This window comes from Cupressus sempervirens, chromosome 4 (genome assembly GCF_028749045.1).
Source record: "Cupressus sempervirens isolate cs-2001-9-10 chromosome 4, ASM2874904v1, whole genome shotgun sequence".
Taxonomy (NCBI): domain Eukaryota; kingdom Viridiplantae; phylum Streptophyta; class Pinopsida; order Cupressales; family Cupressaceae; genus Cupressus; species Cupressus sempervirens.
Genome location: NC_143121.1, coordinates 621,071,917 through 621,144,005, shown reverse-complemented (window position 1 = coordinate 621,144,005; position 72,089 = coordinate 621,071,917).

Below are 72,089 nucleotides of genomic sequence, written 5' to 3'. Positions count from 1 at the left end.
GGGATTAGATGTCGGTTTATGTTGGAACCTTTGAATTAGTATACTTTTAGGATTCCTAAACTTAGAGAGTATTTGTGCTATGTGATTTGATAGCCTATTTGGGACTTGAGATTATCTCCTCGGCACGGTGGGAGTGGACCATTTAGGTTCCACATGGTCGAGTGGTAGTGCTTTTTCCACTCTTACCATTTGAGATCCATTTGAGACATTGTGGCTGATGCATTCTTTGTTGGCACTTATCTTCATTCTATTCTTGGATTATGATGATGGACATGTATCCTTATATTGATGATTAGTATATGATAGAGGTTGTTATTTACTTATGTTTTATTTTGCATGATTAGATTTCTTTTTTCATATGATGTAGTATGTTTAGGAGTGACATTCCTACTATGTTAAAAACCAATGATCTCTTCAGTGATTTGGGATGTTATGCATGAAGGGATGGCTAGGGCCCACGATGGTCTAATGATGCTATTTACGGTTGGGAGGAACCGTGCACTTAGATAATTATGTGTTGTGATTTTTGGTTATCTGTTACGATTGATGTTTATATCTTCTATGATGATGTATCATGTATGACATGTGGTTTCATTTACTTTATTGCACTTGCATCATGGATTAGAATAGGATGATGTACTTTATTTTCCTACATGTATATTCTTTTATGTCTTTCATACCCTATGACATGTATAGTGGATGATTGAGCATTTTGAAATGTAATTTAATAGGGGACATTTGGAACAAAGTATATTATTTTAAGAATGTTGGACTTTTCATTATTATATCATGTAGATGTTGTGTTAGATGGAATCAATATTAGTTAATTTAAAAGTGACTCAACATTAAGGGATCCTTAAGGAATGTAACATGTTATGTATGTTTATGTATACTTTCAGTGGAATATTGTTATTGCTTCTGCTACTATGTGTATGCTGTGAATGGTTTAATTTTCATGTTTCAAAAAAAATAAAAAATGCTACCAAACTTAGTGAAACTTTAGGTTAATTCTTTTGGATCCCTTGCAGGGCGTTACATCTCCTTTGTATTTTTTAAATATTGGTCATGTTTGGCTAATGCAAAATGAAAACCTATAAATGATTTATAATGTTGGTTCTCATTTTCATTCTATTCTAGTTGATCTATGGTCAACCAATTTTGTGACCATTTTTCTTATAATTTTTTTATTATCTTATTATATTCCTTGGACCTACTCTTATAATTCTTTGATCTCATAGAAATGAGCCTCTCTATTTTATGTCAACACTTTAAAATAATTTTATAGGATTTAAAGTATGGACATGAGAGTGCTAGATGATTCTAACTTCTTTTCTTCATAGTTATAGAATTTAACCAAATTTTGCATAACCTTTTTTTGTGATTCATATGATCATTTTATAATTTTTTATTGTCACTTATCTAAAAATTGTAGCATTCATAAAAGGGATTTTGGTTAAGGTGAACAAGTCTTTGATATTCTTTTTACTTTTACATCACCTATAACCTCATTTTAATATTATCCATAGCATTTGTCTATGTCAAGATCTAAGACCCAAATTGATAGAATCTTAAAACTAGGGCTAAACATTGATCCAAACTAGCCCAAAAATAATGATAAACAACAATAAAGAAGACCAAAAATTAGTACAAAAGACACAAGACATTTATCCTAGGACAACCCTTCAACTTTAAGGAAAAACCCCAGTTGGACATGAGAAAAATATCTATTTTATTGATAAAATAATATTCAAGTACAATACTTTCCACTTAATGTGTAATTTTTAACACACAAATAAATCATACACACACACACACACAAATTATTGAGAGACTCTTCATGTATCACAACCAAATGTCTCTTCAATTTCCAAACACAAATTTTTTAATGTTTCCAAATGCATGACTCTTCACATGACACATGTCTCTTCATATAATATTATCTCAACTATTATAATAAATATCTTCTCTATTTGTAAACATATTCCATAAGTATTATATCAATTTCAACATGTATAGAAAACCTAGAGATGAAGATGTTTATCACAACTACAACGTTCAACACTTCCTCTTAGCAAGAGAGATATCTATAGTAAGACAAGAACATATAGCTACCACCAAAGATATCAATGATAAATTCTCATCACATAGATTCTTGTTAGAACATGTTATCTTAGCATAACACAAGTCATCATAGTAGCATAAAATTAAATTCATGGAGTCACACACATGACTCCCACCATGCCTATTCACAAAATATGGAACGAAGGATTTCACCTCATACTTCTCCCTAAGAAGAATACATTTCCATTGTGCCTCATTGTAGAGGGTGGAACAAGGGATTTCACCTCAAACTTCTCCCTAAGTATAATGCATTTCCACCATGCCCCATTTTAAAGGGTGGATCCACCATCGCTACTCATAGATGGTAGAATAATGAATTTCAACTCAAAGTTCTCTCCCAGAGAAGAAATCAATAAAAATATGTTTCACCTCAAACTTATCTCATAGAGAAGAACTCGTTAACAAGGGATTTCACCTTGAACTTCTCTCATAGAAAAGAACTCATTAATAAGGGAATTCACCTCGAGCTTCTCTCATAAAGAAGAACTAATTAATGACATGTAAGAATGGCTAAGACTTTCTCTCAACAAAGACTCCCTCTCAGCAGGGATACCTGTTATCACCAAAATCATATATCTAATTCCAATTTGACCAAATAATCTTGCAAAAAAATAGACACCTCCCTCTGTCATGTAACCTCCCTCTAAAGCTAAACAGTACCCCTCTAAAAATGACATTCCTCAATAACTCAGTCCCATGACTACAAGAACCATATCCTCATATTTATTTCTATAACCTGCATATAATATCTCATCATCCTATTACTTCTTGTCCTACAACCAATATGGATTAATAATAAATCATATTAGAATCAATCGATCAATGTTATAAGAAAACACCATTTCTATATATAATAAAAATAAATTTAAAAATACCATGATCTATAATCAAATGTATAATCAAAGAATAGTTATCTCTTTATAGTCTAGAACAAAACATTCTTGACAAAATTGAACATGAATGATCATTATTCCTGCTTGAATATGTATTGCTTTGTTATTGAATTTATATGTTGTTTTATTCATGCTCTTCACCTCCCCCTAGGAGGGATTTTTATATGATCTTGCAATCTAGTTTAAAGTTACATAGTTTGTGAGAGTGTTCTCCATTTATACTATTGTGTCTTCATGATATAAAATATTACTAATCACATATCACTTAGATGAAAACAAAAAGGCATGAAAAAACCAAAGAAAATCAATTCCCAGATAATAATAAGACCTCAAGAATTACAACATATGGATGTGTTTGAATGTACTTACTTTTTCAACTTTTATAAATTGTATATGAACTCATGACAACACATATCTTAACACCACACAATATATGTGACACATTATGAACTATGTTGAAGAATATTATTGTTTATCACATAATCTTTTCACAAAGACAAATAAAATCATGTATAATGACACACCATTCATCATGTACTATCACTAAGACTTAATAAATTCAATCCCACATACTTTGGTTACCAACAATGAAAATGTTAAATTAAAGTTGAAGCTATATAATCATGCCAAAAACCAATACTGATGATGATGGAAAGACACAAACACTTAGAAAAAAATGAAAAGTTTTCTTCTATATACCTAATGATTTGAACAAGTATGACCACAAATTATGCAAACATGGCTCTACAATTAAACTAAGCTCTTTGTGATACATAATAAGAAAATATTTCATACTTAAAGAGAAATGTTAGGTATGAAATAATTATGAATGAAACCTAAGTTATCATGTCTTTCCAAATTAACACCCAAAGGTTGCAACTTCACTCCCAACTCCCTTCCTTGTGTATCCAAATGGTGAGACTAATATTTTTAATGGCTGGAAATGAATGACATGTATCAACAATTGAAAAGGTTGGTAATGAATGGCTTGACTCAACTAGAAGAAGAAAATGCAATAAATATTTTAACCTTGTATATTTTTATTATCATAACTCCATATGGCTACCCAAATAAAAACTCCCCCTTCTATAAATACGAACAAACCAGAATAAGTGGCAATCTCTTCTTTGATTCCAAAAAGATAATAGAAAGAATAGACACCCTATTGACATCACATCAAATGCACCAAAGGTTAGAATGCAAAATAATTATCCAACTGAAGAGTGTTGCACCTATAATAAAATTTGACAAAGAAGGAGAGCTCAAATGGAGGTTGACATAACAATAATACTTTATATCTTACTTATCACCCACAATTATCTAATATAGTCATGAAATAGAAGCATAAACAAAATGAAATAGTCTATATAATGGAAAGCAATACGAAAGTTGTTTAACCACAAAAATGGTCAATAATACACATAAGTCTTATTATGGTTTTACAATTTGGCATCAAATGTTGAAGAAAGATTATCATTACCACAAAAGAGTCTACAACATCTATAATCAAAATATGATTAGGATCTTTTAGTAATACAACATTTACACGAGCATGAAAGAAAACCCATAAGCTTATGCACATCATTAACACATCAGATCAATGCAATAATGAAAATTTCTTATAACCTTCATGAATGTCATAGAAACATGCACCAATAACAAAAAAAGAGAAAGGCAAAGAAAAAATATAAAACATCAACCAAATATAGAGAGCCTCCAATGGTAAGGATATATCTCGTAGCTAGTCAATATATTATTACTCTTATATTGTTGTTATCTAACTTGGTTCTAATATCATGTTAAATTTTAATTTACAATAATGAAAAATAGGTACAAAAGACACTAGACATTTATCCTAGGAAAACCTTTCAATTTGAAGGGAAAACCCTAGCCACACTAGAAATATCTCTTTTATGATTAAAAAATTTCAAGTACAATGATTTCCACTTTATGTGATGTTTTTTACTATTAAATTGTATTAGGTTTATTGAGTAGGAATATGGATATCTTTTATTTTTATTTTCTCTAGAATAATTCTCTTATTAACTTATGATTCTTTGTAGGTTGTTAGAATTATGAGACAATAATATTTTATGAGAAATACATATAATTATGATATTGATAATGCTTCAATTATTTCTAAATAGAAGCAAGATAGATTGAAATCCAAATGAATTGCACTTATGAATTTATGTACTTAACATTCACCGATTTGATTTGTTACATATATAATTTTGATGAGTCATATTGGTGAATAGACATGGCTCTACATATGTGGAGACATGTCTCTCCACCAACATGTATATCCATCACTTCATAATTGGTGACTTACACAAACTGATCTCTACTAATTGTTATCAGTAATATAACACATATAATCAAATACAAATATAATATTAATCAATGCAATTTATCTTTATCAAAACATGGCATCGATGGCAATTGTCATGTGATTAGCTCGATACTCATTTAAATGTCAATGATAATGATATTCAATATCAATTAAATGTAGATTGATAACTACATATTTATAATTGGAAAAATAATTATAATAATAATAATTTATCAAGTTGATTATCATGAATGATAATTTTCTTTTCAAATATTGAATATAATTATTTGTGTTTTAATATGTAACTATGCATGTATGTATATCAATATATTCAATGTATATTGATATACATGCATGCATAGAATCATAGATCATGCTATTGAAAATTATCTTTCATGCTTATCTGATCAAAGCTATCATTATTAACACTCCCTCTTAGTTAGGGAAGATAAAATTTATGCAAGTATCTAACATAATAGATCCATTTATTGCATGTGAGAGAGATATCACCTCATTGTGATATCAAGAGATATGGTATACACAAGAATATAAAGTTACATGATATTCTCCATTCCTCAAAATATCCATATTACATATGGTATGTTCGCTCACATCAAGTCTCATTATGTCTACCATATGAATAATGACCATGAAATATCCATGGATATATCAAGTTGTATGCACAAAGTCATGGTACCAAATAGATACCACATTTATTTTTCTTATCTAGCCCATAGAATAGTCACACAATAGTGCAATCACACTATGATTTGGGTGGGACAAGCCTTAGGGTCATGAAATTCAAAACATAGTGTGATCATGTTGTTGAAAAAATTTATAAATCACAAAGCCTGAGGATTATTACTCATTTCTCTCTCTTTTTTTCCTTTTTTTTGTATCTTTCTTCTTACCCAAGGAGTGCGAACACATTGTTTCAAGCTCATTTCATCACCAAATCAAGCCAACAACACCTCTACATTATCAAAATTCACAAACCGCTAGAAGTGTAAATCTTAACCATTGTTTTTGCTAATTTTTTATTTTTAAATATTTTTATCAATTTTAATTTAGGTTTGTTTAGTTTTGTAAAATATTATTGTTTAATTATCAGGTAATGTAGAAAATCCATCACCTAATCCTCCTAAAAATAATTTCCACCATAAATTCACCAATCCAGCAAAATTCACTTGAAACTAGGTTAAAATCCACCATAAAATCAACTTGAAAACCCTCAAAATGAAGAACAACCACTTCTATGACCTCACAAATCAAAATAACTCCTCTAGGGACCCAATAAAATATATTGAATGAAATTGAGAGATGGAGAACTAAGTTAGAATAAATTATTCATAGGCTAAAGAATTTGGTTCAAAATAATCCTAGTAGGACACAATTGGCATAATTGCTTGAGACTATTATTACTTAGGTAGCATATGTTAGTGGCTAGTTGCATATATGGCATAACAAGAGAGAAGATCCCAAAAAATTATGTTGATAAATTATCCTATGAAGATGTTAAAATGAAGAAGATTTAAAAAGATGGCATATGCAACCTGTTTAGAAAGCTAGGTGAACAAGATACCCTAAGAACTACAACTAAGAGGTTCCCCATCCATCGGTGCATTAATAAAGATATTAAAAATGACTTTTGGGATAGATGGTGGATGGTGTTTGATGTCCCTCCTTGTAACAATCACAATGTTCCAAACTATTTCTTAATGATTGTATTGTGAGTTTATCCCTAGGGAAATCCCCAATTATTTTGATATGCCAGATTCTTAGGGTAGAGGTGGGGGGTCATCATTTGAAAGGTTGGGGGAACTTTGTGACCCTAATATAGTTAGGGAAACAGTTAAAAAGTTGCAAGTGGAACATGTTATTATTCCTTTTATTGTGAAGCAACATGTAGAGGCTAACACATTAGGAACTATTAATGTTTTTACTCAGAGCCTCATTCAATGTTTCACTTATTTTCTTGTAGATGAGCCTTGACAATATAGTGGAGGTCACATTTACATATCGTGTGGAGCTTTGTACATATTTGGCACTTTTGATAGAGAGGATGATGATAATGGGATAGTTACAAATGACTTCCTTAATGCCATATTTGGCATTGATATATAGGTAAATATTAATAATTATATTTTGAACTATTTTGATCACATCTCATATGTACATGAATGACTAATACATTAGTATGTCTTGATGTTATTTAGAATTCAGGGCCAAAGTGTTGTTGGCACTAATACTGATCCCCCATCATCATTTTATGCCATGTCAATGAATCCACAAGCATGTATCAATTTAATCATTTAAATTAATACATCTATTTATAATGTAATTATATGAAATTTTGACTCAAAAAATTTATCCATGTGCATTAGTTCTATGGTAGACCATTGACTTCCATGTTGGACTTTGAGCATGGGTGTGATGCCACTCATTGAGAGGTATATTTATTTGTATATTAATTTTATTCAATTAAAAATGTTTATTTATGAAATGAATGAATAATTTGATAATTTGGCTTATTACATGATCATATATAGAGTCAGAGTGGTCATGGTGAGTTTGATTGGGGGTCACCTAATTTCAAATGACTTCATTTTCCCCACATTTATATACATGTACTAATTCATTTTAATTGGTATGTATATAGTACATTATTTCATACATGAATGTGATGTAGAGCCCTCTAGTACACCTCCAATGAATCCTAATTTAACTCATTGATTTCATAATTTCTTGGCAACCCACAAGGAACTATGTGCATCTCAAAGGTCTCAATAGAGAATCTTGACTTTTAGGTGACTAAGAAAACATAGGAAACTTTTTTTGAACAAGTTCACCTATCTCAACCATCTACCAAGACCCACATGACACAAATCATGATTTCAATGTTCATTCTTAACCTTGGGCACAACCCTTACTCCCTTGATTGATCCAATACTTGATCCCTACTCAAATTGATGACTCTAGTTCTTCTAAGTTTTCCAACACACTTTAGCTAATAGGAATCCAATATTCCAACCGATATTTGGTATTTTTCTAACTCCCAAGATCCAATTTCTCTTTCTAGCCTCATTCTGAGTAGCCCTTCAAATAGGTTAACGAATAATTTTAGCAAGTATATTCCAAAAAACTTCAAAACTAAAACTAAATAGGGTTTCAGATACCCTTTTTCAATGTTATAAAACATATCCCAAACTCAATATAGATTGTTTTGGACTGGTGAACAGTTCCAATACCTTGCACCAATCAAATTAGGCTTAATTAGCCTCCATTTACAAATAAAATCCTATATCCTCTAGATAATAAACCTTAAACTATGAAAAAATCTTAAGTTAAGGTTTAAATTAACACATTTTCAATTTTACATGAGTATCCATGCTCATATTCATTCCCATTCATAAAACACTCCTTGGGCTTTCTTGAAATCAACCCTCAAAACCCCACAACACCTAACCATTTGTTCAAAATATTGTAATGGAATTGCATCAACATAATCCAACATAAAAAGTAACACCTATTAAAAAAATACTCTCAGGTGTATACTTGTTGATGTTAATCAAACCCTCTTTCATCATGTACCTTCAACTTGTACCCAACCATCATTAAATTGATCTAACCTACATTCCATTTTGAATTTAATTTGAATTTACATAATAAATAGAATCTATTCCAACTCCTAAAACTGAAAGCATCAAAAATTCCCAAGGTGAACCAAGCATAATCAATTATAAGCAATTGATCTTGCATTTTTTGTAATTTGGAAATGTTGTCAAGTTGACAAAAGTTGTCAACTTTGACAACCAAAAACCTAATGAACTCAATAACACTTGAATGGTCTTCAAATGACCTTATAAAATATTTAAAACCATTAAATTCTTATTCTACCCAATAAACTCTTAATTTATCCCTCTAGGACCAAACTGGCAACTTTTTAACAATTACACATTTTTTAACTCAATAATGCACTATTACCCCAAATGACCTATATTACATCTTGGTAAGATAAAAATTAATTTATTCCATGGTCTTCATGTTGAAATTAAGGTAAAAAAAATATTAGTGACTCACACTTAGTCAATTAGTTAGCAGCTACTGAGCTTCTCTGGTAGTTTGCAGTGTTAACCGAGCAATATAGTTACTATCGAGTTCTACAGTTGCTAACAAGTTTCTAAATCTACATTTAGTTCACACCAAGTGGTATCTAGTATCTACCAAGTTCATCATTGGTAGTGCAAACTAATATTCACAATACTAATTGAGTTGCATAGTGTCAACCGTATTCTCCAGTGTCTATCGAGTTCGCAGTGTTAGTGATGTGAATCTAGTGTTGACTGAGCCAAGGAGTGTCAACCAAGTGATGTAGTTTATTCAAGCTTGCAATGTTAGTGTTGATCGATCCATGTAGTTTCAACCAAGTGATTCAATTTAGATGCCAATTTTTGCAGTGTTCATTGAGTCACAAGTGTTGACCAAGTTTAGACTACTTTGAAGTGATTAGTATGGACTAAGCTTCTACATCTACCAAGAGCATGACAATGTTGAGTGTTGAAAATGGTTTTTGAGTATCATAACCTCACTAAGTTTGTCTTCAAAACTCATGTACCAATAGTTGAGCCAACTTTGTGGATTTTGGTGAAACTTGTGTTGTAGCCAACTTTATTGAATTGTATTTTGGATTGGTATATATATAATGTATTGTATCACATTGAAATATGAAGAAGTGTAGGCATATGAGAAGAAGTGTGAATTAAGAAGGCTACAAGTAGTATAAGGGATGAAAAATATTTATCTATCATAGCAAGGTGATATTAATATTTCAAAGGAATCTCAACTAGCAAATTAGAGTTGTAGATCAAAAATCAGCCACTGGTTCATCCTAATAGGTGTATTAGCTAAATCCCTTAACATGGTAGACATAATAGTATTTTTCAAATCTCTTTATGAAGTGCATACTTTATTGTATGTTTTGTAAATCCTTTCACAAGGAGGACCTAGCAGTCCCTATTGCTCCTAACAGGGTAGATCATCAGAAGTGATCAATTGTAAGCCTTAACTGATCAACTTTATACTAAAGTAATAAAGATTGTGGATATTATGGGTCACCATATCTTGTATCAAAGTGTTATGAATGTTTTTTTTGTTTTCATTCTTTCATGCATGCAATTAGATCAGAATATTATATGAATGATTAATTGATGAAATAAGTTGAAGTTTTATTGGTTCCTAAATCACCCCCCCCCCCCCCCCCCCCAATAATGTTGCCTACCTCATATTTCCAACAATTGGTATTAGATCATTGTGGTTCTCAGAGAAAAAATTTACCAGCTTGAGAAAAGATCAAAAGCAATGGAGGTATACATGCTAGATAAGGCTATTATAATGAAAATTTGGATTTGGAATTATCTATTGTCCAACTGAAGAAAGCAAGGGATAAGCTCTCTCAATCATTGAAAAGAAGAAAAGATCTTGTAGTACAAATGAATGACAATCTCTACACTAAAGAAAGAATTGAAGATATCTATCCAAAAATAAATTCAGATGAAGCTAATGAAGCAATCAAAGACTTATTAGAAAAGAATTGTAATCTTCAAGAAGAATTTAGAAAGCTGAAAAGAGAACAAGAAATCTAGTTAGTAAGACTATGTGAATTCATGGAAGAAAAAGACAAAGCCAAAGAAGAGATAGATGGAAAGAATAATGAAATTTAGCATCGATCCCTTCAATGGGAAGACTTCATTAATCATCTTACTAATGCAAATGAAGAAATCTTGAATCTAATATCAAAGAATGAAAGATTGTAGAATGATCTAAATACTAAAAAGTAAACCAATGAAAGAATGTTGAAATCTCAAGCAAACATGAATCAATTGAATGAGCAAAGTCAGTATAGACACAAACATAAAGCTAGAATAGGATACACAAAAGAAGGTGAATCATCCAAGAAAGGAGCTCAAAAGAATAAAATGCCCACTTGCAATCATTGTGATAAGTTATGTCATACATCAAAAAAAATTTGGAGCAATGGTAAATCAAAATTCAATGGAAAGTGTTACAATTGCAATAAGCATCACCATAGATAAAGTGAATGCAAGGAGAAACCTAAGTTTGAAGGTAAATGTCACAATTGCAAGAAACAAGGACACAAATATTCTAAAGGCAAAATCAAGATTTTAAATCTAGCAGAATAAATTAAGAAAACAATATTTGGATGGGACTACAACACGTGGTGTAGATGCCACTACTATGGAGAATTTGGGCACATTAGAGAAAATTGTGTGAAACATCACATGAGGAAAAGAGACACCACTAGAAGATGTTTTATTTGTATAGAACACGGACACCTTGCCAAGAACTATATAAACACTGGAAGAGTTAAGGATGAAAAGAAATCTAAAGATGACAACATCAAAAATTAGTTGAGGTAGCAATAGATTCCAAAATCTTCTAAAATGCAAGTCTAAGTCATGAAGTAGATGTCACTCAAAATGAGACTCTGAAATAGACATCTCACATCAGTTTCAACTAGTAAGAAGAAGATATCAATATCATCATTCAAGATGCAAAGGAATCACCGAGTGATTGCAGAAATTTAAGACCTTACCAAGCTAGGTCGAGTTGCAAGGCCCTATCAAGCAAGGTCGGGATACACTAAAACATTGTGTGGACACTGAGTAATGATGAATCCCCCAAGAATTAAGGTTGAACCAAGTGGAAGATAGTCTATCATTGAATGATAAAATGTACCAAGCATTTATGGCATTTGTAAAGTGAAATCTATTAAAAGGAAGGAAATCAAATTCATTTTTTCATCATGAATTTTGTAGGAGTTGTTTCCATAGAGTGACTTATGTGCTTCCAAGTGATCTATGTATTTATTGCTAAAGATTTTCATGTTTTCATAAATCCTACCAAGCATGGCATCTACTAGTAGAAAAACTAGGAAAGGATCTGAGATGTTGGTTCGTGGAATCGAATGGAAGGCACCAGACTTCAAGTTGAGTCCAGCAATTGTAGAAGTGCTTGACCCAATTAGAGCTCAATCACATATTCCACCCAAGATATTAATTGTTAACAATATCTATTTAGATTTTCATTGTTCAATACAAGAACTTGGAACCCTAGAGATGGATGAATCTCTGAAGAAGTTATGTGTCAATGGTGTGTTGAAAATCGAGCATCAACATTTGGAGACCAAGGGTTTAACACATATTTTGCATATGCCTTGAGATTTTCAAATAAAATGGATAAGGTTTATCATCATCCATGTACACAATGGGAAGTTATGGTTGGAATAGCCCATTCAAGTCACACAAAAAATGATTCATAGAATAATAGGGCTCCTGATGTTGAACAAAGCTAAGACTACCAAAACCCTAAGTTGGGTAGAACTAGAAAATAAGAGTCTTGCTAATTGGGATGGAAGAGGAATGAAGATTAGAAATATAGATGGAATGGAGCTAATATTTTGAATTTGTGTGATTTCCCATAAGATATATAGCTCTATTCATCTCAATAGTATGTCATTTGAGGCAATTGATCTAGCTCTCAAGGTAGTGAAGGACAACATGTCCTTTGACCCTGCCAAGCTAATGCTAAATTAATTTGACAAGAACATGAAGAGCATCAAGAATTCAAAGAACAATCCATGCAAGTTTGGTTCACTCTTGACTTGTTTATTCTTCTATGTGTAAAAATTTTTCCCTTCTAAAGGTTCAATTATATGGAGAAAATATGTACCAATGTTATATCAGATTAATGAATATATAGTAGAGATGGGTGAGAACTTTGTTAGTATCATGGACAACTATTTTGATTCATTCAAGGAAAAGATGAATAGAAGATATAGAATACCAAAGAAACTTGTAGAAGATTACAACGATGATTTTTGTTTCATGGTAGGCTTTGACAAAGTGTACATTCAAGCAATCAAACCTAGAGTGGTGTGGGTTTAGCCTCTAAGCCAGGAGGTTAACATTGATGACACCAAGGACATCATTGAGGCATTTCTCAATGAACCTATGGATCCCAAGGTGACATATTTTGGTACCTATGATGAAGCCAAGGCAAGAATAGAACTTGATATTAAGCTTCCTCAAGAAGTTAGCAAAGGAAAGAAGAGGCTAGCAAAACTAAGGCAAGCATGTTCTACTCTCCTATTGACTAAAGGAAAAGGAGGTGATATGGAAGACGATGAAACAAAGGATGAAGTAGAAGAAACTAAGTTTGAGGAAGAATAGCCAATAAGGAAGAAAGGTAAGGTTATCATAACCAAACCTATTAAGTCATCTACTATAGTATTCACAAGAAGAGCATCAAAATCTAGAAAGATATTGAAGTTAGGTGAGGAGTATGTAGAGGAAATTATTTTCAAAAAGCCTCCACCTACATTCCAAGAAAAGTTAAATGAAATAGAAAGAGGAGTTGGAATGGAAAACTTTAAAGCACTCAGATATGAAACCAAGACTATAGATGAGAAAAAGCAAGTTGAAGACATGATGATATTAAAATTGGGTAAATGGAAATGGTCTCATGATCAACTTGTATAGAAAATTCCAAATGAGCTTATGCAAGCAATCAAACCAAGATGGGAAAATGCAAAGAAAATTACAAAAGACATATATGAACAGACTTTGAGGTAACTCATGCCGAGTCTCAATGACAAAGAGGTGAAAGATTCTATGAAGAAAATCTCACTCTTAACTTCAATACATGTGTTGATGAAAGACATAGAATCCATAGTGAAGACAACTACTACCACATGGAATAAAATTTACAAACTTCATCACCGAGTAACTTCATTGTTCATGTTAGTGATAAAGATAATGAAGATGACAAATAAAATGATGATGAAGATGTGGAAACAAAAAATGATGTAAACTTGGATTATGAGGAGTAAGAATAGGAAGCTACCGAGGAGAATCTCCCTGAGATTTAGAGTATTAAGGAAAATGACCCAGAGAAGATAGCAACAATAGCAATGGCCTCATTTCCTCATTCTCTGAGAAAATCTTGAATGTCGTCAAGCTCAAAGAAAGCTTCTACCAAGTTTTTTGTGGCAACCACTACAACACCAAGCACCCAAAAAACATTTGCACTTGTTTAGCTAAGTACCATATTGACTAAAGTGATCAGCACTTCATCTACCGAGTAGCTAGTGCCTCCACCATCATCAGATTTAGCAATACAACAAAAAGGTATTTCTACTATCAATGAAATATCTACTTTTGTTTCTAGCCCCTCTATTTCTACTAGTCTTACAATTCCAAGTGTTCATAGAGAAAGTACAAGGACAATTGAGAACAAGTCTCAACCAAGTTCTAAAGTTTTAAGTGAGGATAAAGGTAAAGAATAAGACATTGATCTAGATGAAGATATAGTTATCCTAAATTAATATATCTCTACTTTGAATCCTAATCAAATGAACATAATGGTTGAATTATTGCAAAAGAGAGCTAAGTAGTAGAAGCTTAGAGAAGAGAAGAGAAAATAAAACCAAGTGCTTGAAGATGTGAAGAACATACTTGTAGTTGCACTAAGTACTAAGGTTGATAGTTCTCAACCTATTTTCTTTTAGATAGTAGAATTTGTCTAGAAATTTAGTGAAGATCTAAATGGACAAGAAAAATTGTTACAAAGGGCACAGAGGAAATTTGAGAATAAGTTATTGGAACAAGTGGCATAGAAAATTGCAATAAATCAAGTAGAATTGTCCACTATTCTCACTTCATTGGAAACCTCTACAAATAATGTTACTTCACTATTAAGAAAATTGTGTGATACATCTATCTTCACTCAAGAAATCAAATATAAATTATCTAAGATAGATGAAGACTTGAAGGAAAGTGCACACTAGTTGTCACTTGACCCAAGCTATAGTTTTGCTCACTATTCAAAGATTAGATATATGACAAATGTACAAGTAGAATTGGTAAGGAAAGAAGCCAGGACAAGGGCCACACTTGTAGACATCCAAGGCATGGTTCTTCCAAACATGAAAGCATTGCAAAAACACATTGCACATGCCAAGACTCTCATCCATGACAATAACTTCTCCATAGCTGATCACATGATGGAGTTATCAGTAGAAGTACAAATTGTATTTCATGCAAGGTATTATAGGAAAATTGAGACAAGACAATGACACTAATTTTAAAGGTACATTCTGACTTCTTGTCACATTTTGGCATCATCGTGTAGTATATACCTTTGGAATTTATGTCAAAAAGGGGAGATGAGATATATATAAAAGGAGGAGAAGTATGTATATATATTGATGAAGTATAATATGTGTATAATGTGATATATGTATAGGGGAGTAGCATAATATTATACAAATACATGTATAGATACTCAAAAAACATATTTTACAAAAGCAATTTTGAAAAATCTCAAAAATAGAGTAAGTTACCAAGTTGAAGACATAGGATGGAGATAAAAAGAATGTTTTGACTTGAAAATTTTGTGTATTCAATTTTTGATTGATAAGTGCTTTTTTCACTAATGTCAAAGGGAGGATTGTTGACATTAAGGTGAAGATTTTTTATTAGTGACTCACACTTAGTCAATTGGTTAGCAACTACTAAGTTTATCTAGTAGTTTGCAGTGTTAACCGAGCAATATAGTTACTATCAAGTTCTACAATTGCTACCAAGCTTCAGAATCTACATTTAGTTCACATTGAGTAGTATCTACTGAGTTTATCAGTGACAGTGCAAACCAAGATTCACAGTACTAACTAAGTTGCATAGTGTCAACCATGTTCTCTAGTGTCTATCAATTTCACAGTGTCAGTGATATAAATTTAGTACTGACCGAGCCAAGGAGTTTCAAGCAAGTGATTCTATTTATACCAAGGTTTTAATGTTAGTGCTAACCAAGCCATGTAGTTTCAACCAAGTGATTCAATTTATATGTCGAGTTTCATAGTGCTCATCGAGTCATAAGCGTTGACCAAGTTTAGACTACTTGGAAGTGATCAGTATGGACTAATCTTCTATTTCTATCGAGAGCATGACAATTTTGAGTGTTGACAATGGTTTTTGAGCATTAGAACCTCCTTGAGTTTTCCTTTAGAACTTGTGTACCAGAAGTTGAGTCAATTTTGTAGATTTTGGTGAAACTTGTGTTGTAGCCAACTTTGTTGAAATCCATTTTGGATTGGTATATATGTGATGCATTGTATCACATCCAAATATGAAGAAGTGTAAGCATATGAGAAGAAGTGTGAATTAAGAAGGCTAAAATTAGTATAAGGGGCAATAAAGATTTATCTATCACAACAAGGTGATCTTTATATTTCAAAAGAATCTGAACCAGCAATCCAAAGGTGTAGATTAGAGATCAGCCATTGGCTCATCCTAACAAGCATATCAGCTAAATCCTTTAATAGGGTAGACTTAATAGTCTTTTGAAAATCTCTTTACCAAGTGCATACTTCATTGTATGTTTTGTAAATCTTTTCACAAGGTGGACCTAGTAGTCCTTATTGCTCCTAACAAGGTAGATCACCAGAAGTGATCAATTGTAAGCCTTAACTGACTAACTTTATATTATAGTACCAAATCTTTTAGGTATCATCCCCACCCTAGTTTTACTTTCTATTTGGAAGGTTTATGGGTCACCATATATTGTGTCAAAGTGTTATGAATGTTTTGCTACTTTCATTCTTTCATGCATGCAATTAGATCAGAATATTATATGAAGGATTAATTGATGAAGTAAGTTGAAGTTTTATTGGTTCTTGATTCACCCCCCCTCTCAGTAACCTTGCCTACCTCATATTTCCCTTAGGTGACCTAGGTGTGCCTTAATTCTCTCTTGGGGTACCTTCATGCTTTCTTGGTGATCCCACACCAAAATGGTTGTCTAATTGATTTACATACATGTGCAATAGGTAAATATTTCACCTTCGACATCAACATCACACAATGAAGGACGCAATGCTACATTCACAGAGGTACCCAATTTTTTAAATTGATGATATGCTTTTAAAAAAAAGTATTCTTTGAATAACTACAAATAATTCTCGTGTTGTGTCATTTTTAACTATTGACATCAGAGACTCCTCCACATCTTTGTCAATTTATTAAGCAAGGAGTCCCTACTATAGTTGCTAGTTCTAAACCATTGACTAAGGTATGAAAGAGTTTGCATAATTTTAATTGTTATTTACAATAATTAGTATTAGAATTAGATATGATATTCATAAGTATGATTGAGTGATTATTTTGATCATTTTTGTAGGGCATTATTAAGCTCTTGATTATCCACATGCCCCTAAGGTGGATGTAGAGAGTGATTATCAACTAGCGGTAAGAAAATGTCTTATTATATGTATATGCATTTTATTTTTTAATGTATAATAGTTATTGATTCACATTTATTTTTTATTGTAACAGGTCAAATTACAGAAGAGTCTAGACCAATTAACTAGTGAGCATGTTAGGAAGACACAACATCCCCCTCTACATGATTATCAAACATTTTATGCCTATACGACATTATTGGACACATCCTTTCTATATTGTATTTGATTTATGTCATTTTTGACATATATTAAATATACATAACTTGATGTATATTTGATCTCCTTTTTGTATATGATATTCAATGTATGACATTGTTAAATATCAAAATATATATCTTGTTTATGTATGGAATTGTTGAATATGGTTGAAAGTGCTACCCTTGGTTATTGCCCATGTTTATCATGTTTAAGTATTCAACTAATATATATATATATATATATATATATGTATGTATGTATGTATGTATGTATGTATGTATGTATGTATGTATGTATGTACATATGTGTATATATATATATACATATGTATATACATACATATATATGTGTATATATATATATATATACATATGTATACATATATATATATATATACATATACATATATATATATATATATATATGTATGTATGTATACATATATATATATATATTTGTATGTATATGTATACATACATATATATATATATATATATATATATATATATATACATATATATATATATACATATATATATATACATATATATATATATATATATATATATATATATATATATATATATATATATATATATATATATATATATATATATATATATATATATATATATATATATATATATATATATATGTATACATACATACATATATATATATATATGTATATATATATATGTATATATATATATATGTATATATATATATATTTGTATGTATATATATATGTACATATATATATGTATATATATACGTACATATATATATACATATATATGTACATATATATGTATATATATATGTCAAGAAAGCTAAGCCAAGCCAAGCCAAGCAAAAGAGTAAAAGAGTAAATTACTAAGGAGTGTTGAATAATACTAGTATCAACTGAGCCATGGTTAGTACCCAAAAAATCTAGTGTTGACTAAGCATTAGCATCAATCGAAAAAGTTAGTCGATGTCAATCCAAAAATCTTAAACAATGACTGAGTATTTTAGTGTTGAACAAGCATCAGAATTTAGTGATTGTCGAGTGACAATAAAAGATCAATTCAAAGGAAGCATAAGATCAAGCTCATTCAATTGATTTCTTGGAAGATGCAAAATGTGTTGAAGATTAGATTAATGATTTAGATCATTAGATTCAAAATGGTGATTAGGTAAAGTCCTAACATAACGATTCTAGAGATGTTTCTAGAGGATGATCAAGAAGTTGTACAGATACATTAAATCGAGTTGAAGTTGATCGTAAACCTAAGATCTAAAATGGATGTAGAAAATAGTAAAGCACAAATTTCCTATTTAAAGGGCTATTAAACCAAAATTTTGGAGTCCTGTCCAATCAAGCCTATCCAAGCCCAACCAGTGTCTATGAACAAGTTCATATATAGAGCAAGGTTGATCAAAAGCACACAAGAGTATAAATGCAAAGCTAAAGGAGAAAGCCTAAAAATGCGATGTTGTCATTGATAAGTGATTTTGATTAGAAGGCTTAAGTATTGATGAGAAGAGTAGGTTGGTTTCTTGAAGGGTGTCCAAGCAGATCAGGATCAGAGATGATGATGCAGGAGCTTCTAGTGGTGTAAGGGCAATCTTGTATCACCTAAAAATATGCTTAGTGATAGTTTCTATTTAAATTTTTTTCATTTCAAGATACCCATTTTGGTCAAATAAATATTTCAACTCTCATTGCTCCACTGTTGGTTTTTTGGGTTAGAGTTTTTGAGCACCTTGGGATATGTACCAATGTAGAAAATAGGTTATTTGGTAACTAAGACATAATTATGATGAGTTAAGGGTGTAAGTTGGAGGGATGATTATAATTATAATTTAAACCACTCCAGAAAAAGAATCATGTCAAAATGCTTTGCAATTTGAAAGTTATTACAATTTTAAGTTAACTGGAGACCTCCTAAGAGCACTTCAAAGTCAAATTTGAGACACTATACAACCTTTTACAAGCCCAAAAAATGGGGGATGAGAAAATCTAGTCCATAGGGCTATAGAGTTCTTTGAGAGCTTTTTGGAAATGTAAACAGTTCATTAATTGAAATCCCAAATCAAAAGTTATGTCTCCCCAAAGTTGGAATACCATTTCTGGATTCTTCTAATTTTACACTGACTTCTGATGTGTTTTCTAGAACATTCTATTTTGGCAGTGGATACCAAATGGAATATTATAAAATTTATTCCTAACCCTAAACCTAATTTTGGTTACTTAAAGTCACTTCTAGCATTGTAAAGGCAATTTTTGGTGGAGTTTGGGAGATGGTACTGTGAGAAGGGTTTTCTCCATAATTTGATAACGTTGTAAGCCCATAGGGCATGTTGTGAATTTTATTTTTATTGTACTAAATTTAATAGCATATCATTTATGATAATAATATTCCCCTTTTTGTTGTGTTCAATTTTTCTTTGATTGTGTCCTCATCAAGTGGTATCACAACAAGTCTTCCTGAGTGTGTAGACAGAGCGCCAACTGTGAGGTAGTTTGCACTAGGACCGTGTGATTGTGGGTTTTGATACAAGAAGATTCCTCCATGAAGGAAGCATGGTGGAAGGTTTGGAGTTGTTACTCCTAAGGTTAGAGCCCTCCAGAGAAAAGTCTAGGCATTACAGGAGATCCATAGAGGGATGAATGTTGTCATAGGCAACGAAAGTGAGGAAGAAAATGAAGAAATAAATATTGGGCAAGAAGGGTAAGGAGATGGAGAAGTCCTAAAATAGGCAAAGGAGAGGCTTTTTAGGGCCATTTCCAAGCTTGGAAAAAGACCTAAAATTGATGTCGGCATGTTTACAAAAAAATCTAAACCTGGATGAGTTGATCAAATGGATCAATGGGCTAGAGGAATATTTTGAATATAAGGATATCAAGGACCCTAATAGGGTTAAGTTTGTGAAGGCCAAAATGAAAGGCCATGCCAAAATTTGGTGGCAAGAAATTTAGTTGGAAAGAAATAGAAGAGGAAAGGAGAAAATCACAAGATGGGATCACACATTGGACAAACTAAAGAAGCAGTTCATTCTTGTTGATTATGAGCTTGATTTGTTCAAGAAGATGCAAGGGTTAAAGAAAGTAGTAAAATTCGTCTAGGAATACAAAGAGGAGTTTTACGAAGTCCTTATTAGGGTGGGGCATGCAAAAGCAAACAAGGGGAAGGTTGCATGTTACCTTAGTGGGTTAAGACCTAGCATTTAGGAGGAGTTAAGTCTGGTTAGAATGACTATTATTGAAGAGGCATAATAGTTTACCTTACAAATTGAGGAGAAGTTAAAAAAAGAGTTTCATGGAAGGAAACGAGGTCATAGTCAAGGAGGATGGGGTGATGGTAGGTCATTTAGAGGTCAAAATGAGAACCAGAAGCAAAGTAAAGATGTGGGTACTAGCCTAAACCAGAGGAACAGTGGTTTTAACTACTTTCATGATCAAAACTTTAGAGATCAGAGAGGAAGAGGTAGAGGATGTGGACAAGGTTCAAGAAGAGGAGGCTTCTGTGGTACCTATTTTCATTGCAATGAAGAAGGTCATTGTGCCTTCGAATGCCCTCAACACCAAGGAAAGAAAAATAAAAGAGTTGATGGAAAAGAAAGGGTTTCTCATGTGGATAATGATGCACAGTCATCACATTTAGAGGATGTAGAAAGAAGAGAGGTTCTAGTTAATGAAAGGGTCTTATTGAGTGGTGAGACTAAACCTATAAAAAGAAGGAGTTTGTTTCGTATCAGGTGCAAGTGCAAGGGTAAATGTTGTGATGTGATTGTTGATGGTGGAAGCACTGAAAACTTGATGTTAGAGGAGATGGTCTCAAAGATAAATCTCAAGAGGGAGAAACACCCCCAACCCTATCGGATTTCTTGGGTGTAGAATGATCATAAGGTCCTAGTTAGTGAGAAATGTTTGGTAAAGTTCAAGATTGGGAGCTACCATGATGAGGCTCTTTATGACATCATTCCAATGGATGTCTTCCATTTATTGTTAGGAAGGTCATGGTAGTTTGATAGGCATACTATACATGATGGTCATGCAAATACATATTATTTGACAAGGGATAGAGTTCACCACAAATTGAAGACCTTCATAAAGGAGGGTGAAAAGGTATGCAATAGTGCTAGGGTATCTCTTGTTGATGGAAGAAAATTTTTGGTGGCATGAAACATTAGCATATGTGTTATGCTTCAATTCCTAGAAAAGATAAGGAAGGTAGTGGTGAAATTCTACTTGAATTTTTAGGTCTATTAAGTAAGTATGGAGATGACATCTCTGATAATGTTCCAGAAGGGTTGTCACCAATAAGGAAAATAAGTCATCAAATAGATATAGTCCCTAGAGCTATTTTTCCTAACAAGGTTGCTCATAGAATGACTCCTAATGAGACTGAGGAGCTAAGCAAACAATTTTAGGAGTTGTTGAGGAAAGGTTTGATTTGAGATAGCCTGATTCCATGTGCAGTACCTATAGTGTTGGCACCAAAGAAAGATGGGGAGTGGAGAATGTGTATAGTCTCTCTGGCTATAAATAGAATAACCATTAAGTATTAGTTTCCTTTGCCAAGAATAGATGATCTTATGGACTGTTTGAGTGGATTTGAGTACTTCACAAAGATAGATCTCAAGAGTGGCTATCACTAGATATGGATATGAGAGTGAGATGAGTGGAAGATTGCATTCAAGACCAAGTAGGGTCTATATGAGTGGTTAGTCATGCCCTTTGGACTGACCAATGCACCAAGCACCTTCATGTGGCTTATGAATGAGGTACTAAAGCCATTTTTGGTAAAATTTGTTATTGTCTATCTGGATGGTATTTTGATTTTTAGCAAGTCTTTGGATGAACATTTATTGCACATTCATAGTGTCATTGAAAGGTTGAGGGAAGAGAAATTGTTGATTTATTTAAAGAAGTGCAACTTTGTCAAAAGGGAGTTAGTCTATTTGGGGTTTTTCATATCAGCTGAGGGTCTCAAAATGGACCCAAAGAAGGTGAAGGTCATCTTGGAATGGCTTGTTCCAAGGTCTTCCACTATTGAGGTGAGTTTATTCCATGGTCTGGCTAGTTTTTATAGGAAGTTCATCAGGAATTTTAGTAGTATATGTACACCAATAACTAAAGCAATGAGGGGGGACTATAGGAGCTACAAGGAGTTTTCAATTGTTGAAGAAGAAGGTGATAAAGCAACCTATATTGGCACTTCTTGATTTCAACAAAGTATCCCAGGTGGATTGTGATGCTAGTGGTAGTGCTATTGGGGTTGTATTGAGCCAAGAAGTTAAACATATTGCCTATTGTAGTGAAAAATTGAATGATGCAAAGAAGAGGTACTTTATTTATGATCAGGAGTTCTATGCAATAGTTTAGGCCTTAAAGAAATGGAAGCATTATTTGTTTCCAAAATAATTTATCTGTATACTATTCACTAGGCATTGTAGTACCTAAATAGCCAAGGTAAATTAAAACAAAGAAATTTGAAATGGGTAGAGTTCATGCAAATCTATGCATTTGTATTGAAACATAGAAGTGGAAAGTCTAATAGGGTTACAAATACATTAAGTAGGAGACATTTGTTGCTGATAATAATGTAGGTTGAAGTGGTTGGGTTTGATGAACTTAAGAATCTATACCCTGAGGATCCTGACTTTGTAGAGGCTTGGAAGGTTTGTAAAGAACCTGTTACTTTAGGCAGGATCAGGTGGCTAAATTACATGATTAAGGATGGAATGTTGTTCAAGGGAAGTCAATTGTGTATTCCAAGGAGTTCCATGAGGGAGAACTTGATCAAGGAGAAGCATAGTGGATGGATGGCAAGACACTTTGGTTGAGGACCATTGACATTATTAGAGAACATTATTTTTGGCCTCAATTGTCACAAGATGTGAAGAAGTTTGTACAGAGTTGTCAAGTATGTCAAACAACTAAAGGATTTAGTCAAAATATTGGACTCTATCAGTCATTACCTATTCCAATAAAGCCTTGGGAGGACATAAGTATGGATTTTTTCCTTGGATTACCAAGGACACAAATGGGTAATGACTCAGTATTTGTGATGGTTGGTAGGTTCTCCAAGATGGCACATTTCATTCCATGCCACAAGATTCATGATGCAGTGCATATTGTAGATTTTTTTTTCAGAGAGATGGTGAGGCCACATGGTCTCCCAAAAAGTATTATTTCTAATAGAGATACTAAATTTGTGGGATATTTCTAGAGGAATTCATGGAAGAAGTTGAGGACAAAATTGAAGTTTTGTTCTGCACATCATCCACGGACTAATGGATAAACAGAAGTAGTGAATAGGAGTCTGGGCAATTTGTAGAGGTGTTTAGTAGGAGATAAGCCCAAGGGATGGGATTTGATTCCACCACAAGAAAAAATTTCTTACAATAATTCTATAAATTGGACTATTGGTAGATCACCACTCCAAATTGTGTATGGGAGTAGTCCAAGGACTGCACTAGAGCTAAGGAAAGTGGAGCAAGGAGAGAGGACAAGTGCTATGGGAAAAGACTTTGTTGAACATGTCAAAAACCTACATGAGGAGGTACAAGCACATATTATCAAGATGAACCTATAGTATAAGGATAGGGTAGGTCAAAAGAGGAAACATAAGGAGTTCCAAGTTGGAGATCAGGTTATGGTACATTTGAGGAAGGAACAATTTCCAATGGGTACCTACAACAAGTTGAAGATGAATAAATTTGGCCCCTAAATTTTTTTGAAGAAACATGATTCAGGAAATGCATATGAGGTGGAGTTTCTAGATGGGATTCACATTTCTCCTATTTTCAATATTAAAAACTTAACAAAATATCATGATGATGGTGTAGTTGAGGAGTTGGTGTTGGAGCCATGTCCAATTCCTACTTTAGCGAAGGAAGAGATTGAAGAAATTCTGGATAGTCGTGTGGGTCGGAGTACTAGAAATAGGTAATATGAAGAATACCTAGTGAAGTGGAAAGGATGACCAATAGAAGACTCAACTTGGGTATACATAATAGAGGTTGCCCATTTGGGTTTTCCTCTACTAGCTATAAAGTGACAGGGTCACTTTTCAATCCATCTTGGGTGTCTAATGCAGGAGCATCCAATGGTGTAAGGGCAATTTTGTATCACCCAAAAATATGCCTAGTGTTAGTTTCTATTGAAAGTGTTTTCATTTCAAGATACCCATTTGGGTCAAATAAAGATTCCAACTCTCATAGCTCCACTATTGGTTTTCTAGGTTAGAGTTTTTGAGCACCTTGGGATACATGCCAATGTAGAAAATAGGTTATTTTTTAATTGATACATAATTATGATGAGTTAGAGGTTGTAAGTTTTAGGAATGATTATAATTGTAATTTAACACACTCCAAAAAAAGAATCAGGTTAAAAGAGCTTGCGGTTTGAAAGTTATTACAGTTTTAAGTTTCTTGGAGACCTCTAAAGAGAACTTCAAAGTTAGATTTGAAAAATTAAATGGCCTCATATAGGCCTAAAAAATTGGGGATGATAATATTTGGTCCATTGGCTATAGATTGTTGTGAGAGCTTTCTAGAAATGTAAATAGTTCGTTAATAGGAGTCACAGATCAAAAGTTATGCCTCTTGGAAGTTGGACTACCATTTTATGACTCTTCTAATTTTACACCAACTTCTAACATGTTTTCTAGAACCTTTTGTTTTGGAAATGGATGCAAAATGGCATATTCTAAAATTTATTCCTAACCCTAAAACTAATTTGGGTTACTTAAAGTCACTTCTAACATTGTAAAGGCAATTTATGGTGGAGTTTGGGAGAAGGTACTGTGAGAAGGGTTTTCTCCAGAAACTAATAACATTGTAAGCCCGTAGGGCATGTCATGAAATTTATATTTTTTGTACTAAATGTAATGGCATATCATTTCTTTTAATAATATTCCCCTTTCCTATTGTGTTCAATTTTGTCTCTGATCATGTCCTCATCAGATGATAATGAAAGGCTTATCAGTGAACCAACATAAGGACTAAATAGAGATTTGAAGCAAAAAAAGTGAGTTGTTATCACACAGATCAAAACCTATTGTTTCCTTTTTTATTATTATAAATAATTTTTATTGAAATCCTTTTAACAGAGGTTGACCCAATAGTTATTGGAAGACTTAACAGTCTATGTAAATTCTTTAACCAGGTGACATTCTAAATGGAATGATCAAAGTCCTCTTACAAGGCCACTACTAATAGGGTGATTAAATCCTCTAACTAGGTCACATTTAAGAATGTGTATTGTAAACCTTTAATAGGGTTGGCTCCTAATAGAGCTTATTTCAAAAGAGTGAAAAAAAGTGGCTTGTTGCTAGTGGTTTTTCCCAAATTGGGTTTCCATGTGAAATCCTAGTTTCAAACTATGATGAATTTCTTATGAATGTTTTACATGTGATTATGTTTTTCATTATATAGTGCAAGTTAAGTTTATGATAGTTTTACAGTATAGACTGAGCAACAAGTTAAGCAAGATTAGGTGACCATTGATGTGTTTAGTTTTTAATAGTTCAAGTAGTGCATATAAACCTTGAGTTATTGATTCACCCCACCACCACAGTTATTCTAAAAATTACTAACAATTGGTATCAGAGCTAAGTGCTTATAGATAAAATTTGGAAGGTACTTAAAGCTAAAGATCATGATGAACAAGAGAGATGTACCCAAGATGAATAAGGAGAACTTTCCTACATGGCAGACCCTAATGAAGTTATACATATCTAGTATTAGTGATGTTGGTGTCAATTTTCTAAGCAATGAATATGTAGAGGTAACAACTAATCCTTTGACTATTAAAGAATTGAGACATAAGTTATATCACAACCAAGAAATGTTGGAGATTTCCTGAGCCCTAAGTTATGTTGAGTTTGATGACCTAAAAGACTACAATACTACAAAGAAGATGTGGTATAGACTAAAGACCATATATGGAGTTGATGAAAATGTACTAAGAGCTAAAGTAGAAAGTTTGAGAGGTAAATTTGATGATATGATAATGATAGAAGGTGAGAACATAGTACAATATTGCACAAGAGTAAAAGAGGTTGTTAATGCTATTTGAGGATAAAATGGAATAATTGAAAATGAAACAATGATAAGCAAGGTATTGAGGACTCTACTCCCTATCTATGGCATTAGAGTATCTATAATACAAGAACTAAGATGTACACTAGGTAACAATTTGACCTTAGAAGGTGTAGTAAGTAGACTTACTACTTTTTAGATGCCTAATTTTCATAACTACACACCTGCTACCATTTAATCTACTTTCAAGTCACAACTTATACTTACTAAGAAGAAAGGAAAACCTGTGAAGACTGAAAGTGATTGTTTCGATGATGATATTGATGAACTTGAAGCCCTTGTTACAAAAAGTTTTGGAAGAGGAATAGGTAAATACAAAGGTAAATTATCTATCAATTTTTTTCATGCAACAAAGTTGGTCATATTGCTGCTAGATGTCCTGATAGAGAAGATAAGGATGAAAATAAGTAAAGCAAGTACAAAGGAAGAAGAAATGAGAAATACAATAGAAGAAGCAAGGATGAAAAAGGTAAGAAATATTGTTATATTACTGAACAAAAGATTGATAATGAATCTAAGAGTAATGATGATGAAGTTGTCTATATTACTATGAAAGAAAATTCTAACGAAGATGAGAAAACTATGTTAATTTTTTATATGAACAAAAGAAATAGATGAATAATTGATAGTGGACGTTCCAATAATATGACTAGTCATAAAGAAAAATTTTAAGATATTGGCCCATAAAATGGTGGATGTGTTCAATTTGGTAATGATATCCCATGTTTCATAAAAGGTAAAGGCACTATTCAACTGACTGAAAAGATAACATGTGAAAATGTTTACTAGGTTGAAGGACTTAACTACAATTTGTTGAATGTTTCACAACTAAAAAATTAGGTTATAGAGTTGAATTTCACAATAGGAAGGTGAAGATATATAATGGTGATGGTAAGATAATTAGAACTAGTGAGCAGACAAGAGGTAACTTGTTTTATCTAGACCTATCAGAAGAGACATATATGTTTGTGCAAAAAGAAGATGTTTGGTTATGGCACAAAAGATTATGTCATATGAATTTTGGAAATTTGGTGAATATCAATAAGATGAATAAAGTAAGAGGATTTTCTAAACTAAAGAAGTTTGACGATGCTATTTATAAACAATATCAATTAGAAAAGATAACTGAGTCTAGTTTTAAGAGTAAAGCATATACCAATAGTGATCTTTTGGAATTGGTTAATACTAACCTATGTGGACCCATTGGTGTTAAAATTTTATATGGAGATCAATATTTCATTCTATTTGTGGATGACTACTCTAGAATGATGATTTTAATGCTTCTTAAAGTTAAATCTGATGCCTTTTAGTTATTCAAGTGGTATTTAGCCAGAGTTGAAAAAGAAACAAGGAAGAGTCAGAAGTGTTTGAAATTTGACAAAGGTGGTGAATTCATTTTGTTGAAAATAGATTGATACAAGTATGATAACTATGTTTCAATCATTATTTTTTGTTGATGTCAAACCTGCTAGTTGCTGGTAAGACAATTGCTTATATGATTTAAGTACTAGCATTTATTTGATTAATGAAAAGGGCTTGATCAAATAAGTTAACAATAGCACCTAGAGGAAAGGTTGAGTTATGATATGAAAAGGAGTACAAGAATCAGTTAAGAGAATGATATTATAGTGCATTGATAATCTACTTAAAGTTGCAAAGGTTGGTTACACTAATTAAGTTCAGAAGAATAAGTTAAACAAATTTTGTCTTTCAAGCTTAACATTCTACACAGTGGGTGCTAAAAAAAGTTAGTGCAAGTCGAGTAGAAAACCAGTTGGAGCCAAGAAAAGTCAATTCAATGTAAGAAAAGTGAAATAGTGTAAGTTGATTAATGTTTGGTTGATGCTGAGCACTAATAAAAATTAGTTCATGTTGAGTGATTTAATAGAGGATGTTGAGCAATGTAGTACATGTCGAGCATCAAAAGCTAGTTAATGTCAAGTGTTAGCATTATGAGAAAGATCAAGAATTTGATGAATCTAAGCCAACAAGTTTGATTTCTTGGATTCTATGAACCTTATAAGGTTGATGAACTGGTGGCACAAAATTCATGGTGAATATTTTGAGGTGAATTCAAAGAAGATTGAAGCAAAAGTTCCTAGAAGGGAATGAAATGAATTAAGGGGTAGATCCATTTCCTACCTAATCTGACCTAACCCTAAAATGGATGATGGAGGATGAATGGAAAAATATCTAAATTCTCTATTTATAGAGATGGTTGTTCAGAAGCAAGGGTTGTCATGTGTGAGAACCTAAGGAAGACAAGGAGTCTTTGGTATTGCTTCATTCAGTGATCGAAGAGAAGAGATTTCATTAGAAAGAAAAGAAAGAAGGCTTAAGGGTATGGATGCTTGAAGAGTAAACAAGCTATCAGAGCTGAAGAGTGTGAAAGCCAAGTAGAATGGAGGACTAAAACATAGATCTATAATCTACAAGTGTGTTGTAATTTGTTATTAGATCAAGCCTTACTGTTACTCTCTAATCATTGTATTAGTCAAGGGTAAATCCTTTGGATTAAGGTTGACCTAACAGTCATTTGTAAATCCTTTAATTCGGTAACATTCCAAGTGAATGATCTAAAGTCCTCTAACAAGGCTCACTCCTAGCATGGTGATTGAAATCCTTTAACTAGGTCACATTTAACAGTGTTCATTGTAACCTTTAATAGGGTTGGCCTTTCACAAGGCATCACTTCAGAAGAGTGAGAAGAAGTAGCATGTTACTAGTGGTTTTTTCCAAATTGGGTTTTCACATTAAATCATTGTGTCAAATGTATTATTGAATTTGTTATGTTTCATGTTTACATTTTTGCAAATTGATTTGATAGTAACCTACAAGTTTAAGTGATTGCATAATCTAATGGATGCATGCATGATGAAAATGTTTTAAGGATCATGCACAATCTACTATTGTTATTGAGCATGTTGATCCTATTGGATCTATAACTCCTGAAGATCTTTAAAAAAAAGAACACAACTAGGAAATATTGGAGATTGCCTCTACCCTAAGCTATGCCAAGTTTGATGATATCAATGGTTGTGACAATGCAAATAAAATGTGGGATGTGCTACACACTATCTATAAAGGTGACAAGAATGTTCTAGGAGCTAAAGCTGAAAGTCTCAGAGGTAAGTTTGATGATATGAGAATGCAAGAAGGTGAGAATATTGCTCAATATTACTTTGGATAAAAGATGTTGTTAATGTAGTAAGAGGAGCTACTGGTAAAATAAATGATGATACTGTACTAAGTAAAGTTTTGAGAACATTGATGCCTATTTATGCTATTAGAGTTTCTACAATACAAGAAATGAGATGTATGGTAGGAAATGATCTAACTCTTGAAGTTTTGGTAGGCAGGCTCACTAATTTTGAGCTATCTAACTTTGATAATTATAGACCTAAAAATATTCAATTTTCTTTCAAAGCTAAGCTATCATTAAATGAACCTAATTAGAAGAAGAATGAGGAAAAGGCAAAATATGTGTCCAATGTCATTGATATAGATGAAAAAGACATAGATCAACTTGAAGCACTATTAGCAAGGAGAATTCATAGAGGTAAAGGAAAGTTTAAAGGTAAGTTAACTATCGTGTGTTTTAAGTGCAATGAGGTTGGTCATATTGTTGCTAGATATCTAGAGAAGAAGAATTACATAGGTGGTAACAAGTACAAAATTAGAAGAGATGAAGACAATGAACACTACAATGAAAAAGATAAGAAGTCTTGCTACATTTTTAAAGAGGAAATGAAAGATAGATCTAACAATCATGATGATGAAGTAGTGTATGTTGCAATGAAGGATGAATTTGATAAGGATGAAGCAACTGCTCTAGTGTCTTGTGCGAACAAGAATGATAGATGGATCATTGATAGTGGGTTATCACATAACATGATTGGAGATAAAAGTAAGGTCATTACCTTGAATTATTGTGATGGAAATAGTGTAAGGTTTGGTAATGATGCACCATGTCTAATAAAAGGAAAAGGTTCTATCAAGCTCATGGAAAATATTTTATGTGACAATGCTTACTACATTGAAGGACTTAATTATAATTTGTTGAGTGTGTCACAACTAAATAATTTTGGATGTAAGGTTGATTTTGAGAGAAAAATTGCTAATATATATGATATTGATGGAAAACTAATTGGAAAAGGTGATCAAACTATAGGTAATGTATTCTACCTTGATATAGAGGATGCTACTTGTTTAGTTGTTGAATTTGATGATGTGTGGCTATGACACAAGAGGTTATGTCATATTAATTTTGATAACTTGGTTAGTATCAGTAACATGAGAAGAGTAAGAGGTTTTCCTAAGTTGATGAAGCCTAACAATATAATTTGCAAACAATGTCAGTTAGGAAAAATGACAAAGTCAAGTTTTAAGAGTAAGACGCATACCTCTAAAGTAATATTAGAGATTGTTCATACTGACTTGTGTGGACCAATTGAAGTCCAAAGCTATAAAGGAGATAAGTACATTATGTTGCTTGTTGATGATTATTCTATAATGATGATATTTATGTTGTTGAAATAGAAATCTAATGCTTTCCAAAGTTTAAGTGGTAATTAGCAAGAGTTGAGAAGGAAATAGGTAAATGTTTGAAATTTTTGAGATCTGACAGAGGAGGAGAATTTACATCAAATGAGTTTGAGATGTTTTGTAATGATAGAGGAATCAAAAGATAGACATATGCTCGTAGAACCCCTCCACAAAATGAAATTGTTGAAAGGGGGAATAGATCTATAATGGATTGTGCTAGAAAAATCATGATGGAGAAAAATGTTGCTTTAAAATATTGGAGAGAAGCTATGAGTACAGTTGTTTATACTTTGAACTATGTACAAGTCAAGAAAGGCACTCATTCAACACCTTTTGAACTATGGTATGGATACTCACCCAATGTAAAATATTTTAAGGTATTTGGAAGAAAATGTTATATTCTCAAAGATTTAAGGAATGGTAAACTAGATGCAAAAAGTGAAGAAGGTATATTTCTTGGTTATTCCACAAGAAGTAAAGCTTATAAGTATTTAAATGCTAACACTAACAAAGTTGTGGAAAGTGCAAATGTGAAATTTGATGATTATACAAAAGTATATGAGGTTGAACCTATGAAGGGACCAAAAGAATACAAATCATTTGTATACTTTTATGAAGGTATGCCTACTAATGAAGATGTTGTAAATCAAGTTCGAAACCAACAGCAAGTTTCAGTGACTGTCGAATCACATACTATGAATGTCAAGTTACATTTAGGAACCGAGCTACATTCAGGTGCTGAGTTACAAAATGAAGTTGAGGCGCATTATGATTCTGAGATTAGTGTATAGGAAAGAGATGTTGAACTACCTAATAGAGTGGTACATAGTGAGTCAAAATTTGAGAGACCAAATGTAAAATTCGAAGCTAAACCAAGATTGTCTAAGTATGTCAAGAGATATTACCCTGCTGCACAAATCATTGGAGATAAAGATGCTAGACCAATGAAAAGGAAATTTTTGAAAAATGATACATGTTTTATGAACATGCAAGAACCCAAAATAGTGAAAGATTCTTTAGAAGATGTGAACTAAAGTAAAGTCATGGAAGAAGAGATTGAACAAATTGAGAAAAATAAGAAATGGACTCTAGTTCCTAGATCAGAAGACAAAAATTTGATTGGTACCAAGTGGGCATATAGAAATAAGTTAGATGAAAATGGTGAAGTCACAAGGAATAAGGAAAGATTAGTTTGTAAAGGATATGCACAAGAAGAAGGGATAGACTATGGAGAGACATGTGTCCATGTTGCAAGACTGGAAGGAGTAAGAACTCTACATGCTTACTCTACATACAAAGGTTTCAATGTTTATCAAATGGATGTTGAGTTTGCATTTGTGAATGGTATATTAGAGGAAGAGTTTTATATAGAATAGCCAAAAGGATTTTTCGATGCTAACAAAAAAAACATGGTATGTAAACTACACAAAGCTTTATATGGTTTGAAGCAAGCACCAAGAGCATGGTATGCAAGGCTTCATAATTATCTTGTGAAGTTTGGATTTGAGAGGACTAATGATAAAAACAATCTATACTTGAAGATAGAAAAAGGAAAAGGTATTTTTTTATCTAAAATTTTTGTTGATGATATCATATTTGGAGGTCAAGATACTTTATGTAATGCTTTTGCGAATGAAACGAAAAAAGAATTTGAGATGTCTATGTTTGGAGAGATCAATTTCTTTGTGGGTTAGCAAGTAAATTAGATGAAATATGGTATATACATCACTCAGTTAAAGTATGTAAAGGAGATACTAAAAACTTTTGGATTGGAGGATTCCAAGCTAGTAAGTACACCTATGGTGATAGGACATAAATTGTCAAAGAATGATGATTTAGCTAAGGTGAACCAAATATTATACCCATCTATGATTGGAAAATTATAATATGCAGTACACAAAAGACTTGATATTGCATTATCTACAAGGATAGTTGAAAGATTGTTTGCTAATCCCAAGGAGAATCACTTGATGGTAGTTAAGAGAATAATGAGATAGTTGAAAGGAATAGAGGACTATGGTCTATACTACATGAAAAATGAGAAATTTGAATTGAGAGCCTATACTAATGTTGATTGGGCTGGAAATATTGATGACAGAAAGAGCACCAATGGAGGAGCATTTTTCTTAGGCAAAAGCTTGGTTACGTGGACTACCAAGAAACAAAACTACATTTCTCAATCTATTGCTAAAGCTTAATATGTTGTTGCTATGGTAAATTGTACAAACATTGTATGGATCAAATAGCTACTCAAAGGTATGAACAAGGAAATCACTAAATATGTGATACTTTATTGTGATAATACAAGTGCTATAAATATATTAAAGAATATTGCGATGCATACAAATACTAAGCACATTGAAATCAAGTATCATTACTTGAGAGAATTAGTTCAAGATAAAGAGGTGAAGATGGAATATGTTAACACAAAAGAACAAATAGTTGATATCTTCACAAAAGAATTACCTAAGGATGCTCATGAGTATCTAAGAGGTAAACTAGGGGTGATGCCCATATCAAAGGCTATTTAAGAAGCATGTGGAGTTCCCTACATCAAACAAGTTGATTGACATATGTTACACATTGATGTAGTGGATTTTACTTTAGGAGCTGCCTAAAGTAATCAAAGAGTTGGAGTTATAAATTAGTCACAAGCAAGGTGACAGAGGGAGAAAATAAAAATATTCATATCTACATTTATAAAGATGACAAGTCTTCGGAATTATTTTCAAAGAGGGAGAAATTGTATTGAGAGTTAAAGTCTACTGAGAGATGAAAATTGAGGGAGATGAAGAAGAAATCCTAGTTTGCCTAATCCTGACTGCTGAGGGAGTAAGTGTGCTGAGGGAGAAAGTGTACCTACTAATTACATCTACCTAGTAAGAGGGAAATCATGTTGAGGGAGATATAAGAAGATATCAAGAGGGAGTCATAAGGATGAGTTGATTGATTGTCTATTGATCAGAACAAAATTTTGTAACCTATTCAGAAGATGAAAGTTGTTGATAGAGGGAGAGATTTTGATGCAATATATTATTTTCTTTTTGGTATTTTGTTGGTCTTACTGATTAAGTCTGGTCAATTTTTTTCCATCAATGCCAAAGAGGGAGATTTTTGAAAATAGATTGATACAAGTATGATAAATGTGTTTCAATCATTTTTTTGTCAGTGATGTCAAACCTACTAGTTGTTGGTAAGACAATTTCTTATGTGATTTAAGTACTATCATTTATTTGATTGATCAAGAGGATTTGATAAAATGAGGTAACAATAGTACCTAGAGGAAAGGTTGAGTTATGATATGAAAAAGAGTACAAGAATTAGTTAAGACATTGATACTATAGTGGATTGATAATCTACTTAAGGTTGCAAAGGTTGGTTACACTGATTAAGTTTAGAACAACAAATTACACAAAGTTTGTATGCCAAGATTAACATTCTACATAGTGGGTGTCTAGAAAAGTTAGTGCAAGTCAAGTAGAAAATCAGTTAGAGCTGAAAAAATTCAATTTCAATGTAAGCAGAGTGAAACAGTATAAGTTGAGTAAAGTTTAGTTCATGTTGAGCACCAGTAAACTTTAGTTCAAAGTTAATAGAGGATGTTGAGAAATGTAGTATGTGCCAAGCATTAGAAGCCAGTTAATACCGAGTGTTAGCATTATGAGAAAGATTGAGAATTCGATGAATCTAAGCTGACAAGTTTGATTTCTTGGATCATGTGAACTATGTGGAAGATAAGCTTGATGTGCTAGTGGAACATAATTCATGATGAACCATTTTGAGGTGAATTCAAAGAGGATTGAAGGAGAGGTTTCTAGAAGGGAATGAAATGAAATGAGGGGTAGATTCATTGAATCCCCTAATCTAACCTAACCCTAAAATGGATGATGGAGGATGAATAGAAAAATATCTTAATTCTCTAGTTATAGAGATGGATGGTCAGAAGCAAGGGTTGTCATGTGCAAGAGCCTAAGGAAGACAAGGAGTCTAGGGTATTGCTTCATTTAGTAACCTAAGAGAAGAGATTGCATTAGCAAGAAAAGAAAGAAGGCTTAAGGGTATGGATGCTTGAAGAGTGAACAAGCTATTAGAGTTGGAGAGTATGAAAGCCAAGCAGAATGGAGGACTAAAATAGAGATCTATAATCTACAAGTGTGTTGTAAGTTGTTATCAGATCCAGCTTTACTATTACTCTCTAATCATTGTATCAGTCTAGGGTAAATCCTTTGGTTTAAGGTTGACATAACATTCATTTGTAAATCCTTTAACTGGGTGACATTCCAAGTGAATGATCTAAAGTCCTCTAACAAGGCTCACTCCTAATACGGTTATTGAAATCTTTTAACTGGGTCAGATTTAATAGTGTGCATTGTAACCTTTAATAGGGTTGGCCTTTCACAAGGCATCACTTCAGAAGAGCGAGAATGGGTAGCATGTTACTGGTGGTTTTTTCCAAATTAGGTTTCCATGTTAAATCATTATGTCAAATGTGTTATTGAATCTATTATGTTTCATGTTTACATTTTTACAAATTGATTTGATAGTAACCTACAAGTTTAAGTGATTGCATAATCTAATGGATGCATGCATGATGAAATTTTTTTATGGATATGGGTTCACTAAGTTGTGAAAAGTTTTGTTTGTACGTCTAGACCTTTGATAACTAATTCAACCCCCCCTCTCTCATTTATTCTAAAAAATTCCAACACATTCTACAATGACAGAGGAATCAAAAGATAGATGTTAGCACCTAAGACCCCTCCTTAGAATGGGATAGCTAAAATATGGAACAAATCAATTATGGACTATGTTAGAACACTAGTGATGGAGAAAGGTGTATCATAGAAATATTGAAGAGAATTGGTTAGTACTATTGGCTATACCATGAATAGAGTTCAAATAAAGAAAGGTACAAATCCTACACCTTATGAACTATGGTATGGTTATGCTCCCAATGTTAAATATTTCAAAATATTTGGAAGTAGGTGTTATATATTGAAAGATAATAGAGATGGAAAACTTGATGCAAAAATTGATAAAGGCATATTCCTTGGTTATTCCACAAAAAGAAAAGCTTATAAGTTTATAAGTATTTAAATTCTAACACTGACAAAGTTGTGCAAAGTGCAAATGTGAGAATTGATGAGTTTGCAAAAAAAGGTGATGCTTCATGCAATGAAGAACTTGAAGACTATAGTTCATTCATTTGTGTGCATGATGATGCTCCCAGCACTCAAAATGAATAGACAAATCAAGTTGCAAGTTCCCATTAGATGGTAAATGATGGAGTACAAATACAAATTACTGAGCAACAAAGAGTGGGTGTCGAGCAACATATTGTATATGTCGAGTCACAGATAGGAAATTATAACCATCAGATAGTGAATGTTGAGCATTCAAAACCTAAACTAGAATCAAAACAAAGAAGAGGAAATGAACTTGAGATTATTTTTCTAGATGAACCTAAAGAAGGGAAAAGAAGAAAGCTACTTGTATTAGAAAAAAATTTGAGAATACATCATAAACCTAATCAAATAATTGGAGATGCTAACTCAAGTGTTATGACAAGGAGAAAACTCAAAGGTGACACATGCTTATTATGTGAGTTCGAGCCTAAATCAATAAAAGATGTTTTAGATAATGAAGATTGGACACATGCTATAAATCAAGAAATTGACTAGATTGAGAAGAACAATACTTGGACCTTGGTGCCAAGACCTAAAGACAAAAATGTCGTTGGGATAAAGTGGGTTTTCATGAACAAGCTTAATGAAAATGGTGAAGTAACAAGAAATAAAGAAAGACTGATATGCAAGGGTTATGCACAAGAAGAAGGAGTTGACTATGGAGAAACTTTTACTCCTATGGCCAAACTTGAAGGAGTTAGAAATCTACTTGCATAGTCATCTTACAAGAACTTCAAGATATATCAAATGGATGTCAAAACTGCATTTCTAAATGGTATACTTGGAGGAAGAAGTATACATTGAATGACCTAAAGGATTTATAGATCTAGACAAGAGGAACATGGTATGTAAAGTGGACAAAGTTCTTTATGGATTAAAGTAAGCACCAAGAGCATGGTATGAAAGGTTACATAACTATGTAGTGAAAATTGGTTTTGAAAGAACAAATGATAACAACAATCTATACTTGAAAAATGGAAAGAATAATGAAGTAATATTATCTAAGATATTTGTTGATGATATCATATTTGGAGGAAGAGACGTGCTATGTAAGTAATTTTCTAATGAAATGAAAAGGGAATTTGAAATGTCTATGTTTGAAGAGATTAAATTTTTTGTTGGTTTACAAGTGTGCCAAATGAAGTTTGGTATTTTAATTTCACAAACCAAATACATCAAGGAAATATTGAAGACTTTTGATATGGAAGATTCAAGACCAATGAGTACACCTATGTCTATAGGACATAAGATATCTAAGACTGATGATTCTACTAATGTGAACCAAACCCTATACAAATCCATTATAGGAAAATTGCAACATGTTGTTCACAATAGACTAGATATTGCATTAGCAATTGGGGTTGTTGCTATATTTTCAAAAAATCCTAAAGAGAATCACATGATGGTTGTAAAAAGGATAATGAGATATCTGAAAGGTACATAAGGTTGTGGATTATATACAAGAGAACTGAAAGATTTGAACTAAAGGTTTTTGCTGACTCAGATTGGGCAAGAAATATTGATGATAGGAAAAGCACTAGTGGAGGTGCATTCTTTCTAGAAAAGAGATTGGTGTCATGGACAAGCAAGAAAAAAAATTTCATTTTCCAATCAATAGTTGAAGATGAGTATGTGGCATCTACATTGAACTATTCAAATATAATGTGGATTCAGTAATTGTTGAAAGGCATGAAAGAAGATATTACATATCCAGTAGTTATCTATTGTGATAACACAAGTAACATTTCAAAAAATCTAGTGATGCACACTAAGACAAAACATATTGCTATCAAGTATTACTACTTGAGAGAATTAGTTCAAGACAAAGAAATGAAGCTAGAATATGTGAATACAAAGGAACAAATTCCTGACATATTCACAAAACTTTTACCCAAAGATTCTCATGAATATCTTAGAGGTATATTAAGGGTCATTCCCTTAACTAAGGCTACTTAATAAGCCAAGGTGCATTGCATCACATGTGCTACACAAAAAAATTTACATAGTAGTGCAATACAACTCTACTTTGGGACATGCCTAAGGTAGAATACTTCAGTACAACATACAAAGATCAGTCATAGTCAGATGACAAGTATCAACTAGACATGCAAAATATACATAATTTAGATGTATGAAGAATTTGAAGTTGAGATAGCTACACATCTTTGAAATTTTTGTGAAAAAGGGAGAGATTAATAAAAGTAGAAAAGACTAATAAGTCTCAAGATTACTAAAAATAAAAAGATAAACCTCAGAGGGAGAAAAACATGAAAGAGAACAAACTAATAGAGGGAGTTTAACAATTTGAATAGTTGAGAATCAAAATCAAACTAAGGATAGTGGTCACTCATGGAAGTGAAATATTTTGGATTGTATGGTAACTAATTTATTATTAGTACTTTAGATATTTGAGATGTTGTGATCAATGCCCAAGAGGGAGATTGTTGAAAACTTACAATTTGAACTATTAGTGTTTTGTCATTGATGTCAAATCTATGGATGAGACATATTGATACCTAATCTAAATGTCATATATATTTTATTGATGAAAAGGATTTAAGAGTTGCTCATAACTATAGCACCTAGAGGAAAGGTTAAAGTTATGAAAAGGAAGTTACAATGGATATTTGATTAGATAGACTTTGATAAAGAAAAATAATTGTTTATGTCAAGAAAGCTAAGCGAAGCCAAGCAAAAGAGTAAATTACTAAGTAGTGCCAGTAATGCTAGTGTCATCCAAGCCATAGTTAGTGTTGAGAAAATCAATGTTGACCAAGCATTAGCATCGACTAAGAAAGTTAGTTGATGTCGAGGAAGAAAGTTTAAATAGCGACCGAGTATTTTAGTGTTGACCTAGTATCAAAATTCAATGATTGTCAAGTGATAGTAAAAGATCAAATTAAAAGGAATCATAAGATCAAGCCTACTTAGTTGATATCTTGGAAGATGTAAAATGTGTTGAAGATTAGATTAATGAATTGGATCATTAAATTCAAGATGGTGATTAGGTAAAGACATAATAGAAGGATTCTAGGAAATTTTCTAGAGGATGATCAAGAAGTTGTATAGATACATTGAATTGAGTTAAAGTTGATCATAAACCCTAAGAACTACGGTGGATGTAGAAAATGGTAAAGCACAAATTGTCTATTTAAAGGGGCACTAAACCAAACTTTTGGAGTAGTGTCTAGTAAAGCCTAGCCAAGCCCAGCCAATGTATATGAGCAAGTTCATATACAAAGAAAGGTTGATCAAAAGTACACAAGAGTGTGAATGTGAAGCTAAAGGAGAAAGCTTACAGATGTGATGTTGTCACTAATATGTGATTTTGAGCAAAAGGATTAAGTGTTGATGAGAAGAGTAGACTGATTAATTGAAGGGTGTCCAAGAAAATCAAGATCAAAGATGACAATGAAAGGCTTATCAGCAAACCAACATAAGGACTAAACAAAGATTTGAACTAGCAAAATTAAGTTAAGCTTTACAAATGTTAGTGTCAAATTGTCAAATTGTGATGAATGTATTATGAATGTTTTACATGTGATGATGCTTTTCAACATGCAATGAAAGTTAAGTTTATGACATTTTTATAGTATAGACTGAGCAACAACAAGTTAAGCAAGATTAGCTAAACATTTATGTGTTTAATGTTTAATAGTTCAAGTGGTACATATAGACTTTGAGTAACTAATTCACCCCCTCTGTCAATTATTCTAAACATTTGTAACATAGATAAGTTTTGAAACTTACATGGTTGAAAAGGAAATTGAATTATCTTTCCAATTAATCCAATTTAAGGTTCTAAATCGACCATATGTGGGAGAAGAGCACAAATCTTTGCAAGAAGGTCATAATTTTCTTTGAAATTGAGGGTTTTGAAAAGAAATCCATTTTTCTCCACTTGTAACTAGACAAATACAATAGCTCTTTGGGTTCTAGAAGTTTAGAGGACCTATTTAATTTTTTTCAAATTGATTTTTTAATATAGGTTAAATTTGATTTATGGTAGGGAGCCCTAGTGGGTAGATTTGTTTGTTTCTTAAGAAGAACAGTCACAAAATGTGTTATAACTTATAGGAATGTTTGAGTTAAGACTTGAAATTTAGGATTTAGTATACATTTACTATTCTCTAACTATTACAATAATATTTTGGTCATTATGAATCCATTTTTTTTTTCTTCATTAATGTGGCCTAGTTAGGCATATTAAGCCACTTAAGTAGGGAAATATAGTTGTTTGGTTTGAGGAGTGAACTCCAAGGGTTGGGACATTTTATTTATGTGGATTTACAATCAAAACCAAGTTTTCAAGATCCCATTCAACTTTGTGTATTGAATTCACTACTTGAGCCACTAGTTGGCAAGGCCTTCCCAAAGGCAAATCTAGGTCTGACATGCACGAAAGTATTATCAATGCTCAATGAGTGAAATGAGATGTACCCTAGTATTTACTAAGGAAAAAAAGTCTAATAGAGCTAAGAGAATGGTCCCATGGTGAATGGATTGAAAGATGCACCATTTAGCAACTTTCCACTCCATAACAATGCAAGATTTTACATCAAGTGAAACATGCTTGCCAAAACCAAATTATGTGGAGTATAAAAAATTAAGCTACAGAAACTTAGACCTCAGGAAAACCTTCATTGCCCACTTCATGAAACTTTGATACCTGTCATGAGGTCAAAGATATCACCCTCCAAAAATTATTGGTTAGACCGATCTAGTGCACCTTGGGGACACCCAGGTGTAGCATGTGCGGAAGAATTCTTGATGATTGATGAGAAAAATGATATGTCCTATATTTTTTACCTAGCCAACTACACCTAAAGAAGCTGGGAGAATTTTCCCACGATGAATGGATTGAAAGATGAACCATTTAGTAACTTTCCACTATGCAATATTGCAAGATTTTGTGTCAAGTGAAATGTGCACACCAAAAAAAAACTTTATGGAGCATCAAAAAATAGATCTACACACACTTATACCTTGGGAATACCTTCCTTGCAAACTTTACTAAACTTTGGTACACATCACAAGGTCCAAGATATCACCCTCCAAAAAATGATGTTTAGATTGACTTAGTGCACGTTGGAGGGAATTAAGAGTTTTTAGTTTTTTTATGTTTTGATCCCATTCCAACTAATGGGAATCAATTTACAAATTTTAGAGACACTTTTAAAATCATTTTCATGATTAATGTATTGAGAAAGACCTTGTAGCATGTAACTACATGGCTGAATGGTGATTGGAAAAAATAAAAGTTTATATTTTCTTGCAGGTTTTATTTGTTCTTTACAATATTTGGAAGGAAAATTATTTGAAAACATTTATAATACCTTTATAACCATTCCTATATTTTCATGATCATTCCTCTATTCATTTTCCTTCATAGTGTTGATTGGTTCCATTTTAGAGGCTTTTTCAATACACTAATTCTAAGATTTTGCATAATAGCTTAACCCATTCCTTGAATGGTTTTCTAATACTTAGAGAATGCAAGTATTATAACATGTATGATACCTTAATAATAAATAACATGCAATAAATTGACTAATTGTGGGAGTACTCCATAAGAATTATGTACTTTGGTGTATTTGAAAGAAGGCTAGCCTATAGTGGTAGAAGATCTGCCTTAAGGAGGGCATATTTTTATTATGAGAGATGTGTTTTTAGGTTGAATAAAAAGCCTAGGAACCTTAAAATCATCTAGAGATAAGCCAATTGTAGAACCCTCATTTTTAGAGCCTATTAAGGAGGGTTCTAGAGATTTTGTACTTAGACATCCCAAGGGGAATAATTGATAGTATATTTCTTCAATTAGGATCATGATACAATATTTTCCAAGGTTTTGGGGTTTGGTGACAATTTTTGAATATACTTCCTTTGTAAAAGCACTCATTTCTAAGGCCTAAAGAAGGGGCCATAGTGTAGACAGTAGATAATTTACAAAACAACTCTATTTGGATTTTGTATATATTTTATGGGAGCCAAAAGGGTACTATAATTTGTGGTTTATTTTCTTGTATTTTGGAGAAGTGTGGAGAATTAGCACTAGAGGCCTAACTTGGGGCTCCTTGTCCTAGTAGGTCAAAATTGGGTATTTGTAAGTAAATCAACACTTGGGTGTAAGCCTCTTGAATTGCCTTACTTTAGGCATGTGTAAGTAAAAATAATAATTTTTATCATTGAGTGAAGATTATTTGGGTTTTTCCCCTATTGGAACCATAAGGAGACTATTTGGCACATTTGGAAATTCTTATGAATCCTTGTATTTCCCTTATGAAGATTATTTGGTTTGGTTCTTGAGGGTTTGTTGTTGAGATATGAATATTGTGGTGTGTATATATGTGGAGGGGGAAAATTCTCATAATCCACCTTTCCAATTCATTTAGAAAACAAGAAATATCAAGCCTCAAGTTGGAGTCAAACTTATTTGAATAAGATTGAACATTGTAGCAGTGAATACAAATTTGGGAGCATGTATCAAGAACATTTCCGTTGAAATCTAATTTTAATTTCATTCAATTTTCAAAACTTAAGTACAATTAGCTTTTCCTTGACAAGTATGATTTGTAAACTTGTCAGGAATTGATTGAAGAATGTAAGTATCAATATCAATCAAATATCTTGGCTTTCTAAAATGAATTGTAAAAGGTGTTCTAATCTCTTCAATGGGATCAAAATTTTTAACATCAAAATAATTTTAGATGAATTGTGTGCCTTCAACCAAAGATGATGTGCCTTGTCAATAGGACGTAAAAGGTGGAATATCACCTACTTGTGTTTATGTTGTGCCTTCAATATGACATGATGGAGTGTGTACACTGTTAGACGTAGAACATGATGTATCTTGAACATGAGATGATGATGTGACTCCAATATTAGAAGATTTTATACCTTCATAATTCAATTGTCTTGTAGATCATAAGAGTCTCATTTGTTCTATTTGTCTTTCTAGTTCATCTTCCTCTTCCAAATATATATTTTCATTAATGAATTATAATTTTCTTTGTTCACATAATAATCTCAATTTTATCCCTTTCAATTTCCAAATATCTCTCCTTCTCTTTCAATATTTGACTTTTTTCTTTCTTCCTTGGCATGATGATAATTTCTACATGTCAAATTGTTCAAACATATGAGTTACAATGATTTCTTAACATCAAATCATTCAAATAATGAACATATGAATTAAAATGTTATGTCTAAATACAATATATTACAACTTGTCAAATTAGAATAAAATTTGTCTCTATAGTCACAATGTACATTTAAAAAGTACTCCACTAACTTCAAATATGTCACAATGTTGACTAACAAATAATGTAGAAAATGGTTGAATTTGGTACTTCCAACACCATGAAAAGTGCTTTGTGACTTCAAACACCATGAAAAATATGTTTCTATCATAAAAGAAAAACATAACAAATTGCAAAATAAAGAATGTTGGTTTATCTCAATAGTCACATTCTTATTTAACCATTTTTTGTATATTCACATAGTGCAATACAAAAATTTATCCCTTCCTCTTTATCCTATACCCTAATCTCTCCACCCTATCCCCTCTCCTTCTCCCTATCCCCTTGATGCAGGAGCATCCTAGGTTTCCTTGCAATCCTACACATTTTGATTCATTCTAGAAGTTTTTATGAAGTTTCTTCAGTGCTAACTGAGCTATCTTGCCTTAATGATCATTCTAGTGCTTCTTGAGTTGCAATTCTAACTGCATTATTTAGTTCTTGCCAAGTTGCAATTTTGGTCGAGTTATTTATTGCTTTTCAAGTTGCATTTTGACTAAATGTTCTAGTGCTAACTGAGTTGTTATGTGTTGACCGAGAATTCCTTCATGCATTGAGTGAACCTTTTGTTGTTGATGCTTGGGTCCTTCTTTGATCGAGTTGTCTATGTTTTGGTTCCTAGTTGGAGCTAACTCTTGTATTTAATTTGGATTATAAATTTAAAGATAGGATCTTGTCTAGGGATGAGTGTTGACCATTTTGAGGTCGGGATTTCTATTATGTAATGTTCTAGAATCTTCTATAAGTCATTTTGGAAAGTATAAGTAGAAGTATTGATTTAGTTTAGAAAACTTAGAACTTAGAGAAAAAGAGATTTGAGAGTCAAAGATGTATCTAGGATTGAAAATTTAAAGAAGAATTATAGATTTTGAAGTTGGATTTTGTATATGGTCATAAACATGAAGGACTTACAACTGGGCATGTATGCTAAAAACTTAATGAATAAATAAAGTGTCTAGTTCTCTTTATCATTGGTGTTGTTCTATGTGTGTTTTCTTCCATTGTGTTTACTCAACAAGGTGGTTGAATAGTTTAGTGTGCCTTTGGCCCTAGCTATTTATCCTTGTGTATATTGGATCATGTAGCACCCTATGTTGAATTTGGTTCTAGGGTGGTAGATCTGAGGATTTGACCTATAACTTGTAGAGGGTTATGATCTTACAAGAATCTTATTGTAAAGACAGTTCAATGTAGAGGAAATTTTGATAATGCTATATTGGATACATTGAGATAAATTGTAACCACATTAGATGTTGTAGGGATATCCCAGAGGAGAGGAGCACATCTTGATGATGTGAGTGATGATGAAGAAATATCACCAAACCCTAATCCAAAACTTGAAGAAGATCAAGATGAGGAAATATTGTTGAGATTATTGTCTAGGGAACATTCAAAGCCTATTATAGAATTTGTTCCTTATGGAAAACTAGACACTAATGATGTGATGGATTAGATCTCTAATATGGAGAAGTTCTTTGACTTTGAAAACACTCCTAAGAATAGAAAGGTGAAAACTGCATTCACTAGGATGAAAGGTCATGCCTCACTATGGTGGGAGCATTTTCAAACTGGTAGACAAAGGAGAGGAAATGAGAAGATCAAGACTTGGCTAGAAAAATTGAACAAGGTAAAAGGGTAATTCCTTCTTGTTGATTACCAAAGTTAGCTTTTTGAGAAAAATGCAAAATTTGAGACAAAGGGACATGACTATGAAGGATTATACTGAGGAACTATATAGATTGGACATCAGATTTGGACATGTGGATGATGATGTTGAGAAAGTTGCAAGGTATCTAAATGGATTGAGATCTGGAATCCAAGATTAAATAAGTTTGTGAAATTGGAAAGTGTGGAAGAAGCATATCAATATGCATTAAAAGTTGAGGAAATCTTGATAAAGAAGCATGACCAAAGACAAAGAGGTAGAGGTGGTAGATTCCAGAGAGGCGGAGGTAGATCTTATGGTGAAGGTGGCAGATCTAAAAATTCTATACAAGATAAGGGAAAATTTGAACGGAAAAGTGATGACAAAAATAAGACTGAAAGGAAATGGGGTAATTCTTATCAAGGAGGTACTAGTTCTTATCAAGGAAGATGTAATTCTTATTCTAGAGGTGGTTTTTGTGGTAATTGTTTCATATGTGGTAAAGAAGTTCGTAGATCCTTTGAGTATAGATCCTCTGAGAATGAACAAGGTGATAGAAATGTTGTGATTCAAGGTGATCTTGAGGGATCACAAAGTGGACCTGAGGCTGGAGAAAATATTATGGTAAGAAGAACTTTTTGTAATAAGGGAATTGATGAAGAACGTATTCTTAGGAGAAGTCTTTTCAAGACCAAATGTAAGATGGTTGGAAAATGCTACAAGGTGACCATTGATAGTGGAAGTTCAACCAATTTGACATTAGAGGAGTTGGTTATAGAGTTTCAATTATAGAGGCTAAGGCATCCTAAACCCTATCATGTTTCATGGATCAAGGATGAGCATAAGATATTGGTAAGTGAACAATGTATTATGAAGTTCAAGATTGGACACCACTTTGATGAAGTTCTATGTGATATCATGTCTATGGATTATTGTCATATTTTATTGGGTGGACCTTGGCAATATGGTAGATATGATATACATGATGGAAGATTGAATTAATATACTCTTTGGGTGAATAGGAGAATTAAGTATTGTTTCCTTTGATTGAAAGTTCAGATGAGGTTAATTGTACTACTATGAGAATTTGCATGATTAATGGAAAGAAATTTGAAAAGGAAATAAAGAAGACTCAAATATATTTTTCCATAATTTCTAGAGGATTGAGTTGTGCCAGTTGTAACCGTGTGCTAGATAATAGTGGTAACTGAGTAACAGATAGTGGTAATTGAGTAATAGATAGTGGAAACCAAGTGACAGCAAAAGCTGGTAGTATTGATCGAGTGCTAGTGGAAAATCCAAGTTTGTTGAATGAGCATAAAGATATTGTTGTAGAAAATATACAAGATGGTTTACTACCAGTAAGAAGTATAAGTCATTGTATGGATCTGATTCCTGGAGCTATTTTTCCAAATAAAGAACTAAATAGATTGACACCTATAGAGAATGAAGACCTTAATAGAAAAGTGCAAGAGTTATTGTAGAAAGGTTTGATTAGAGAAAGTTTGAGTCCATGTGTTGTACCTATTATATTAGCACCAAAGAAGAATAGAGAATGGAAGATGTGTATCAATTCCAAAGCTATTAACAAGATCACAGTGAAATATAGGTTTCATATGCCAAGGACGGATGACATAACAGATTTTTTGAGCAAAGAAAAGTATTTTACCAAGATTGATTTGAAGAGTGGTTATCATCAAATAAAAATCAAAGAAGGTGATGAATGGAAGATTACTTTCAAGATAAAAGATGGCTTTTATGAATGGTTAGTAATGCCTTTTGGTTTGACTAATGCACCTAGTAATTTTATGAGGTTGATTAATGAAGTTCTCAAAATATTTTTGGGTAAATTTTTGATTGTTTATTTGGATGATATTGTGATATTTGTTAAGACTAAAGCATAACATATTGAGCACGTTAGACAAGTATTGTAGAGATTTAAAGGGGAGAAGTTGATGATTAACTTGAAAAAGTATTCTTTTATACAAGAGTAGATTGTGTATTTGGGATTTTAAATTTAGTTGATGGTTTGAAGATGGATCCTGAGAAGGTTAAAGCAATTTTGGAATGGCCTACACTCGAGAATGTGAGTCAAGTAAGATCATTTCATGGTTTGGCTAGTTTCTATAGGATATTTATAAAGAATTTCAGTTTTGTTTGCAATGTTATGATTGAGACATTAAGAGGGATAAAAAGGATTTCAAGTGGACACATGGAGTTGATAAGAGTTTTAAGACTTTGAAACAAAAGGTTGTTGAGTTACTTGTATTGGATTTCCCTAATTTCAATAAGGTATTTCAAGTTGAATGTGATGCAAGTGGTAGTGCAATAGGAGTTGTGTTAAGTCAAGATGGTAAACCTATTTCTTTCTTTAGTGAGAAATTGAATGATGCTAAAAGGAAGTATTATGTGTTTGATCAAGATTTTTATGCTATTGTTCAAGCCTTGAAGAAGTAGAGAGATTATTTGATTCTTAAGGAATTTATGTTGTATATTAATCATAAAGCTTTACAGTACTTATGAAGTCAACATAAATTGAATTAGGGACATATGAAGTGGGTCGAATATTTTCAAAGTTTCACATTTTTTATTAATCATAAGAGTGGATTCACTAACTAAGTTACTAATGCATTGAGCAGAAGATGTTCTTTGTTGACTAAGAGGAAGGCCGAAGTTCTTCATTTTGATGAAATGAAAGAGTTGTATGATAATGGTCCTAATTTTCCTAAGGCATGGAGAGAGTGTAGAGCACCAAATCTACTAGATCACATGAGTAAGTATGATGATTATTTCATCCAAGAAGGTATACTATTCAAAGGACTTCAGTTATGTATACCAAGAAGTTCTATGAGAGTTAATTTGATTAAGGAAAAGCATTGTGGTGGATTGGCTAGACATTTTTGGAATTGATAAGACATTGAGTTTTTTGAAGGACAAGTATTATTGGCCACAGATGTATAAGGATGTTTAGAGGTTTGTAGGGACTTTTGGATTTTGTCAAGTTGAAAAAGGAGTAAGTCAAAATACTAGTTTGTATACACCTATTTCTGCTCCTAAGAGACCTTGGAATGAGATCAGTATAGATTTTATTCTTGGATTACCTATGATAGTAAAAGGATATGATTCCATATATTTTTGTTGTGGATAGATTTTCTAAGATGGATCATTTCATACCATGTAAGAAGACAATAGATGTTGAACATGTTGCTAAAATTTTCTTCAAAGATATTGTTAGATTGCATAGATTATGTGAGGCCTCGCCCCCGACTCATCGTAGCATAGTGATACATTACTCTTATTTTGTTATCTGCAACTCGAGATGTCGAGACATTATCTGATGCTTAGAACATATTTTATTATTTCATGTTGTGTGATGTTATTTCCATATTTATTTGATGATTTTCATTTAATGTTCATGTATATGTATGTTGACGAAATCAGTAGATGTAGGATTGAGATTTGATTTAAGATATTTCAAATGGTTAAGAATTATGAAGGATGAAGAAACTTTATTGTTGTATGTTTTAAATTATGAAAATTTCTAATACGTATACATATATGTACATGTGATTTTACGGGACTACTGATGTGTGCAATGAGTGTGCAGATATTTAGCCGAGAAACCCTACGGAGGAACAAAACTGATCTCCATGTGCTAAAATTTGGAAACCCTGTTGTTCGTAATTATGTTCTTTCAGTGTCGCTTGACACTCGTAAAATGTTATGTGCTTCGGTATGCTAGTTAGGGTTAATTGTTTAACCTTTGGATTCAAGTTAGTGTCAATTTTTCTATTAGATTCTTAATGAGGGTTAGTCATCCCTAATTCGATTTTGTGCTTAATTTGCAAGTTAGAGTTGTTAGATAGACCTATTTTATCTCTAGATTTTATTTGACTCTAACCTCTTCCCTAAGGCTTTAAAACATGTTTTTTTTCTAACTAAAGGGTATGGGTATGGGTTAGGGATCTTTTCCAACCCCTAAGCCCCTTTTTTTGACTTTTGAGGTCACTCAAAAGTCCCCTTTTTGCCTTTGTGCGAAAATTACAAGTGGTTGTCATGAGTTGTCTTACCCCACCTCCTCTTAGGGTTTAACCATGGTGTAGGTTGAGTTAGGAGTTTCTAGTGTGGCTAGTGGGTGGAAATAGTTATTGCTCCTTTTTGGGTGGTTGAGTTGGAGGCTTATTTAGAGGCCCTCTTTGGTCTAGTGGTTTTGTTACCCAATCTCTACATTTAGAGAATTTTTCTTGAAGCTTGAAGGAATGAAGGGGATACTCTACTCAAACTGGTTCATTGCCATTACCTCTTTGTGAAGGTAGGAAACTCCCATCTCCCTTATTCAGTTTTTATGTTTTGTTTCATGTTCATGTTACCTTGTTGTTGTTTTACTGTTGTATGGTTGTGGGTATGTTGGGAAGATTTGTAAACCATGTCTTTTTGGTTGTTTTCCTTTCTTGTTTATGTTTGAAATTTTGAGTTTTCCTTGCATGGGTGTTTTGGTATTACTCACCCTAGGAGAGGGCAGAAGTGACCAATTTTGGGAGAGGTCTGTTTAGTTGGACTCCAACCTGTGTAGAGTCTCTTCATAGGATGAGAAGAGGGATAAAAGGGTAGGGTGTTATGGGCCCCTACCCGTCAGCACAAACCTGGTATGAGTATGGCAAGTTAAATGGAAGAACGGAAGTTCTTGGTTATTGGCCCTGATTGGGCATCTGAATTTGGTGTTGTGCTTGACTTCTCCAGTTGGAAGAATCCACCTCTCCCTAGTCTTGATTCATTGTGAATCTTATTGTGAAAACCATGTGAGATTTTGCATGCTTGATGTTCTTTTGGTTCTGCTTGGTTATCACCCGATTAGTTATTGGTATCTTCCATGGTTCTAGAAGTGAGATGCAGAAAACATTACAAACTCCTTGATTTTGATCATGAAGAAAATTTGATTAAATTATTAAAAATTGGGATTGAGATCCTATTGTAAATTTTATTTTTAATCCTTATTGTATATGGCAATGAAGCCGAGTTTTCTTCATGATTCTTTCTCGCATGAGCCTTTGAATCAGGTTAGCCAAGAAAGTAATGGATGAGTGTATTTGGTTCTCATAATATTTGTTCATAATGTTCAGTTGTATGAGTGCTCATCAAAATAGAATAAATAAACTTGTATATATATAGATGGGAGAATAGAATCATAGATAATGTCTTGATTTATGAATGTTCAAGTTTTAATTACGATAATGAAGAGTTGAATTGATATAGTGAGTTCCAATTATGATGTATAAGTATTATGATGAGATCAATCAAGAGCAAACCATATATTACGAAATCAAAGATAATTCATTTCTTGATAAATTTCATGGTGCTTATAATCAAATTTGAATGAGAATAATCCACCACCTTTTTCTTTTATTATGTGTATAGTATCATTCACCTTCTAAGTTCTTCAAATATGATCAATTGGACTGAGAGGTTGTATTCTTGAAATCAATAATAATAATAATCAGAACATAGAACTCATACCATGTCCTTTAAGAATTAATATTAAACATACATGTTTAACTAGAGATTGAGAGACTATACCTAATGTACTCCTTTGCATTGGAATACTTGTATTAAGGAAGAATGTTAATAATAGATTTATTCAAATCCTTAGTAACATGAATGAAATGCATAAAATAGCATGACCATGCCTTGTCAAAAAATTTTCTTTCAAAAAAATATGCACTCCCAGGAGTAAAAACTCTCTGGAAAATACATGGAGAGAAAATTCATTGCTTCCAAAACCACATAGCATATTCTTGCTCAGATTCCTTCCTAAATGAATAAAGAAACAAATAAATATTATGCTATTCTCTTGAGTGTATAATTTTGAATATATAAATGTGTACATTTTTAAATTAAGTCTATATCTTCCTTCTCACCTAATAAACTTTTTTTACATTACTTCTTAGCTCTTCCTAGGCGCAGTAGTTGGAGGCAAGTCAAACAATGGACATGGGGAGGGTGATGTCACCCTGTCCCCATGTCACATCCCTCCTTTGTTGGCCCCTCTCAAAACGCGCACTTCTTGGATAGGAGGTGGAGTGAGTGTTTAAAAAAAAAAAAAGATTTTTTTGAATTCCATCCTTGCCCACGTCAACTTGGGGCTGTAATGGAGAGGGCAGCAAGACTGACGCAGAGTCAGTATGGGGCAGCGCACCCTCTCTGTGTTTGGGAAAGCGCTGGGCTAGGCAGTAGAGGGTGGGGGTGGGGGGGGGGGGGGGGGGTAGGCATTTTAGGGGGTAGGTGTTTTAGGTATTAGGTTAGTATTAAGTTTGTTTAGTTAGTTTTATTTTATTTTTTAAGTTTTATTAGATGTGTTATTATTATGTTAGGATGTTAAGGGTTAGTTTAGATATTAGTTAGGATAGATTAGTTTTTTAGTGGTTAGTTTGTTAATTTAGTTTGGGTTTTAGTTAAATGTTAAATATGTTAGTGAGTTTATTTGTTAGTATTATAATTATTAGGCTATATTTTAGTAAGTGGAGTTAGCATCTAGTCTTTAGTTTTTATTAGTTTAAAGTGTAAATTGAATAAAGTATATTGTTTAAATTATATATATATATATTGCTTTAGTAATGCTAGTTTAATTTCCTGTTTAAATTAATAGTCTTTAAATTGTATTTAAATTGAAAAGTTAAGTCCTACTGTCAATTACATTAGTATAACTTTAGCTCTTTACTATAATGATTTTTAACTAGTCTAAATGTATTATTAATTCATATCTAGCTAGTTTTTATTTCATTAAATTAAAATTTAGTAAGATTTTGATGGTTTATTAATATGTTAAAATAGTTGATTTTGATTATATATTTCCAATGAATCTAAACTTGAATACATTTCGTTGTCTTTAAATTATTTTCACATATTGTTGTAATTTAATGTAATGACATAGTTTTCGTCAATATCAATCTTGTAACAAAGGTTTTCAAAATCTTAATGATGTGATCGTTCCCATGTTATAATCTTAAGATGTAATGTAGAGAACCTGTGCTAAAACTCTTATCTCAATCATATAAAACGTAGAGCATGTTTAATTATTAATTATTATTTAAAAATTGTGTTGTTTTTGCTCTCGTAGTCTGGGCATGACATTTTGGTATCAAAGCCTAGTTTCAACACTAGGAACCTTAAACCATTATGCTTCCTAAACTTAACTCAAACTTTTAATTGTGTAGATGCCACCTGTTACTCGCAACCGACGAGGCAGAAGTCATAAGACTGGGGGTGGTAGAGTGGGACAGGAGGGTGGACCACCACCACCTCCACCACCACCTCCACCTCCTCCACCATCGAACCCAAATCAGGACATTATTGATGTGTTCCAGACTTTGATCGGTGTAGTTCAGCAGAGAGTGGTACCTATAGTTCAGCCAGTCCAGCTGATTCCAGTAGTGGAAGCAGAGGGACCCGGAGGAGGCGGGCCCAGAGTCAGAGAGAGGACTAGAAGTTTGCCACCAAGACAGTTAGAAGGTCAGGGTGAACACGAGGAAGAGTCCATACACCAAAGAGGATCCCCTTTTGACAGACCTCCTAGACATGTAGGAGATGACATCAGGGAATTGATTCGACTTGGACCACCATTGTTTACCGGTACCACTGAGGGTTCAGTACTAGAGGCATGGTTGCAGAGCTTACAGCGGTGCTTTGGGTTATGTCCTTATGGGTGTAATCTAAAAGCACGCCTAGTAGTTCATCAGTTGGGAGGGGATGCCTCCAACTGGTGGCATCAGGAGGAGATTATTGGTGGAGTGAGGATGGACACCCTCACATGGGAATATTTCCTGGAAAGATTTTGAGAGAGATACTTGTCAGAGCATTTCCGACAGAAGCAGATAGAGGAGTTCCATTCTCTTTATCAGAGAGGCCTTACAGTGGCTCAGTACGAGAGTAGGTTTCTCGAGCTCCTTCCCTATGTGGAATACATGAAGGACGAGAAACTACGGGTGCATCATTTTATCATGGGTCTGAATTTCTCTCTTCAGGGCCCAATTAGGATGGCTTTCCCTACCACCTTTAGACAGGCAGTGGAGATAGCACTAGTTGCGAAGGATACTCGAGGGAGGCAGGAGTCACAGGATCGGCCTCAAATTTAAAACTCCTTCTAGCAGAAACCCCCTTGGAAAGGGAATCAGAATTATACAGCAGGGTCCTCTAGGGGCCAACAGTCTCAGCAACCAAAACCCTAGCAGCGGCGGCAGCAGAAACCTTCTCAGGGTTATTAGGGCTCTAAGCCCAAGCAGTGGCAGTCACAGGGTCCTAGGTGGGATCAGAAAGTACAGGCCCCACAGTCACAGTCAGTGAAGACTCAACAGTCTTCTAGGGGAGGATTTAGCGGATTTAGCAGGTCAGGAGGCCCACAGCAGTTTGGGTCACAGGGTGCACGATCTTATACTCGCGGACCATGCTACACTTGTGGTGGCATGGGTCATATAGCTAGGGAGTGTCCGCAGGGACAGGCATCCAGTGGTTAGAGCAGGGCTTTTTCAAAGTCGACAGTTGGTGACATGGGTAGATCCCATAGAGTTTTTGCAGCGGTTGACAACCACCAGGCTGAGCATCAGGCCATAGTTATCGAGGCTATAGGTATTATATAGGGCCATATGGTTGCAGTTTTATTTGATTCTAGAGCTACTGACTCTTTTATATCTCCATTTGTGGTGGAGCATTGTCGGCTAGTGGCAGTTAGACAAGATGTTAGTTGGGAGGTAGAGTTAGCCTCGGGAACTAGAGTGTTAGTTAGTTCCATGGTGCGGAGTTGTCAGATGCAGATTGGAGACATGTCCACTAGGACTGACCTACACATTACCCCTCTAGGTTCTTATGATGTTTTCCTTGGCATGGATTGGCTTTGTGCCCACAGCACCAAGGTGGATTGTTGACAGAAGAGGGTGGAATGTGTGGATGATGATGGTATCTCTAGGGAGATCTTCAGAGTGAAGAGGCCAGTGTCCCTTCGTATGATTTCTGCTATGCAGCTTAGATGGTGCATGCGAAAGGGTTGTCAGTTATTTGCTATCACTATCAATGACCGAGAGGAAGATTCAGAAAGGGAGCCATTGCTTGATGATTTTCCAATCCTTCAGGAGTTTGCAGATGTGTTTCCTTTAGAGATTCCTGGTATGCCTCCACCGCGAGCAGTGGATTTCCACATAGACCTAGTGCCAGGAGCTGAGCTAGTTTTGAGAGCACCATACAGGATGACTAATCATGAGCTTAGTGAGCTAAAGGCTCAGTTGGAGGAACTTTTGGAGAAGGGGCATATTCGACCTAGTGTGTCACCTTGTGGTGCATCGGTAATTTTCGTCAAGAAGAAGGATGGATCACTTAGGTTGTGTATCGATTATCAGCAATTGAACAAGGTGACCATCAAGAACTGATATCCTCTTCCCAGAATCGATGATCTCTTTGACCAGTTGTAGGGTGCCTGAGTATTTTCAAAGATTGACCTAAAGTCGGGATACCATCAGTTGAGGATTGTGGATAGTGATATCCCCAAAACAGCTTTTCGTACTAGGTATGGCCACTACGAGTTCACCGTGGTACCTTTTGGCCTTACGAATGCTCCAGCTATATTCATGAGCCTCATGAATGGAGTATTTCGTACCTTTTTGGATAAGTTTGTGGTTGTGTTTCTTGATGACATTCTAATTTATTCTCATGATGAGAGAGAGCATGAAGAGCACCTGAGACAGGTATTGCAGAGGCTGAGAGAGAATCAGTTGTTTGGCAGCTTGTCAAAGTGTGCATTCTTCAGACCTGAGATACATTATTTGGGTCATGTTATATCGAGTGATGGTGTCTCAGTAGACCCATCAAAGATCATGGCTATCATGGATTGGCCAGCACCCACCAGTGTTACTGAAGTGAGGAGCTTTATGGGGCTAGCAGGTTATTACCGACGCTTCATTTCAGGATTCTCTAGGTTGGCACACCCCATCACTTCTCTTCAAAGGAAGGGGAAGAAGTATGAGTGGACGAAGAAGTGTGGTAGAGATTTTGAAGAGCTCAAGAGAGCCCTCATGAGTGCACCAATTCTTGCAGTACCAGAGCCTGTTGCAAATTTTGTGGTGTGCACCGATGCATCTTTAGATGGTTTAGGAGCAGTACTTATGCAGGAAGGATGGCCTATTTCCTTTGAGTCTAGGAAGTTGAAGACTCATGAACTCAATTATCCTACTCATGACCTAGAACTAGCGGCAGTGGTTCATGCCTTGGTGAGATGGTGACATTTCCTTCTGGGTCATAGATTCGAACTTCATTCCGATCACCAGAGCTTGCAGTACATATTTTCTTAGCCGAACCTTAATGCTAGGCAAAGAAGGTGGATGGAGTTCCTGTGTGAGTATGATTTTGATGTTCATTACATCAAGGGAAAGGAGAATGTGGTTGCAGATGCCTTAAGCAGAAGGCACCATGAACTTTCATCTGTGACTACTTGCACTGACTTGAGAGAGCGGATCTTGCAACACTTACCAGCTGATGAGCTTTATGCAAAAGTAAGTCAGTTGGTACATTCTCAGAGACCCTTGGAAAGGAAGTTTGCAGAATATTCTTTGGAGACCGATGGACTTTTGCATCATAGGGGACGTATGTATGTACCTTTCATTGGGGGTTTGCGCGAGCTCATTGTACTTGAGGCTCACAGGGCACCTTATGCAGCGCACCTCGGTGTTAAGAAGTTACATGTAGATCTGAGGCAGTTGTATCATTGACCAGGCATGAGAGTGCAGATTGCTAGCATAGTTGCGAGATGCCTCGAGTGCCAGACGGTGAAGGCGGAGCACCGTCATCTTGGCGAGCTTCTCCAGCCGCATGAGATTGCAATATGGAAATGGGACACTATATCTATGGATTTTATTGTTGGTCTTCCTAGGTCATCTCGTCGCCATGATTCCATTTTGGTGATAGTTGACACATTGACCAAAGTTGCCCATTTCTCACCCGTGCGTACTACATTCATAGCCCGAGACATAGCTCAGGTGTTCTTGCGGGACATTGTTAGACTTCATGGTGTTCCCCATAAGATCATATCTGACAGAGACTCTTTGTTCACTTCTTCATTTTGGAGAGAGTTGCAGTTAGCTTTTGGCACTAGGCTCAATTTTAGTACAGCGTACCATCCTCAGACCAATGGCCAGACCGAGCGAGTGAATCAAGTTTTGGAGGACATGCTACATATGTACGTGATGGACCATCAGGTCAAATGGGAGGCATACCTTCATCTTGTCGAGTTTGCCTATAATAATGGGCATCATTCTTCCATAGGTATGTCGCCATATGAGGCTTTGTATGGGAGACCATGCAAGACACCCTTGAGTTGGGATAGGATCAAGGATCGAGTATCTATTGGGTCCCAGTTGGTAAAGGAGATGGAGCAGCAGGTGACCCTGATTAGACAGCGCCTGAAAGAGGCACAGGATAGGCAGAAGAAGTATGCAGATGCGAAAAGGACAGATTGAGAGTACCAGGTTGGTGATAGAGTGTTCCTGAGGGTATGACCACACAAGAGCCCGATTCATTTCGGAAAGGGCTCTAAGTTGGCACCCTAGTTTGTTGGGTCATTTGAGATCCTTGAGAGGATAGGACCTGTTGCATACCGTTTAGCTTTGCCACCTAGCCTGTCACGTATCCATGATGTGTTTCATATTTCTGTACTTAGAGGATACATTTATGATGAGTCTCATATTATAGATTGGGATGCTTTACAGGTGGAGTCAGACGGACAACTAGCACTGGAGCCTATCCGCATTATTGGCCGACGGACCCTAGCACTTCGAGACCGAGAGCTGGACCAGGTTAGGGTCCAATGGGATTGTTATGATGAGGTCATGGCTTCATGGTAGGATGTAGCATGGATACGATCTTAGTATCCATACCTTTTTGATGAACTCCAGGAGGAAGTTCATGCCTAGTGGGGGAGGATGTGAGGCCTCGCCCCCGACTCATCGTAGCATAGTGATACATTACTCTTATTTTGTTATCCGTGACTCGAGATGTCGAGACATTATCTGATGCTTAGAACATATTTTATTATTTCATGTTGTGTGATGTTATTTCTAGATATATTTGATGATTGTCATTTAATGTTCATGTATATGTATGTTGACGAAATCAGTAGATGTAGGATTGAGATTTGATTTAAGATATTTCAAATGGTTAAGAATTATGAAGGATGAAGAAACTTTATTGATGTATGTTTTAAATTATGAAAATTTCTAATACGTATACATATATGTACATGTGATTTTACGGGACTACTGATGTGTGCAATGAGTGTGCAGATATTTAGCCGAGAAACCCTACGGAGGAACAAAATTGATCTCCATGTCCTAAAATTTGGAAACCCTGTTGTTCGTAATTATGTTCTTTCAGTGTCGCTTGACACTCATAAAATGTTATGTGCTTTGGTATGCTAGTTAGGGTTAATTGTTTAACCTTTGGATTCAAGTTAGTGTCAATTTTTCTATTAGATTCTTAATGAGGGTTAGTCATCCCTAATTCGATTTTGTGCTTAATTTGCAAGTTAGAGTTGCTAGATAGACCTATTTTATCTCTAGATTTTATTTGACTCTAACCTCTTCCCTAAGGCTTTAAAACATGTTTTTTTTCTAACTAAAGGGTATGGGTATGGGTTAGGGGTCTTTTCCAACCCCTAAGCCCCTTTTTCTGACTTTTGAGGTCACTCAAAAGTCCCCTTTTTGCCTTTGTGCGAAAATTACAAGTGGTTGTCATGAGTTGTCTTGCCCCACCTCCTCTTAGGGTTTAACCATGGTGTAGGTTGAGTTAGGAGTTTCTAGTGTGGCTAGTGGGTGGAAATAGTTATTGCTCCTTTTTGGGTGGTTGAGTTGGAGGCTTATTTAGAGGCCTTCCTTGGTCTAGTGGTTTTGTTACCCAATCTCTACATTTAGAGAAGTTTTCTTGAAGCTTGAAGGAAGGAAGGGGATACTCTACTCAAATTGGTTCATTGCCATTACCTCTTTGTGAAGGTAGGAAACTCCCATCTCCCTTATTCAGTTTTTATGTTTTGTTTCATGTTCATGTTACCTTGTTGTTGTTTTACTGTTGTATGGTTGTGGGTATGTTGGGAAGATTTGTAAACCATGTCTTTTTGGTTGTTTTCCTTTCTTGTTTATTTTTGAAATTTTGAGTTTTCCTTGCATGGGTGTTTTGGTATTACTCACCCTAGGAGAGGGCAGAAGTGACCAATTTTGGGAGAGGTCTGTTTAGTTGGACTCCAACCTGTGTAGAGTCTCTTCACAGGATGAGAAGAGGGATAAAAGGGTAGGGTGTTATGGGCCCCTACCCGTCAACACAAACTTGGTATGAGTATGGCAAGTTAAATGGAAGAACGGAAGTTCTTGGTTATTGGCCCTGATTGGGCATCTGAATTTGGTGTTGTGCTTGACTTCTCCAGTTGGAAGAATCCACCTCTCCCTAGTCTTGATTCATTGTGAATCTTATTGTGAAAACCATGTGAGATTTTGCATGCTTGATGTTCTTTTGGTTCTGCTTGGTTGTCACCCGATCAGTTATTGGTATCCTCCATGGTTCTAGAAGTGAGATGCAGAAAACATTACAAACTCCTTGATTTTGATCATGAAGAAAATTTGATTAAATTATTTAAAATTAGGATTGAGATCCTATTGTAAATTTTATTTTTAATCCTTATTGTATATGGCAACGAAGTCAGGTTTTCTTCCTGATTCTTTCCCGGCTGAGCCTTTGAATCAGGTTAGCCAAGAAAGTAATGGATGAGTGTATTTGGTTCTCATAATATTTGTTCATAATGTTCAGTTGTATGAGTGCTCATCAAAATAGAATAAATAAACTTGTATATATATATAGATGGGAGAATAGAATCATAGATAATGTCTTGATTTATGAATGTTCAAGTTTTAATTACGATAATGAAGAGTTGAATTGATATAGTGAGTTCCAATTATGATGTATAAGTATTATGATGAGATCAATCAAGAGCAAACCATATATTACGAAATCAAAGATAATTCATTTCTTGATAAATTTCATGGTGCTTATAATCAAATTTGAATGAGAATAATCCACCACCTTTTTCTTTTATTATGTGTATAGTATCATTCACCTTCTAAGTTCTTCAAATATGATCAATTGGACTGAGAGGTTGTATTCTTGAAATCAATAATAATAATAATCAAAACATAGAACTCATACCATGTCCTTGAAGAATTAATATTAAACATACATGTTTAGCTAGAGATTGAGAGACTATACCTAATGTACTCCTTTGCATTGGAATTCTTGTATTAAGGAAGAATGTTAATAATAGATTTATTCAAATCCTTAGTAACATGAATGAAATGCATAAAATAGCATGACCATGCCTTGTCAAAAATTTTTCTTTCAAAAAAATATGCACTCCCAGGAGTAAAAACTCTCTGGAAAATACATGGAGAGAAAATTCATTGCTTCCAAAACCACAGAGCATATTCTTGCTCAGATTCCTTCCTAAATGAATAAAGAAATAAATAAATACTATGCTATTCTCTTGAGTGTATAATTTTGAATATATAAATGTGTACATTTTTAAATTAATTCTATATCTTCCTTCTCACCTAATAAACTTTTTTGACATTACTTCTTAGCTCTTCCTAGGCGCAGTAGTTGGAGGCAAGTCAAACAATGGACATGGGGAGGGTGAGGTCACCCTATCCCCATGTCACATCCCTCCTTTGTTGGCCCCTCTCAAAATGCGCGCTTCTTGGATAGGAGGTGGAGTGAGTGTTTTTTTTTTAAAAAAAAGATTTTTTTGAATTCCATCCTTGCCCACGTCAACTTGGGGCTGTAATGGAGAGGGCAGCAAGACTGACGCAGAGTCAGTATGGGGCAGCACGCCCTCTCTGCATTTGGGAAAGCGTAGGGCTAGGCAGTTGGGGGGGGGGGGGGGGGCAGGCGTTTTAGGGGGTAGGTGTTTTAGGTATTAGGTTAGTATTAAGTTTGTTTAGTTAGTTTTTTTTTTTTTTTTAAGTTTTATTAGATGTGTTATTATTATGTTAGGATGTTAAGGGTTAGTTTAGATATTAGTTAGGATAGATTAGTTTTTTAGTGGTTAGTTTGTTAATTTAGTTTGGCTTTTAGTTAAATTTTAAATATGTTAGTGAGTTTATTTGTTAGTATTATAATTATTAGGCTATATTTTAGTAAGTGGAGTTAGCATCTAGTCTTTAGTTTTTATTAGTTTAAAGTGTAAATTGAATAAAGTATATTGTTTAAATTTGATATATATATTGCTTTAGTAATGCTAGTTTAATTTCCTATTTAAATTAATAGTCTTTAAATTGTATTTAAATTGAAAAGTTAAGTCCTACCGTCAATTACATTAGTATAACTTTAGCTCTATACTATAATGATTTTTAACTAGTCTAAATGTATTATAAATTCATATCTAGCTAGTTTTTATTTCATTAAATTAAAATTTAGTAAGATTTTGATGGTTTATTAATATGTTAAAAAGTTGATTTTGATTATATATTTCCAATGAATCTAAACTTGAATACATTTCGTTGTCTTTAAATTATTTTCGCATATTGTTGTAAGTTAATGTAATGACATAATTTTCGTCAATATCAATCTTGTAACAAAGGTTTTCAAAATCTTAATGATGTGATCGTTCTCATGTTATAATCTTAAGACGTAATGTAGAGAACCTGTGCTAAAACTCTTATCTCAATCATATAAAACGTAGAGCATGTTTAATTATTAATTATTATTTAAAAATTGTGTGTGTTTTTGCCCTCGTAGTCTGGGCATGATAGATTACCAAAAAGTTTTATTACTAACAAAGACAGTAAGTTGGTTATTTTTGGAGGACTTTATGGAAGAAGATCGGTAATTATTTGATATTTAGTTCTACATTCCATCCATAGAAATATGGATAGATAGAGGTTGTGAATAGAAGCTTGGTTAATTTGTTGAGATGCTTTGTTGGAGATAAACCACATAATTGAGAGCTGGTATAGCACAATCTGAGTTTGTATATAATAATTCTATGAATATGAGTATAGGGAAAATACCATTTGAGATTGTTACTAGAATGAAGCCTAGAGGAATATCAGATTTGAGGGATATTGTTGGTGAAGAGAAAGGAAGTGTTAAAGGAGAAGAATTTGTTGGTTTTATGAAGTCTTTACATGAGGAAGTGAAGTTGAAGTTGGAATAAAGTAATTAGAAATATAATGAGAATGTTGATAGGTCTAGAAGACATCATGTTTTTGAGGTTGGTGATGAGGTGATGGTTCATTTGAAGGTGGATTTCCTACTAGAACATACAATAAGCTAGAGATGAAGAAGTTTGGACCTTGTAAGATCTTGAGGAAGTTTGATAGTGGTAATGCTTATGAAGTTCAGTTACCTAATGACATGGATATATCTCCTATACTCAATATTGTTGATTTTTATAAGTATCATGAGTTAGATGATGAAGTTTTTGTACCACATGATTATCCTAAGAAGAAGATTGAAGAGGTTGAATAGATATTGGAGTAGAGAGTTAGTAAGAGCACAAGAGGAAAAGATTACTATGAGTATTTGTTGAAGTGGAAGAATAGACTAGTTGAAGATGCTACATGAATTTCTAAATCTAAGTTAGACTCAGCTCATGTTGTGATACTTGCATGATTAAGGAGAATTATTTCTTTCACCTTGGTTGTCTAATGTAGGAGCATCCTAGGATTCCTTGTATTCCTACACATTTTGATTCATTCTGGCAGTTTTTACCAAGTTTCTTTAGTGCTAACTAAGCTATCCTATGTTAATTGAGTGTCCTAGTGCTTGCCAAATTACAATTCTAACCAAGTTCTTCAGTGCTTGTCAATTTGTAGTTCTGACCAAGTTCATCAATGCTTGTCGAGTTGTAATTATGGTTGAGTGTTCTAGTGTTAACCAAGTTGTTTTGTGTTGACTAAGTGTTCCTTCATACACCAAGTGAACCTATTTTTGTTGATGCTTGGGTCCTTCTTTGACCTAGTTGTCTATGTTTTGGGTCTTAGTTGGAGCTGACTCTTTTATTTAATTTGGATCATAAATCTAATGATAGAATCTTGTCTAGGGATGAGTGTTGATCATTTTGAGGTTGGTCTTTCTATTATGTAATGTTCTATAATATTATATAGATCATTTTGGAAAGTATAAGTAGAGGAATTTGGTTTAGTTTAGAAAACTTAGAGAAAGAGAGCTTAGAGAGTTAGAGGAGACGTATCTAGGATTGTGAATCTGAAGTACAATCACAGATTTTGTATCTAAATGTAACCCAGAAGGCTTTACAGCTAGGCATTTATGCTGATAAATTTGATGAATCAATAAAGTGTTTAGTTATCTCTCTCCTTAGTGTTGTTCTCTGTGTTTTCTTTCATTGTGTTTATTCAACAAGGTGGTTGAATAATTGGGTGTGCCTTTGGCCCTAGCTAATTTAGCTCCCTCCTTGCATCACCCCTACTCTCTTGCTCTCCATCCTATCCCCTCTCTCTTCCTACCCCTTCTCTCTCCATCCTATCTTGTTCTCTCTCACTCTCTCTCCATTGTATCTCATTCATTCTCTCTCCATTTTATACCCTACTCTCTCTGTCTTGATCAATTGATGTCTCCCACTCTCCATCAATAACTCTCTCCCTCTTCCTATCTTGTACTCTCTTTCTCTCCATCATATCCCCTCTCTCTTCCTACCCTCTTCTCTACATCTTGTCCCCTACTCTCTCTATCTCTCTCTCAATCAATCACTCTCTCACTCCCTCTTTCTCTCCATCTTATTGCCTATAGATCTTCCTACCCACTTCTCTCTCCATCCTATTTCATTCTCTCTCTATCCCTCCTATCCCCTCTCTCTTCCTATCCCCTATTCTCTTTCTCTCCATATTATCCTCTCTCTCTCTCTCTCTCTCTCTCTCTCTCTCTCTCCATTCCCTTATAAATCTTCCTACACCCTTCTCTCTCCATCCTATCATGTTCTCTCTCACTCACTCCCTGTCCTATTCCCTCTCTCTCTTCCTATCCCTTACTCTTTTTCTATCCATTATATCCCTCTCCCTTCCTGCCCCCTTCTCTTCATCTTATCCCCTACTCTATCTCTATACCTCTCCCTCTCTATCAATTTCTCTCTCATTGTCTCACTCTCTCCTTCTCTCCATCCTATCCCCTATAGATCTTCTTACCCCCATATCTCTCCATCCTATAACATTATATCTCACTCTCTTTCTCTCCATAATATCCCCTCTCCTTCTTCATATCTCCTACTCTCTCTCCCCCCATCAATCATTTCCCCTTCTCTCCATCAATCACTCTCTCTTGATCTCTTCATCTTATCCTCTCTCCCTCTTCCTATCCCCTACTCCATTTCTCTCCATCATATCCCCTCTCTCTTGATACCCCCTTCTCTCTCCATCATATGCCATTCTCTCTCTCTCTCTCTCTCTCTCTCTCTCTCTCTCTCTCTCTCTCTCTCTCTATCTCTCTCTCTCTCTCTCTCTCTCTCTCTCTCTCTCTCTCTCTCTCTCTCTCTCTCTCTCTCTCTCTCTCTCTCTCTACATCTCCTTATTCTATCCATTTGAGAACTCTCCATTCCTCCCTTTTTCCTATGTAAATTTCATAAGTAGCATGTACAATCTATATTTTGTTCTCACTACAATGTGTTTGCACTATTTTTTAGATAGTACACATGCATAATAGTGCATTCACACTATTGGGAATACATGCTTCATAATGCATTGGAATTCACCAAGACTAAGGCTTGGATTTACCTTGGAGATCCAACCCAAAGGTTTGGTGGTCTTAAGCTGGTATGAGACATGTTCTCCAACAAGCATACCAAAAATGCTTAATTTTTCTTTATGTTCTCTCCATAAGGTTACACCATGGTTGAATATCGATAAAATCATATTACATGATATTGTAGATCTATCATATAATTTAATTTAAATATAGACTATTTTAAGACTTTCAACTATAATTTCTTTTGAATGTATGTCTATTTTCTCTCAAATCCCAATGTATAGTATTTGGGGATTAGGTTTTAGCTTGTTCGTCCAATTTTGCAACAAGTTAGTTTTTTATAAACTAGACTCCATTCTACACATTTTTAAAAAAGAGGTTTTGATTTTTTATTAGTTCTCAATTATTTTTAGGGGAAGCAAATAGATATTTCATGTTTTTGGGATGTTTCCACTAAAAAATTTGTAAAACAAGTAATATACATTAAAATATTACCCAAAAAATATGGGATAAACTACATGGTGTTAGCTAACTTGACCATAGCAATTAAAGAATTTCCTTTAAAAAAAATTAGGATTTTAGGGAGACCACACTTCACACTATGTTATGTTTTTAATGAAAAAGGAGTACCAGTTTGTGAGGCCCCTTTTTTGAGGGCCTTAAACTCCACCATTTATTTATTTTAAAGTAATTTAGAATCTAGATTCGGAGGACTAAGACTTTTGTTTTAGTCATATCTTGAAATTTTGAGTGTAACTATCTTCAAATTCTCATTGAAGTTCAAATTTTATTGATTTTAGAAAGAAAGAAAAAAGTGGCATCTTATACCCCCCTTTTGTACCACAACTTTTTGCACTTACCCATTATCCACCATGATTATCTTTAAAATATCATTATGATCTACCGAATGATATCAAGTCCCATGATATATATAATAATGTATAAGAGATATTAATTATCATGACATGTCCTCAGATATCAAGTCAAATGATATCCATCATGATAGTGAAATAGATCATTGTAAATTCACCACCTTTGAATGTCAATCAAATGCAAGTGATCATTATTGAAAATTTGTCACCTTTTAATAATGTCTATGGGGGGCCATAAAGTCATGCAGTCACACACATGAAAAAAAGAGAGTTTACCATTAAATATCTTTAGATATTAGTATAAACAAAGAATAAATGAGACTTAATCTCAAAGATGACTTACATTTTCAACCATACCAAGTTTATCCTCAAAGTGTTCAGCTTTTACCTTGGAGAGGTTTGGTGAGGATATCTTTTGTCTAACCAACTTGTAAAAATATACTCCAACTAGATCACATTTCTCTCTACCATATCTCTAACATAGTGATAAGGAATCTCAATGTTTTTTGATCTATCATGGAATTTTAGATTCATTGAAAGCTTGATGCAACCCTTATTGTCACAATGGATAATAGTAAGATTCAAGGGCTCACCAAATAGTCCTATAAGAAATTTATTAAGAAAAAATTCTTCTCTTTCTCCCATTGAGACTATAATGTAATTATCTTATGTAGTGCTTTGTAAAACTAGGGACTATTTCCTATTGATTAATGAGATCATTATTGATCCTAAATTAAAACATCTTGATGTGCTCTTTTTTTGTTGACCACACTTCTCGGCCAATATGAGCCTATGTATCCACTTAGATCTAGGTCTATATATTTATATCTAAGACCATATCCAATTGTACCTCAAAGATATCTTTAAATATGTTTTTAAAAAACAAAATGTATCTCCTTTGGTTCATAGATAAACTGACTAACTGCATTCACTGCATAATATATATCAGGTCTTATGTTGAGCAAAGACGTTAGGGATCTAATTATCTATCTACAGAGAGTGGGATCTATGAATTCCAAGTCTATTTTTCCTTCCTGTAATTTGTGTAATTTTTTTCCACGGGTCTTCACTCCAACATTCCATACCTCTTTAGAATGTCAATAATAAACTTCCCTTGATTATGAGTGATGTCATATTACTGCTACCAAAATTATAAGCTAAGTAATGTAGAATACCCAACAACTTCATATCAAATTCCAAAGCTTTTTTTTTTTTTTAACATTGAAAGATTAAGTGATACTCTCCTATGATTAACATGTTACTGGAACACATAAAATAAGAATTAACCTATTACTGTCAATCACCTTAAAATAGAGGTTTGAGTCTGCATCATTCTTGGAAAACCCTAATCCCCTGGGTAGTGATCAATCCTTTCATACGAGGCCCCAAGGGGCTATTTAAGTCCATAGAAAACCTTATTTAATCTACAAAGATTTGATTCAAAATCATGTATGATAAAATGTTTAGTTTTCTCTAAATATGCTTATTCTTCATTCGTGTTATTTAGGAATGCATTCTTCACATCTATTTGATATATCTTTCACCCCTTTGATATTGCAATAGCAATTACGGATCTGATTGAAGTGTATCATGCACTAGGAGATAAAGTCTCTTCATAATCAATTCCCTCTTTCTAACCAAATAAACCTCTAGCAACAAACCAAGCTTTTTGTTTCTCAATGCTACCATCTAAAACATGCTTGACCTTGAAGAACCATTTTGATGATATGAAAAAATTTCCTTTTGGTCTTGGTATTGATGTCCCATACATTTTTAATGGACTAATACTCTTTTTTTGTAGTATATTTCCATACTTGATGTTTAAGAGCTTCTTTAACACAAGATGGTTGTTATTTTATGATCTCACTCATCAAGGCAACATAACTAGAGATTATATGGGGTCTCTTTCTTTCTCTAAAGGTTCCCTTTGGTGTTGCATACTTTTATGCTTCTTGAATCATCTTCCTAGCCCAAAGTGATCTCTTTTGACTATTGTTGGGATCATCTAAGGGAGTAGCTTGATCTTCATTTTTTATCTCTTTAGAAGTTTCCCTCTTAGCGTCAAGAACATGGTCATCTTCCATATCTTTAGAAGGACTTTTATCTTCTACCTCATGAGAGATCTTGAATCTCTTGAAAGCAATGTATTTCTTAAAAATGACATATATGATGATTTTAATTAAAGAATTTCCAAGCATTTATTTCCTATAGGATTTAAATGTTTCATTGTAACCTATAAATACTCCTTTCCTACATGATTGTTTTAACTTAGACCTCTTTTCTTTAGGCACATGAATGTAGATAGGAAACCAAAATATTCTTAGATAACATGTATTAGGTTTTATGCCAATGAATGCTTCTTCTCAAGTTTTATTTCCTAGGAGTGAATGATGACATCTATTTTGGATGTAGACAAATGTCCTAGAGGCTTGAGCCCAAAATAAAGTCTCTATATTTTGATCATATAACATAACTCTAGAAGCTTCTACAACAGTTCTATTCTCTCTTTTTCCTACTGCATTTTGTTGAGTATTATAATATTCAATACACTCCCTCTTAATACCAACATTTACACAAAAATATTTAAATATTTTTGAAGTGTGTTCCCTCCAATTATCTATCCTTAATGTTTGATTTTCTTCTCAGACATATTTTCTACAAGATCTTTGAGTTCCTTGAAACTCATAAGGATTTCTTCAAACTCTTTACATTTAAGAAATTTTATCCAAATTTTCCTAGAAAAATCATGTACAAAATATATATAGTACAAGAATCCTCCTATAGAGGTTATAGGCATGGGTCCACATAAATCAGAGTGAATTAGTTCTAGTATATTTTTAGATTTGTTGACACAATTTTGGAAATTTCTTTTTATATTTTTTCCTAGGATACAACCCTTGCATGCTACTTCATGAGTTTTATTTTTCTTGGGAAATATAATCACCATTTTTTCTATTGAAGATAGTGCATGAAAATAGATAAGTGCTAATCTTCTATTGCAATTCTGAATTGAGTTTGAAGTCTCATGAATTAGGGCTTGAGTTGGATTAGTTCATAGTTTTTAAAGACATCCATGTCTAATTCCTATAGTATGAACCTTCTTGATAGTGGATTTTTTTGGCCATGCTAGAACTTTGCCTTCGATAAAGGTTATTTTATACCCTTTGTCTTCAAGTGCAAAAATAGAGACTAGAATCCTTTTTATTCCTAGCATAAATAATACTCATGTGAGTTAAAGAGATACATATTATTTTAAATTAATGGTACAAGTTCCAACCCCTTTGACTCAATAGTTAGTATCATCCCTAATACTTACTTCCTTATAAGAATTTCATACCTAAGTGTCTTAGTGTTCTTTGAATCTAGTAATATGGTGTTAGGATCAACTATCAATCACCCAAATATTGATTGAAACTTGACTTAATAAGGTTAAATAGAATAAATTTTTCTTTAAATAATTTTCCAGGTTATCTTTTGTGACTTTAGCATAGCAAGCTTGTTTTTTTGTCCTGCCATAACACTTTATGGCATAATGTCCTTAATTATCGCATCTAAAGTATTATATTTGAGATACATCCTTCCTCTTCTTGGACTGGCCTTTTCCATGGGTTTTTTTTTCTTTCTTTCTTTTGAAATTATTTTTCTTTCCTTTCTTCTGAGAGTTGGTGTTTAGTACATGAATATCTTCATTGATGATGTTTTGGTTAACCCCCCTAGTGATCAATCTAGATTCTTCTTGAATGCAATCTATTTTTAACTGATCAAAATTTTATAATAATAAAATAACATGCACTTAATCCTTGAATAAATTATTCTCATGATGATGGATGATTCTCATGATGATGGGAGTCCACCTGGTATTGTCAGTTTTAACTCATTATTGTCAATTTGATGACCAATTGTAGAAACTTGGTCTCTCAAATTAGTGATCCTCATAAAGTATGTTGTGATAATTTCTTAATTATTCATCTTCACATGATATATTTTTATTTTCAATGTGAGAGCTCTATTGGTATTCTTTATTTCATACATATATTCAAGTGATTTGAACATATTGTATGGTATATCACATTTTGATATAATTGTAACTATGTGGTCCCTAACTGCATCACAATCATTTTCATATCCTTTTCATTATTCTTGTTCCATTGAGTTTTCTTGGCATCATTTTCTAGTTTAGGTATGTTTGTCTTTACAAATGTATCTAGTTTATTTTCCTTCAAGATTAGCATAACCCTAAATGTCCATGATACAAATTTTGATGCTCCTTCAAGGTGATCTTTGAATCTTATTCCACATGTCATTATGAAGAATGGAATGTGATTTCTCATTTAAGAGAAACTTAATTTCCTAGATAATCTATTATCCCAAATCTAATCTTATCTTCCTTAATGATGCTCTAATACCATGTGAAATTAGATTAGATTTTTTTAGTAGGAATATAGATATCTGTTAATTTTATTATCCCTTGAATAATTCCCTTATTAACTTATGATCTGTGTAGGTTACTATCATAATTATGAGACAATAATATTTTACAAGAAATGTAGATAGTTTTGATAGTGATAATGCTTCAACTATTTCTAAATATAATCAATAGAAATTGAACTCAAAATGACTTACACTTATGAATTTATGTACTTGTCATTTATCAATCTAATTTGAGATATATATATTAGGTTGATAAGACATGTTGATAGAAAGATATGTCACCACATACGTGGAGACTTGTCTCTCCACCAACATGTATATGCACTACCTCATAGTTAGTGACTTGCACAAACTAATCTCAGTTGATTTCTATCAATAATGTAACACATATAATCAAATATAAATCTGATATTAATCAATAAAAATTATCTTTATCAAAACAGGGTATCAATGACAGTAATCATTTTCAATATTGATTAGCTCAATATTGAATAAATGACAATGGCAATGGTATTCAATATCAATCAATGCAGGTCAATAACTACATATATATAGTTGGAAAATAATTGTAATGATAATCATTTAACAAGTCGATTATCATGAATGATAACTTACTTCTTAAATAATCAAAAAAAATTATTTATAGTTTAATATATAACTATGCATGTATCTATATCAACATACTCAATGTATATTGATATACAAGCATGCATAGAATCGTAGATCATTATATTGATAATTATCATTCATATAATTTATATGACCGAAGCTATCATTATTAACATTAACACAAAGAAATCTCATAGATAGAGAATTCATAGACTATTCATTTCACAACTGGAGATCTCTTCCATTTCCAAATACAAGTCTCTTCATGTTTCCAAATGCATGACTCTTCACATGATACATGTCTCTTCATATAATATTATCTCAAATATTATCATAAAATCTTCTCCACCTGTAAAAATGATCCATATGTATTATCTCAATTTCAATATGTATAGAAAACTCTAAGATAAATATCTTTATTCGAGCCCAGATAACTTTTATGAACTAATTAGAGATAAATAGCATTATTTCATTTGTCACTATCTATCTAGCCTAATTAGGAGTAATTTCACACTTAGTGCTTTAAAATCAAACTATAGAAAAATATAATTTTCTACTTTGTATCAATTGGTTTAAACAACTTTATTAATCTTCTACCATTTTTTTATATTCATCATGTTTATTTATAACCCCATAATCCTTGAACTACTTAAACTTCACAAATTCATTATCAAACAAAAATATTTGACAATCCAAAGACCTAATGTCACTAATTGTGAAAAACCTCTTAAATGGGGTCATATGGCCTAGAAAATGGTACTAGTTGCCAAATGTAAAATGTCTTGTAGTAGAAAGAGAATATTTTATTTTGAAGTAACAACTGATGGGATTTTATTTTTGACAATCAATAAATTTTATTTATCTTGTTCTGTGTCTTCTTTCAACTTCTAGAAGAGGGAGAAATTAGATTGTCATTGTCTTCTATAGACAAGTTGTAGTAAGGAATCACCTAGAAGACATATCCATAAACCATCTCAAGGGAGTTTATATTAAGGACCTTGTATGTATTTTGAGTATTTTTAATATATTTTTCCTTTGTACATGATTTGGGTATTGGGATAAAATACCCAAGAGATAACCTCTGGTATTTTGTGTTGCTATTTGAGCTCTCTATGGTGATTGGGTAGTGTGACATGATTGGGTAGCTTTACCTATGGTTCCATCCCTAGTACAACCATTTCTACTAAATATTTTTTTTGTTCATAGTGTATAGATGAAGGAGGAGGCATGTAAAGCTTGGGTGTTGTTGGACTTCCTACATGACTGGAAATAAAAAATAGAAACAAGAATTACAAGAAGTCAAATAATACAACTATTTTCCAGTTGAAATTAATTGGATCTTGGTCAAATATGGAGGAAATGAGGTAGGTGTGACATAATGTATGTGGTTGTGGTCAAGGATGAAATGAAACTTCCTATGGATGAAATTGGGTAGGTGGTACTCACGATAGAGATTAATAATGAAGAACTCGTGAAGATTCGATGAGAAGACATGGTGGAAAAAATGATGTTGAAAGATGTGGTGAGTGATCCTCAACTCAAGAAATTTCCTCCCTTATGATCTATGGTGTTCTAGTTTTTGTGAATGAGGGTCATGGGTATGTTGGTGTTTCTACTAAAGGTGGTTCTTTGCTTTTATATTTTTCTCTACTTTCTTGATTGTTGGATTATTGTTTGGTCATATTATTATAGTTGGTTGAGTAAGGATTTTATATATATATATATATATATATATATAATGGAAAGTTATATTGTGGTATCTTGTATATA